Source organism: Ixodes scapularis, unplaced genomic scaffold, assembly GCF_016920785.2.
Source record: "Ixodes scapularis isolate PalLabHiFi unplaced genomic scaffold, ASM1692078v2 ptg000597l_1___fragment_3__unscaffolded, whole genome shotgun sequence".
In the NCBI taxonomy this organism is placed as follows: domain Eukaryota; kingdom Metazoa; phylum Arthropoda; class Arachnida; order Ixodida; family Ixodidae; genus Ixodes; species Ixodes scapularis.
Window position 1 is genome coordinate 724,515 of NW_024610008.1, and position 72,089 is coordinate 796,603.

At 46.7% G+C, this 72,089-nt stretch overlaps 2 pseudogenes; both read left to right on the forward strand.

Moving 5' to 3' along the window:
• The first annotated feature begins 11,369 nt into the window (after nucleotides 1–11,369).
• Nucleotides 11,370–25,419, forward strand: LOC121047883 (annotated as a pseudogene).
• Nucleotides 25,420–47,806: 22,387 nt separating this feature from the next.
• LOC120845899 lies at nucleotides 47,807–48,664 on the forward strand (annotated as a pseudogene).
• Nucleotides 48,665–72,089: the final 23,425 nt, after the last annotated feature.

Here is a 72,089-nt window from a genome sequence, read left to right on the forward strand (position 1 = left end):
TCCGAAACGATCCCATCATAGTGGAAGACCAGGTTATTCGCACTTTTTTTCCGCACGCGCAAACCAACCCACCTCCACCGCTCCCCGAAATCACCATCTCAACGCCACATGAACCTCTTGAACGGCCTTTTTCTCTCGGCGAGCTCATGGCAGCTCTCAGACAAGGGAAGGCTCGCTCAGCACCGGGGCATGACCGTATAACTTGGCAAGAACTCCGCAACCTGAGTGAAACGGCTTTGCGTCAGCTTTTTGAAATTCTCAACGAATCCTGGGCATCTGCGCTAGTCCCAGATAGTCTTAAACAAGCTTTGATCTACCCAATCCCTAAACCCGGAAAGGACCCGTCTACACCGAGTAATTTGCGCCCCATATCCCTGACTTCTACCGTTTGTAAACTTATCGAGCGAATGATCCATACCCGCATTCAACACTACCTCGAATATGTACAACCCGGCTTGCACCCGGCTCAAGCAGGTTTCCGGCCTAACATGGGAACGCACAATTGTCTGTGGCTCTTACGCCGTGTCATTAACCGCCGAAGTAGAAAAGCGCTTCCCGACTATATCTTAGCGTTAGACATGCGTAAGTCTTTTGATAACGTTTCACAGGAGGCCGTACTCCAAGAATTAGCGCAGCGCTACCCAAGCCAACGTGCCCAAGACTGGATTCGCTCGTTCCTCCAACAGCGACCTATTCAACTCAATGGAAAGGCCTCGGGATGGACCGACAACCTATTTCTTGGATAGGGGGTCCCCCAGGGGTCCATCCTCGGACCTTTGCTGTTCAATGTAGCAATGACACGGGTGGCCCAGCGGCTGGAACGTGACACTGCAGCCCGTTTTACTATATATGCACACGATGTTACAATTTGGACTGAAGCAGCGGATTACCGGGACAGTCAAACAATGCAGATCGAACTACAGGCGGCGGTCCTCAGCGTCTCGCAAACTCTCGAGGAGCTCGGTCTACAGCTATCCCCGGAAAAAACAGAACTCCTCAGTGTAGATGGCAAGCACGTGACGAACCCCGCTCACCAAATTACCCTCCACGTCGGCTCGCAGGACATCCAGTCTAGCAATGGCTAGATTCGCATCCTAGGGATTCAGATCGCCAGCTGTAATAGCCCTAAAGCGTGGACTAAACATCTGCGCAAACACTGGTCCCCACTGCTACACACCATTAGACGGGTCTCCAATAAATATGGTGGAGCCCGGCAGCAGTCTTGTCAAACACTGGCGCGTGCTACGGCTGTTGGCCGGATACTATACGGTACACCAGCCTACGACTGCACCCCGACCCTGCTACGGGACATAGAGCGCCTGCACAGGGCCATGCTGCGCACCATCGCCGGTCTGCCCAAACACGTACGCAACAACAGGCTCTTGGCCACAGTGTTAATACCTCCCATAGATGTCATTATGGCTGAAGCACGTAGGCAATTTACCTCTAGATTAGAAAATACCTTACAAGGGCGAAGCACCCTAGCATGGGACCTTCAGCGTCACGTTGCCTCAAGCGGCCCTGATGAAGCTTCGCCGTGGGATAGCCCCGTCATCAGCCTAAAACCCATCAAAGCGATACTTACACAAAACTCCGACCTCCGTAACCGCATGGCCTACCAGCACCACAACGCTGAAAATAATGGACACATTCACATTTACACTGACGCCAGTTTTTTGGCGGACCGAGCCGGACTAGCGTGGCATTGCACCTCTCGACCAGAGCTCACAGGCGCTCATACATGCACTCTGCCGCAAGGCACCGCCCTGCAGGCTGAACTATTAGCGATATGGGGAGGGACCTGCTCGATTCCCAACCTCCCTGATCTTCAAAGAGAACAGACGCTAACGCGTACATACCGAATCTACACGGACTCCGTCGCAGCTCTAGAAGAACTGTCAACACCAACGACCGAAGATGCTACCGCTGTTGAAATCCGTAAACGTCTTCGGATGCTCAAAGACTTGGGCGCGGATGTTCAGATCCTCTGGACGCTAGCCCATACCGGGGTCCCAGGAGGAAACGCTGCAGCACATGCAGCCGCCACACAGGCACGTGGGAGCAACGTAACTACAACCCCACCCTCCTCACAGATCCCCTTCGCAAATTCCTATTTGACCTTGATGACGCCTCGGAGTTTTCTGCACTATCTACGCACACGTATCCGCAAAGATAGTAAGGATCGCCTCCAGAGGGCGACACCCGAAACCTTTTTCTCCCCCACCGACAAATACACGCGCGCACAAGAAGTATTTCTTTACAAAATCAGGACTAACGCTGCATACACACGACATATTATTCAAAAATGGCTCCCTATCGACCTCAACATTCCCCTAAACTGCCCTCACTGCCAGAAGACAGCAAAAGCAGACCTCCTTCATCTCATATGGGATTGCTCCGCATTCACGACCGGCCGGGACACGATCATACACATCCCTCATTCCGACAATGCAACCCTCGTTCAACACCTCTTCGATCAACCAGCCAATAGACACCTTCTCGCCACTTTTGGTAGCGTTAGCGGTCTGACCAGGATGGTGTAGGCTGACTTACTCTTTCCTTTCGATTGCTCCAGGATAGCCTGCATGACTTAGGTGCTGCAGAAGACAGCGAAGACCAAAGACGGCGGAACTGATGCCAATTTTGAAAAAACCAGACACTCCTCCCCTCCCCCCCCCCCACCCTCCCTCAACCCCCTTACCCCCACAGCGGCCTTGTGCCATCCTCCCTCCCAAAGGATCAATAAATAAAAAAATAGTAAGTACACTGCAAGCATGCTTTTGATAGTAGTCAAGGCTAGCGCGAGCGGCCAGCCTTGACTGCCTTGACTAGAGCACTTGCTGCACGAGCGCTCGTGCAGCCGCCGTGGCTTCATTCAAAGCGACTAGCTAGCGCTTTTACTACGCGCGGCTAACAATAGTCCATACTGAGGTGAGACGAAGTATAGTAGCTGCTCGGAGGTAGGGTGCCTGAAATTTGACTGCGACAGTATGGTGTAACGGTGCTGCTACTCTGGGAACCTGCTGCATCATGGGCAGCGCCACTGCTGGGCTATTTAAGGGACGCACCATTAAACTTTATCCTCTTTTCTTCAATCGCTACCCCACGGCTCGTGTCTTTATTAGATACATGGTGTCAGAAGTGGAATATGGAAGGATTAAGAGCAACTACAGAGCTCCAGCTGACGGGCAATGTTGCCGAGAACTGGCGTCGCTTCAAGCAGCGGCTAGAGGTCTTCATGACGGCAACAGAACCCACCGCTAAAAGGAACGATCGGCAGAAGACAGCGCAAGGGGGCTATGTGGCACTTTTTGCACTCCCAGGAGACTAGGGAGAGGGAAGTGACGTCAACGACACAGCAAACGCAGATTGGGTGTTGATTTCGTTTTCTTCTGTCAACATTCAATCTGCATTTGCTGTGTCGTTGACGTCACTTCCCTCTTCCAAGACTCCTGGGAGTGCAAAAAGCGCAACATAGCACCCCTGCTCCTTCATGTAGCTGGAGAAGAGGCGCAGGAGGTCTACAGCACCTTCCAGCTCGGTGAACAAGCGACGTACGCTGAAGTCGTGGCTAGATTTGAAAATTACTGCACACCGAAAAAGAATGAAGCGTATGACAGATACGTCTTCAGAACACGCATCCAGGCCGATGGTGAGCCATCGAGCAATTCCATCGCGACTTGCAGTTGAAATTCAAATCGTGCGAGTTTTCGATGCTGAAAGGGTCAATGATCCGAGATCAAAATGCATATGAAACTGCAAGCAAGAAATTGCGCCAAAGACTTCTTCGGGAACCCGATCTGACGTTAGAAAAGGCTGTGGAAATTTGCAGAGTGGACGAAATCGCTGCCAAGCAGATGAAAGCATTAGAGGGGCCAGAAAAAACGGTCCACTTCATTAAGGGTAGAGGGTCGGAGGGGCGAGTCTCTATTCACAAACAAGGCGAACGAAAAGACCGGTGCGCAAAGTGCAACTTAATTCACCGGGGCCTTACTTGTCCAGCTGTAGGCAAAGTTTGTAGAAGCTGTAACAAGAAAGGCCATTTTGAGGCTTGTTGCAAGGCGGACCGAGTGCATGAAGTAAAAAACATCGTGGAACAAGAAAGTGAAGGCAGCCAAGATTTCGACATTCTTGAAATCAGCGAATGCAGTGAAGGACGTGGTTCTGAGTGGCTGGCAAGGAGATCTCCTTCAAACTGGACACCGGAGCTCACGCAAACTTACTGCCGCTCTCGTGGCTGCTGCGTGCCAGAAAGAACATTGTGCTGCAAAAGAGCGCTGCAGTCCTGCGAAGCTACAACGGCGGTTTGATTTCCCATAAAGGAAAAACCAGCTTGATGGTGTCATGCAACAAGCAAGGCCTACTGGGTAGCTAAACTCGTGGAGCAAAACATTCTTCGCTTTTTGACGTAGCGGGGGGAGTGACCAAAAGAACGCCGCTAAGTTTCCTCCTCCCTGCGCGCGCTAAACTTCGCAACTTTTGACGAAAAATCCCCCGCGATCCCTAGGCGGTGCACGAGAGCACGAGACAGCGCGGGGAGGCGAGCGTTCACGCCGCTCGCTGTACGTCGTCTTTGGGCTCTCTAGCGCCGACAATCCCGTCATGCCTCGCCCAGGCGAGGAGCGAGAGCAGACGACGAGAGTTCTTCTGCTACGATGAGGCATTCGCACAGCGGAACTGAAAGAAAAAGTTGGTTTTCTGCTCGAAATCGCGTCCCGCGGGCCACAAACTGAAACGCGAGCTTGAATTGTAAGCGTCTGATATTTCACGAAGGGAGGAATTGACGGCCCGTCTTTTATTTGCGAAATTTGAGTCGTTTTGTAGCCGTACAGACGCTGAAACCTACCAGTGTGTAATGAAAGGCCCAGGACAACCACAGTGGCCGCGAGATCTAGCATCGTTTGTGTATGGGTAAAAAGTGCAACATTTTTCGACAAAACTCCCACAGCAGAAACCTGCGACGCATTCACTTAGTGTCCAAAAGGCTAAACATGGAGACGTTGCCCGAGACTCAAGCAAAGTCATATTTGAACGGCAGCTATCTCGGCCCGTCATATTTTGTTTTGAGAAAGCTCTCGTTCTCAATGCCCTCACCAGAGAAATAAAAAGTCTTACGAAACGTATTGCTAGCGGTTCCAAATAACTAGATTTAAGCCGTATCCTTTCAGTGGTTCACTCATAATATTATGCTTAAAACGAAGCAAGCTCTTGCGCGTACAGTGCCATCAATTTCCTCAAGCGTATGCTGCTTTGTAGTCAACTGGTTTCGGAAACTTACGCCGTCTGTAGATATCTCTGACAGCCAAGTTGCTTAAGTGGAAGTCATCGCAAATGTAAGTTCCACGTTGCAGCAACCAACGTGTAAACGATGGCAGCGACTGCACTCTCGCATTCCCACCCATCACGTCGAACCAAAAGGCGCTAGTTTCGGTTTGAGGTCGGTACTTTTCTACAACATCTATGGCGACAGCATCAGTCCGCACTGGGTGCATTCGGCAAGTTCGTTCGGGGCCTGTTCTCCGTGCAGCACTCGGCGGGTGTAATGCATTAGAACTCTCCTAGTGCAAGTCTGTATCGCGAATTGGGAGCCCTTCACTGGCCTCACCGGGGACCATTGCTTGACGACAGACAATATGCCGCGTCCTCTCTAGTTCTCCCTTCGTTTTCGTCCTTGTTGCTTTGGCCTTTTACACCATGAGGCAATACACGCAAGCCTAAGTAAGAAACATGCAAAAATTGGAAGCTTGTACGCGGTGCTCGAGGGCGAGCATTTTATGACGTGCTGCGGTGTTTATGTCGGGTTCTTTGAGATCAAATAGACATTCGTCAAGCGTTTGAACATCGATTAAAAAAAATTGGCCGGAGCACGATTGACTTTACCGACGTCGCTTGCTTCGGTTGCTAAATAAATGGCACGTCGAGCGACTGAACGGCACGCTCCGACTTTCAGTTTGTCACGGAAGCCCTCACAGGAGTTCAAAGAAAAAGCTTTCACCATGAAGCACTATGTACAAGCGGTCAAAACGATGCGAAAATCCCCAGTAAAGGCATTCTAACTTATCGTTTGCTGAGCTTTGATGACTCCGAAATCACGGATGACTCCACAATAGCTCTCGGTAGCCCTTGTCTCATTAAACACATAAACACAAACACATAACATAACATAACATAACCACACAACATTTAGTTAAACAAGATTGGTATTCTAACGCGTTTAATATTCTTGCCCACAATATTAACTGTAATTTGCGGAAATATGATAGAAGTTTCATGGTAGAGAATAACCTACTAACGTAATAAAATTGAGTTTTCCCTTTTCTCCTATAGCATGCATAAGATCGTGTCAAGCGATGACTGCCGGTGGTGCCGCTCGACCCCAGCAATACAGGCCTCTATCCACGTTCTAGCCTCCTAAGAAATCAGTGGTGCCAGTGCTATTAGACATAAATCGTTTATTTGCATCGGTACTCCCACACCTGCCGGATGTAGGGACGAGGCGCAAAACCGTACATCCGGCCAATATTGAAGCCGGTTTTCGGACGATATCGCCTCGACACTCGCGAAGAAGCAACGTGCTGTTTCGGCAACTCGTTTGTGTAATTTATTTGTTCAGTCATATTAATGGGTCCCGTGCCACTGTGTACACCCCAAAAAAGAAATGTACTGTGGTAATTACACCTTGAGGAGAAGCAGGCACGTAGCCAGATTTTTGTTTAAAGGGGGGGGGGGGGGCGCCGATGACAAAGTGCTCTATGAGGGGGAGGGAGGAGAGGAGGCCCCAGCAAAATGGAAAATTTCGGGGGGGGGGGGGGGGGCGGGAAGGCCAGGCCTATGCCCCCCCCCCCCCCCCTCCCCTTGGGTACGTGCCTGACGAGAAGGGGTATTGTAGTTTTACATCTTTATAAAAAGGTGTAGGCATTATCATACGTTGTAAGAAACGTGTTTAAAAAATCACACATTTTTAAAGGTGTGAAGTTTACATTTCTTTTATAAGGTCCATCGCTACACGTATTAAGGTGTTAGTTATGGGACACCCCACTTACATGTTTAAAGGTGGGAAAATGATTAATGTGTATATACCTCTAACAGAAGACAATCTCTTTCATGTGATTACATCGCGCGCCGATGAAACGATCTGTCGATGACACGTCGTTCGATGAACTGATTTGACCGCCAATGAGTGACAACTGCCAGTAGAATTTCGGGGAAATAATTCTGCCGGCTGCCGGGAGACTCGACCCTACCCAAGAATTACCCCGGTTCTTGTTTGTTTCCCAACATTCTGAATTGTATACCAGCTTATTAGTACCTCTTCGAATATTAAAGAAAAAAAAAACAAAAAAAAAACAACAAAAAAAACGATGGCAGCCGCAAAAGCTCTGGCAGCCCGGTTCACTGTCATGTGGGAGACTGACAGGTACTTGTCAGTCGCCACCATGCCTTGAAAGCTACCGGCTCCGAAGAACCGGAGCGCGCAGAGAACTTGTTGTTCCACGGTCCGAGGCGGCGAACGAAGCTCGTCGCAGAGTCAACGCACAACGGCTTTTGATAGGCGGTAATGTCGCCGAAAGTCGTCGTCGGGGAGTTAAAAGGCGTCCCCGGTGGTCTCGGTAGCGACGCCGACGGTGGCGGAAGATAAGCTCGGCCGCTGCGTACGGCACCGCCATGTTGACAAAGTTTAACTTCGCCTCGATCCGAAGCGAAGATCTCGAGCTCAAACCACGGCTCTCGCAAAGTTCGGAAACGTCACTTTGACGTCAGCGACAACTTCGACAAACGAGGTTTCTTTTTAACAGAAACTTCGGAGGGATTTTGAGCGTCAGCAGGTCGCCTAGGGACAATCTGCAAAGCATTAATTTTAGCTTGGCGTAGGGATGTAGGGAAAAATGGGCGCTACGTCATCGGCGAAGCCGTTCAATCAGCGGGCTCCTCGCGCCCCTCACGCGCCGCACGCGCGCCTCGATGAACTTTGCTTCGAATGATTGACACCTCGCTCGGCGCGACGTCAGCGTCGCGAGAGTCCAATTAGCGCGTTCCGCAACTTTCGGACACAAAGTTGTGCTTGACGAGTTTAGCGACCCTGGAATGTTTTGTGGTGAAGAAATCTCGCACTCTGATTTTGGGTCTCCAAGCCTGCGAGCAGTTTGGTTTGGTAAACCGAATATCAGCGGTCAGCGACAACACCAACGCAGTCATTTCTGACTTTCCCGAAGTATTCAATGCCTTACGCTGCATCAAGAAAACCTAACACATGGTGCTTAGGGAAGGAGCCCAGCCGGTTGTTCAAGCAGCACGAAGGGTTCCTCAAGACTTGCGAAAACCATTGGAGGCAGAGCTGCAACGTCTGACAGCCGCCGGAATCATCCGGAACGTTGACAAGCCCACCAGCTGGGTAAGCCCTTTGGTGATTGCCCACAAAAAAGACGGGAACATTCGAGTGTGCTTAGACCCTCGTCATATTAATGAATGGGTGAAGCGTGAGCATTATCAGCTTCCGAAACGCGAGGACATTGAGGCAGAACTTTGCGGAGCACAGTGGTTTTCTACCCTAAATGCTAACTCCGGTTTTCATCAGATACCGGTAGACGATGAGACCGAAGACATTTGCACGTTCGCCACTCCGCTTGGGCGGTATCAGTATACGCGACTACCTTTTGGAATTGCCTCAGCTCCTGAAGTCTTTCTAAAAACGATGTCAGAAATACTTGAAGGTTTGCCGGGAGTTCATGTGTATATAGACGACATACTTGTCTGGGGAAGAACCGAAGCCGAACATGATGAACGTCTACGGGTAGTGTTAAGCCGAGCAACGCGAGGTCTCACACTTAATTTAGAGAAGTGGAAGTTATCCTGCAAAAAAGTCACTTTCCTAGGAGACGTGATAAATCAGAACGGAATCAAACCGAGCCCCACCCGAGTTCAGGGAGTCACGACTTTCCGACGCCAGATAACAAAAATGATGCGCAGCGTTTGTTGGGATTTATAAGCTATTTTGGGCAAGTATATACCTAATTTTTCGTCCAAAACAAACTTATTACGTGACATCCTCAAAGAGAAGAACTGTATTTGAGTGGACTGGGGCGCATCAAACAGAGTGGGAGCGCCTGAAGATACTCCTAGTGACCGCTCCGACACTTGCGCTTTTTGACCCTGCGAAACCAGTGAGAGTATCGACAGATGCGTCGCAATACGGATTAGGGGCTGCATTAATGCAACTGCACGAAATTGGGTGGCGGCCGGTGTCGTACGCCTCGCGAGCTCTGTCAGATACAGAGACGAAGTACTCCCAGATTGAAAAGGAGACCCTGGGAGTCACTTACGGGCTCAAGAGGTTTCACGACTTTGTGTATGGGAGGAAGGTTTTAGTTGAAACGGACCACAAACCTCTTATCTCCATAGCAAAGAAGTCTGTGGTTGACATGTCCCCTCGATTGCAAAGGTTCTTTTTTACGGTTAATGAATTACGACTTTGACTTGAAGTTCATTCCTGGAAAGGATCTAGTCGTTCCGGATGACTTCTCAAGAGCATTCTCAAGGAGTGAGAAGGAAGAACAATACGAATCAGACGTTGAGCTACATGCTGTAGGGGTTGATTACAATATGGTCAGTCCGAAAACACGGGAACAGCTATAGCTGCGACAGCTAGTGATGAAACTCTTGCTCAAGTAATCAATAGCCTTGAACATCACAGACCTATTCAAGGTCTATACAGGGCCTTTGAAAAGGAGTTAACAGTAGCAGAATGCATTTTTTTCAAAGGCAGAAAATTTATCATTCCTCACAGCATGAGAAAAATAATTCTTGAAAGAATTCACGCGGGTCATCTCGGCAGTAACAATTGTGAGGCCAGAGCAAGAGAACTGGTTTTCTGGCCTGGAATCAATGAAGACATCCAGTCTCTTGTTCAGCGATGTCGGGTTTGTCAGCAGTATGCGTATAGGCTGCCAAGTGAGCCCTTCCTTATGCGGTCAGTTTCCGATCTCCCCTGGAATCGAATTGGCGTTGATCTTTTCGAGCGTGCTGGTTCCTCTTACCTCGTAGCCTATGACGCTTTCACTTAACTTTCAGGAAGTCGAAAAACTTCGAGAGGTCACGTCAGCGCCTGTGCTGGAGAAGCTTAGTAGCTTATTCTCAAGACATGGAATACCACTGGAACTATATGCTCGGATAATGGTCCAAAGTTTCCTCACACGAGTTTCGGCAATTCGCTCACAAGTACGACTTCATACACACAACATCAAGCCCTCGCTTTCCTCGCTCAAATGGACTCGCCGAAAAAGGAGTCCAGATAGTTAAACGAATTTCGAAAAAAACGATTGACGCCAACGAAGATTTTTGGCCTGGACTGTTAAATTACAGGTCAACTCCCCTGGACGATGGCCGGAACCCGAGCCAGCTGCTCATGAGACGCAGATTGCGGTCTCCCATTCCCCACTTTGCGCCACGGGCCCCATCACAAGTACAGAAGCGCTCTCAGTGCCGCAATCGGGGATCTACACAGGTTCCTCTTGCTGAGGGTCAAGTCGTGCGAATCCGGGACGATCGGGGGTGGAACAGAAAGGCTCAGGTACAACGAGGTGTAGCTTCACGTTCATATATAGTAAGCACGGAAGATGGACAAGAATTGAGAAGAAATAGGGTGCACCTCCGTCCCACCTACGAAGACTTTGTGCTAGATGCACACCACCCCGAGGCCCGTGCCACAGAACGTGCTTACTCTTCCGGCCCTTCAGCAGAAAGTGAAGAAACTGAAAGTGAAGAAACTTATCTTCAAGCGCCTGCGCTGAGCAACTTCATGGCAGACACGCCCGTGGAGACAGGGCAGCTTTCCACAGATCAAGGAACTGCCGCGAAACGAACACGTGCGCGACAACCACCCGCAAGGTTGTGGTACGACGAGCGTTTTCAGCAGCACCCGTAACTTCACTGCTTTCGCCATCCCTCATAAAGAAAGGAGGTGTAACGGTGCTGCTACTCTGGCAACCTGCTGCATCGTGGGTAGCGCCACCACTGGTGGGGCGCACCGCACCGCACCGCGCTGCACCGACGGACGCGTCGCGTTCAGATGGTCGTGTTGGTGCGGCTGCACTACGTTCATTTGGGACTTGGTGCGGCGCACGACACCGGCGCGTTGCTGCACCAGTTGCACCGTCGAAAGGAGGCCTTGCAGCTTCGCGCACTGCGGGCCGACGCGGCCTTGAGTTAACGCTCTCCGCCTCCTTCGGCCCTTTCTTTCCCTCGCTTCGTCGAGGTGTTACCTCGTCTCGGTAAACAAACATGGCGGCTCGGAAGGCGGGGATCTTGGCTCTGCTCACTTCTTTTCCTCGAGGCGGCTGCTCTAGCTACGACTCCAGCAGTGACGACGAAAGTGAAGCCCGCGCGTGCGCCTACATGTTGGAGAAGTTGTTTCCGCCACCAACTAAACGGCCAAAGATCGTCGGTTACATCGAGGACGTCGTCCACAAATACTCGGACGAGGACTTACGTACTCTGCCGGAATTCTGGGAGGCGTCTCATTTGATTCTTTGCTTTTCCTTTTGGCGTGCGGGGTCGATCTTCATGTCGTACGCTTTCTGCAGTTCCGGAGGAACTTCAGGCTGCCACGGTCAGCGTGCTACGACCTCATATCAGATTTCGAGGAGTCGTCATTCTACCCGGACTCGTTCTCCAGAGGAGGAACTCCGCAAAAGACGGCCGAGGAGCACATCCTGTCGTTTCTGTGGTACTGACAACATTTCTCTTTTTGCGTAATAACTGCAAACAGTGTGCCTATCACAGGCCACCATTTTATTTGATAACATAGCGTTTGTTTAACCGGGAGAGGCAGAGAAAGGATAGGGGCGTCCTATCGGCTGTTGTGAAAAAGCAGAGCAGGGAAACAAGGGGGCGCAGATGGAAGGCAGGAGCAGCGGCAGTCACTTTTTTATAGGATGCAGGAACTGTGGCAGTCTACTTTCAATAGTATAATATATACTATGAAAAGTAGACTGGCACTATTACTGCCTTCCATCTGCGCCCACTTGTTTCCCTGCTCTGCCCAGGCAGCACAAGGTGTTGGGCAAATATTGGAGAGCATTGGCAAAAAAAGGTCCAATGATGGTCCACTTTAGCCAATCTGCACCCAATATTGTCTATGCCATTATATAGCGTCTTCAGTGATGGCCCAGCTTCTCCAATGACCAACCAATATTGGAAGCACATTGGCATAAAATGGGCCATCTTGGCCTGTCAGTTCCATTCACTTGCGAATATTGGATGAACACTGGCAAAACATGGACAATGTTGGCCTGACAGTTCTATTGGCTTATGAATATTGGATGAACACTGGCATAAATGGACAATGTTGGCCAGTCAGTTCTATTGGGTCGCGATTATTGGATGAACACTGGTATAAAATGGGCAATCTTTGCCTGTCAGTTCCATTGGCTTGTGAATATTGGATGAATAGTGGCGTAAACCGGACAACATTGGCCTCTCAGTTCCATTGGCTCGCGAATATTGGATGAACAGTGGTATAAAATGGGCAATCTTGGCCTGTCAGTTCCATTGGCCTCCGAATATTCGATGAATACTGACGTAAACCGGACAATGTTGACCTTTGAGTTCCCTTGGCTTGCTAACTTTGCATGAACACTGGAATAAAATGGTCAACGTTGGCCTGTCCGTGCTGTTGGCATTCCAATATTTGATGGGGACTGAAAATGTACACTGTTGGCTTGTCTGCAGCATTGGCTTGCCAATGTTGGATAAACACGAGCTTATAATGGTTACTGTTGTTTTGTTAGTACCATTCGCTCATCGTCATTTCAAAAACACAGTGGCATATAATGGTCAAAGTGTGTTACCGCCGAATTCAGAAACCTCACTCAAACTGCACTCAAACTGAAGGGCCCCTCCACTTCCTTGAGGAAGGCGCGAGGGCCGGCGCTGGCCAATCGCGAGGACGGATCCGCCGTCGCGATTGGCCAGCGCCGGCCCTCGCGCCTTCCTCGAGGAAGCGGAGCGGCCCTTCAGTTTGAGTGTAGTTTGAGTGCGGTTTCTGAATTCGGCGGTTAGTCTCACAACACCATTGGCTTAGTAGTGGAAGCATGTTGAAGTAGGCTGGTTTTGGCAAATTTTGTTTTACCTCAACAAGTTGAAATTGCTCGAGCGATTGTCAATTTAAGGTTATTTTTTCAAAGCGCGATTCAGGTGCTTTTCTGCAAAGTAAACAAAACAATAACAACGTACAGAACTTAATGGCGATGTTTTGCTCCTTCACTGTGCATACTAAGGAGTCGCCAGCGATATGGGCTCATCAGGACCGCCCACTGGGGAAAAAAAAGAAGAATCGATGTCCGCGTTATAGTCAACATAATAGATTATTATGTTGACTTTATGATCTCGACAGAAAAGCTTCGTACTCTAACTACGGGCTTGTGGGCTGCACCTCGTGTCAGCTGAAGAACTTCTTTGCGATTAATTGGAACAAGACACTATTCTGAAATGTGGTTGTACAATGACGGCTCTATGACTTTACGGCACTACTGGTGCTACAATAAGAGCCCTAATGCCTCTTACAAGGCGCCAAGGCACTGATAGCAGACGACAATGTTGGTTTGATATGGAGTCTAGCCCCTTTTTTCCGCATTTGATTTATCACTGTCTCTTTTCAATTTTGACATTAGGCTCCGAGCTGATTTCAGAGCTTCGTGTCTGTCAGTCAGTAAAGATGTTCTTTCTTCGAAATTGCGCCGGGACCCGACGACGGAGGCAGCTGATGGTCGCTGACGGAAGAGTAAACCATACAGGACTCCGCGGATAGGGGGAAGAAAAAAAACACGTCTATTTACAAGCCAAGCTAATTTCCGAATCCCTGCAAAAGGTCCCACCACGTCCTCTCCTCGTCTTCTTCTCTTCTCAAAAATGCCCCCTGCCCCAGTTCGCACGAGCGTCGCCAGTTCACCCACACACCGGGGCACACGTGCCAACGCAAACACGCAAAGAAAAGAGCCTGTTTCCGTGTCCCTTCACGGTGATGGCGGGCCGATTCTCACACCTCCCGACTAAGTATATTTTTTAGACCCGAAATGTCAAAAATAATATATAACAACTAAACTCAAACGCGTACGCGTATCAGTCTCACTTTGCACAGAGTTAGTGACTCAACCCATAGGAATCCAAACTATAGAAGAAATTTACACCAAATGTAAATCCCATGCTAGTAAAGTGCTTCTTACTGTGCCCGCCAAGGCTCCAAAGCAGTGACAAACCTCGCGCCGAGAATAGCGCAGCATCTAGCCTCCTAGCCTCGGTCTCTTTGCCGACAGGTTATTCAAGCCACCCAGATTTCGGCGGGGCTTGAATCGGACGGCGTATAGCTGGTTCCGGAATTTCTCCGCACAAGAGCGACGACAGTTTATACTCTCTCTTGATTTATGAATCAGGAATTGTCCTCGGAGGCGGTCGCCGTTGTCGACGTCTTCTGCACTTCCAGCTCTCTCATACGTGGCCGGCTGGCAGGTGGTCGAGTCTTCATCGGCGTCCCTATTCTGGGGCATCTTCATCTCGAAGACGGTGTCCTCGTCCCCGTCCCCGCTTTCCCTGACATCTTCACCGGCCGGCTGTGACGTCAGCCACCCTAACAAGATGTCCGATTTCTTGCCGATAAACACTTCCCTGCCGTGGTCACTATCGGCTTGCCAGAACGTCTGCCGCCAAAGCAAGATATTCGGTCCTTTGTCGTCGTCCACGTTCGCGCCATCGTCGTCCTCGGCTCGCCAAAACGCCTGCCGCCCAGGCGATAAGTTCAGTCCTTCGTCGTCGTCCACGTTCTCGCCGTCGTCATCTTCGACTTGCCGGCATTTCCGCCTCCCAGAAGATACCCTCTGTTCTTCTTTGTAACCGGCGCCCATGTTCTCAACGTGGTCGTTATTGGCTTGTAGGAGCTTGTGCAACCCAGGTAAGATGTCGGGACCGGCCTCGACGTTGTCGAAGTTCACACATCGGTCGTCCTCAGATTGCCGGGACGCCTACCGCCCAGGCAAAGTGAATGGCCTTTCGTCGTCGACGTTCACCTGCTTGTCGTGGTCGTCCTGGGCTCGCTGGGACGTCCTCCCGGCACGCGAGACGTTCAGCTCATTTCTGTCGTCAACGTGCGCCTGCACAGACACGCAGCTGCGATTGTTCTCTGCCGACCGCTTCATGTCGTCGGCTTGTAACAGAATCTGAAGCGCCTCGCGGACCGATAGGTGCAGCCTCTTCTGGCCTTGGAGGTTCAAGTTGCTACCGTCGGACTGCCCACATCGGTCGTCACCTTGTCGGGCTCACGGCTGGAGTCTTCCTCCACAGTGACATTCTTGGCGTCTACTCTTTTCTTGTGAAACCGAAGTTCTTCGTCTGGTGTCTTCGTCCGGGGACATTCGCGGGAAAGGTGTCCCAATTTCTTGCATTTAAAACACTTCACCCGATGATATTCAGGTATAATGCCCTGCCTTGGGTTCTCGTGTCTTTCCTTGAGAGAAGTGGTGGTTTCAATAAAGGGCCTCGAGACCTCAGCTCGCGACACTCAGAGCTCTAACAAGACCGATTCTTTGACCACATCATATCCACTTCTCTCACCCATGTTTAGCCTATTCACTAGTGCACGCATGCTCTCCGTGAAATAAGGTCGCAGAAGATATCCACTGAGCCGCTCAGGGACTTCATATGTCTCGAAGACGTTTTCTACGCCATCAAACCAGCTCGGCACTAATAAATCGGACAACGGCACGGGATTCAGCACTGCCTTCATCAATCTCGAAAAGCGAAAAACTTCATCTCGGAGGTTGAACTCCATGCCGCCGCCACTGGCTCGACTTCGGTTTTTTGAGCGTAGATGTTCTAGTTCTAGCTCGAGGCGTAACAGCCGTTCTTTCTCCCTTATAAGTTGTATCTCCTTTTCAATTAAGCTGTATGATCGGACTCCTCTGTTCCCATCCCCTTGTGTATGCGAGTTTGCCACTAATCCTCTCAAACGTGACAATTCACTGGCCCGTCAACATACCTATTCCGACCCCTATTCTGCTCTGGCGTTAGAACCGGCATCCGCCGCTCTGCGCTGTGTGTATCCATGGCGGGCACACGTCAAAGAATCACGTTACCGTAAGGTCAACGACTGCCGCTGGACCACAGACGCAGCCCGCTGCTCAGAATAGTCAGGCACGAAAATGATGTCCGAGCTGTAGACTCAGGCGTTCCTCGCTGGAGTGGGACGGCATCTGGTCCGAGGTAGCTCTGTCACCACGAAGTAGGTCGGTGGTCCAGTCTTTAAGGATCTCGGTGGTCCAGTCTTCTCTTTACAAGGCTCCACCAAAACCGCGTCAAGTCGCTGTCCGCCGATTCCGTTGTGAAGATCACGCCGCCGGGGTCCGCTGACGCAATCCTGTCGACTGCGCCAGTAAAGATGTTCTTTCTTCGAGATTGCGCCGGGACCCGACGACGGAGGCAGCTGATGGTCGCTGACGGAAGAGAAAACCAGACAGGACTCCGAGGATAGGGGGAAGAAAAAAACACGTCTATTTACAAGCCAAGCTAATTTCCGAGTCCCTGCAAAAGGTCCCACCACGTCCTCTCCTCGTCTTCTTCTCTTCTCAAAAATGTCCCCTGCCCCAGCTCGCACGAGCGTCGCCAGTTCACCCACACACCGGGGCACACGTGCCAACGCAAACACGCAAAGAAAAGAGCCTGTTTCCGCGTCCCTTCACGGTGATGGCGGGCCGATTGTCACACAGTCCTTCTCCGTCCTCTTGCTGTAGAGTTTATCATGTCTAAGCAATCTCTTCTACATTGGTTTTTGGAAACCCGGATAGCAAATACCAGCAGAGCGAAACGAAAGAATTCGAGAGAGAGAAGTATGCAGGGGAGGGGTCGCGCCGACGGCCTCGGAACTAACGTCCCTGAATGGCTTCCCCTCCCATTTTCCCCACGCCGTCACTAATCTCTCCTTTGTGGGTGAAGTGGACTCGACGACCTTGAGGGAGGAGGACACTGCGCATTCCTAAGCTAACAGTGCCGGGGAAGATACGCGCCGGCCGGACCAGTCATCACCTGCACCGCTCTCTGCGCGTGGTTACGGGAGAGAGTGTGACCACGTGAATAAAAATAAACCTGAGATTGGTTCACCGAGCTTCTTAGCTTCCTCTGCACTCTCAGCTTAGGAGTGATGGAGTCCAGACCGCAAAACACACGCACACACAAGCACACAGAAAGTGGGATCGCCAGCACCAAGGCCACACGATAAGGCAACGACTGGAAGGCGGTGGGGACGGTCTCCTTAATTTCCAACACGCGCATCCGCGAACTGCATGTGGGCAGGTGCGCTTCGCAAATTATGCATGTTTTTTTTTATTTTATTATTTATTTTTTTTTGTGGCAGAAATAGTTTTTTTTTTTCTAAGGAACAAGAATGGCAAGATAATCATGCTGATACCAGGACACCGTGGGTCCGTTTCCAGGTTGTCCGAATGCATTTGATTGCTTAGCAGACTGCTTTTATCGGGCGAAGCGGCTCGGCATATCCGCCATCCATGGGCAAGTACGGTGGTTCTAGAGCTCCGATCACCAGCAGCGCATTTCGTCTTAGTGCCAAGTGCGATCTTCAACATGCGGATTGCCAAGACCCATGGATATTCTTTCGGCAGCGCCTACATACCGGTGATCTTCCTTTGTTGTGGGCATACATGTGACCACTAGCTTCGACGGACCGAAGACACGACGGACTGCTTTCTCTTCCATGTGAGTGACAAGGAGAGGTCCTCTTGACCATTGGGGATGGGCATTCTTGCTACGCAATGTATGTTTTGTCACTTTCCGTTGAGTTTGAACCGTGTCGGACTCTGTGCCAGGGATCTCCGACGAGTTCAACGCGGAATCCACAGCGATCGGCCCGAAAGGCCCTGTACAGCGCTATTTGTAGTGCTGTTTATTCTAATAGACCGCGAGGGGCGTTCTGATGGGTTATTTCTGTGCTCAAAGTTTTTTTTATTTCATTTTTTTTTAAATACGGCTGTCATTTTGGCGGCAGGTGTACTGCAGTAAAAAGTCAACCAGGTCTGTCCAAAGCCGAATACTACAAAGCGTTGGGTAGTGCTTATTTGACAAGGTTCGGCTTGTTGTGTGCGAGTTGAGTGTCAGCTATGTCACCGCGCTCTGCGAGTGTAATTGCCACTAATTGTCTTTACACGGCAAGCTATTTTATATGCGTGATTTTTTTTTAATTCTTGATTGATTCAAGCATAAAATTTTGTTCAACTGTCATGTTCTTACGTGTAGAAATATCGGTGTGAACTTAGATGGCGAGATTATAATTCTTAAAACTCCTTATAGCTAGATGAAAGGTTAAGGGACGCCATGATGTTGCAAGATTAGAGCTAAGCAATTGATAAAATAGCCTTCGTACTATTCGAATATTTTTTTTTTTTAAATCACTATAAATATCTGAATCTAGATCGATCGAGCTTTGAGTAAGGACATGTCGGACGAACGAAACAATAGTAAGCGCCTGGGCCGTCTTGCTAGAAACAGCGTCTCAGCCGAGACGGGGGAAGAGAAAGCACTGTCAAAGCCAGCGTACGAGCTGAACGGGACTCAAACCTCGACTCAAGACGCTCGCGCGTTCCACCCTTTGCAGTGCTTTCTTTCACCCAGTCTGAACTGAGACAGTGATTTCAGCAAGCTGGCCCCGGTGTCTTTCCTGCGCATCTATTTGTTTTAGAAGGCAGTACGAAGTTTTTTATATACTAAATAATAAAAAATAATTCACTGGAAAAGAAAGTTTATCATATAAAAAAGTCGGTAGGCTTTTCCCAGATTTTATACTTGAAGAGCAACTGAACCGATTAATCGACGCACGAGGACACAGCGCACCCGTAACAAACACTCAACGTTCACAGTCACACCAAAAGAAAGGGACACTTACACAGCAGCGCTGTGTAAGTGTCCCTTTCTTTTGGTGTGACTGTGAACGTTGAGTGTTTGTTACGGGTGCGCTGTGTCCTCGTGCGTCATGAACTACCAACTCGCCCGAACTTCTGTTTTAACGATTAATCGAATATTTAATTAAAGGGCAGCGATTAGTAATAAAGCTCTGTTTTATTTTGATATTCATTATTGACAGGCGTAAGAGAACTGAGAGCCTCTGAAACCCTTCACTTGAATCCAACCCCCGCTTCTGTCTCTTTCAGAATCCTGTGGTCATGCCCCTGTGTGGTATCCCCTTCCTTGCCCAGCCCTCTGCCCTGTCCACTACCGAGCCTGCCGCCGACCCTGCCACCGAGTCTGCCCAGGCCCCCGTGGTTGCACAATGTTTTAAATATATTTATTCGATCTAAATAAATTATGAACTGTCAAACGTTATGAACAATTCATTTGCATGCTTTAATGATTTCTAATGTGCCCAAATATGGTCAAATTGCCGCCTTTATTAAATTTTAGTATAAGAAAGAAGACGGTGCTTCAGGAAAAAGGGAAAGATACTTGCTTGGTTCTCTGCACTGTTTTTGTGACACTGGTTACAACACTGGCTGAAAGATAGCATCTAATAATGTCATAGACAATGGATGCAAAAATTTGCCAGTGTATTAAACTGGATGCCAATATTGGAATAGCCGATATTTAAGCCAATGTTGGAAGAGCCAGTGTGTAAGGCGTTGGATGCCAATATTGGTTCAGCCAACGGTGAAACTTCTATGCCAATATTGGATAAAAAAGCGGAAACCACGTTGGTCCAACGTGGGCTAGAACGTTGGCAAACCAGTGGTCCAACATTGGCATCAATGATGGACCACCATTGGATCGGGTAGCGTTTTCGAAAATGCCAACGTCAGACCAATATTGGAACCATTTTTTGCCAACATTGGGCCAACGGGGGTCCAACAATGGTGTGCTGCCTGGGTGCTTTTGCGTTATCGATATATTCCTGTACACAAAAATACTGCGGGTGGGAAGAAATTTTTTATCGGCCATAGACAGGCACGTAGCCAGGATTTCGTTTCGGGGGGGGGGGGGGCGCCGGCCATGACAAAATGCTGTATGAGGGGGAGAGGAGGTCCCAGCAAAATGGAAGATTTCGGGGAAGGGGGGGGGGCATGGGCCTCCCCCCTGGCTACGTGCCTGGCCATAGATTTCTGTTTGCTTCTGTGCGAAAGCTGGGACCTCGTGATGCTGTACCTTCTGTAGCTTTTGCTCCGCTACCACGTTTCTCATAGAAAAAAAAGGCAGTTGGTTCAAAGAATCCTACCCAAAGTAGCCAAGTAGATGGAACTAAAGGCTTATTCACACGGTGCATCTTTTCAACGCGCCACAGTTTAGCGAAGCCAACATTTCGCGAAATCGGCCTGTTCACACGTGGAGCTTGACGCGCGAAACCTGTGACGTATTGACTCACGAGAATTTCGCCAAACCTTGTCATCTGCACCGAGAATACCAAGCGTTTCGCATCAAAATGATATGAAGTAAGCACAGTGTGAAGAGACAGTCTGTTTTATTAGTACCACTCAATGAACTTGGTACGACTCGGCTCACTGGGTTTACTAGTCGTGCCAAACGCGGGAATGACCGCGAACGTCAAAGAACAGGAAGATGATCCCCGAAGCATTTCGGACATTTTTGCACCACTCATAAAGAAAGTTATCCCGTCAGCATGTATATATGCGGTGCTTGTACTCGTCGCGACTGTTGATGAATCTGCACCGCGCCACCAACTCGTACTGTAGGCGCCGTTCACACACCTGCAACCGAGTAGGACCAAGACACGCCGTCCGTACGCACCGCTTCACCGGCATCGCCGCTTATCGCTTGCCATGTTTGTTTGCTTTCTTTCGGCTTTGGCTCGGATACGAAATCGGCCAAAAATCATACTCCTCCAAAAGCTCGCTCCTCCTCGAAGGTCAGACGTCATAGCGAAGTCGAGCGGCCATTGGCAGTGTCCGCGTTGTCCTTCGGGTGATTGACAGGCCTCGGTGAGGTTTCAGCAAAAAAATGCTCGAGAAGCGAGGAACACGCGCCACTTTTTTCGGAGGCGCGCCACTTTTTCGGTGGCGTTCAGACTAGGAATCTGTTTCCCGAAACCCAGTTTTGCGACACAAGATTCGCCAGCAAGATTCATCGTGTGAACAGGAAGAAATAAACGTTTACTGTGGCGAACTTGTGCCAAAAATAAAAGAGTACAAAAGGATAATAATAGAGCGTCGCGGGCGTCGAAATCGGCGTGGCAGCAGAGTCGAACGCTGGGGCGAGACTGACTCCTGCTTGCCAGGCGGAGCCGCTTTTGTACACGCGTTGGCTTCGATGCAGAAGGTTCGACGCGGAGAACATTCCAACCTCGAACCAGCTAGACGGTTCTCGAATTCACTAGAACATCACATTACAGTGTAAACAAAAATGCGTAGCCGCGGCCAGGAATCGAACCCTGGCCCTTCGCGTGGGAGGTAAGCGCGATAACCGTTGTGCTACGGCCGCGGTGCCTACTTGGCGCGCAGCAATATGAAGGAGCGGGTGGTCAACTATCTGCTGGTCATCGCCCCAAGTGTTATAAAGTTTCCGGCGGACTTGGACAGCCTTGCTTCAGACTTCGAAGAGGTATGCACATTTCTCTTTAGATCAGAGCAGAAAAAAAAGGCCATCTCTCGGGACAGTGCCGTGTTTATTTCTTCCCCTGAAATATGTGATTCCGTAGACAGACTCTTCGAAACGACCGGTTCAATGCACGGCGAATGAAGACACAACTCGTTTCAGCAATGTTTAAACACCGATGACCAGTTTGCGCTTCGCCTTCCCCCTCTCCCCCCTTCTAGCCTTTTGCTTCCCCTCGCTTGAAGACTTGGAGAGGAGGGAAGCGTTGCGGGATCTCGAGTTTTAGTAGGTTAGAGTACGTAATTCAGTGCCTTGTTTCATGCCACATCATATTTGACAAAGAAATCTACTGGGCAGCATTGTGCTGTCACTGCTTATACAAATAGCCAAAAAAACAATGTCAGGTATAGTTGGGCAAGTTAAGAATACAACATCTGCTCTGCCCACAGGCATGTTGCACTTGCTTTGATCAAATGTGACTTGTTCTCCGTGACATTAACCACTGGCTTTAACGGGGGGGAGGGAAGCTGGCCTCTGATTGAGTGAGGTAATGTCGTGGAAAGGTTACCAAGATGCTGGTGCGACTCCGGACTTCCTACCTTGCGTCGTTGAAGTGTATGGCAAGACGCAATTATAATCTTGTCCGACAACCTGTTCATTGTGGTTGTCTGGTACAAAGAGACAGTCATTGCGAGCAATCTCAACGAGCTGAGAAAGTGTGATGTTTCAAAGATTAATAGGAAGTGTATTGATAGTGTCACTTTAGATCACATTGTACATAGGAAGTGAAGCCATAACGTCCGGAAATGGACAACTTCGTATACTCGGGGTGCAACTAGCGAGCTGTAACAGCCTGCGAACGTGGATCAGACAACTCGGACAACAATGCAACCCACTACTACATGCTATACGACGAATGTCTAACAAATACTGGGGTGCACGACAAAAGGCCTGTCAGACATTGGCCCGGGCAGTCGCAGTCGGCAAACTTCTGTATGGATTTCCAATTTACGTCCTTTCGAAGAAACATATGGAGGATGTGGAGCTACTGCATCGTGAGACTCTCCGCACCATCACTGTGCTTCTTAAACATACACGGATAGACCGGCTCATCGAATTAGTGGCTCTACCGCCTATAAGGGCAACGTACGCTGTTGCTAAACAAGCCCTTACAGATAGACTCGAAAACACGGTGCAGCACTTTAACGTGGGACCAACTGAGTCACATAGACAACCGGGCCCCCAGTCTGAGCCCCCATGGGACAGTCCTGTTATTCAAATGAGACAACAGGCAATACCGTTCCGAGAACAAGGGGCCCTTCAAATTCGTATTGCCAATCAGCACCAACAGTTCGAACAAGATCACATGATAATCTACACAGACACCAGTTTTAATGACGGCAAGGGGGGCATGGCCTGGTACTGCCCCACATGACCGGAACTAAATGGCGCCCATAGCTGTCACCTCCTCTATGGGGACGCCCGGCAGGCTGAACTCCTGGCAATATGGGAAGCCCTTTCCTCTATTCCCGGCCCCCTACCACAACACGACTCCATAAGAATACTAACGAACGCCAAGGAAGCGCTCGAAGAAATTGAGACTAACACGGTTTGACGCCACGGCTCAGGCCGTAAGGAAACGAGTGCACGACTTGCAAGAAGTGGGCCTTGACCTACGTATTTAGTGGACACCAGCACACACCGGATTCACGGGAGGGAACGCAGTGGTACATAACACAGCCACGGCAGCTCGAGGGGGTATTGACTCAGTCGCCCCTTACCCTCCCCTCAACCCGCCACTTAATGCCTACGCATGGATCACAGACTCATGAGAATGTCGTATCGATGGTACCTCATTTTTATCAGAGCGAAACACCGCAGGGAACGTAAACAATTTCTTACATCAATTAAGCATTGTCACACATATACACCCGAGTAAGACCGAGAGAGACCAGACCGGTTTTTAAGCCTCTTGCGACGTCTTAGGGTCGGATGCGCTGCAGCGGAGCTGGTTCTAAGACGTCGTAAGAGGCTTAAAAACCGGTCTTGTCTCTCTCGGAAATACTCGGTTGCAAGAGTGTGCACGGGCCCTAACACCTCTGCCCCAAGTCGATCCGCAACTACGACTCTCGCGCGCCCAAGAAGTATTCTTAAACAAAGTATTTGCAGACGCAGCCTTCACAGTGCGTATCATCAGGAAATGGTACCCCCCAGCCGCGGACACACCAGTTCGCTGCTGTCACTGCGGATCGAAGTGCAGAGCTAATCTCTTGCACCTTATCTGGGACTGCCCCCCGCTTCTCCGCCGGCAGGACAGGTATTCAGGATATTCCACATGCCGATCATGACACATTACTTGCACACCTCCGAACATACCCCCCCCCCTAGCCAAAACACGCTAGCCCAATATGATAGTAAGAGTGGCCTTGCGAGGGAAGTGTGAGGTGACTCCCAGTACTTGACCAGCAGATTCTCATACCGGCAGCAAGATCGAGAAGCAGAACGACTGCCAAGATGCCTTCTGCACCCCAGAGAGATTGTCAAGCCTGCACAACTCCTCGCAGATACCTCCTATCCCCCTTCTCAAACCCTAATCCCCAGACATCGGCTTTAGCCATGGTGTTAACAAGTTTCATTTCTAGTACAGCGGGCCCTTTTAAGCATCACCCCTTGAGCCCCGATGTTCTGGTCAGCTCAATAGCCATCTGCGTATGTCAAGGAAGGAGTTTCGGGTATTGTCTACGAGTCCACATGTTGCCTCTGCAGGTCAAGGCCCTATTCGAAGGCTTTACACCAATCATAGGACATGGGAAAAGAAGAGAAAGTTTAGCCATCCCCTTCCCATGTGGTCCAATAAATAAATAAATAAGAATTTTCAAATTTTTTTTATAGAATTCCCCTTCCCGACCGTCTTCGAATTAACGGACGAAAGAAATTTAATGTGACCAAATCTTCAGTTTCTGGCAGACGCTCTTCTTCAAGTAATAGACACAAGTCAAAGAGGAAGGAGCTATGTAGATCAGTTAAAAAAAGGTGAAGCTGTTAGAAGACACAGCGCACTTTCTTTTGTTGTGAAATATGTGTGCCCTTTGTTTCTGTTTTCTGTTTTGTTTTTTTTTTCTTTTCAGCATAAGTGTTGGTTCATAACAGCTAGTGCTCTCTTATTTTTCCTGCAAGGTTTCTGGAATCCCCGGCGTCATCGGATGCATCGACGGAACATACATCAATTTTCGTTGTACAGACGAGAAGATCCCCGCAACGTATGTGAACCGGCACGAGGCCCTGTCATTAACCTTGCAAGGGGTATGTGATGACAAGGGCCGGTTCATCGATGCTTTTACGGGGGTTTCGAGTCGGATCCATGACGCCAGGGTTTTCGACCTGTCGGACCTCTCCGAAAGGCTTCCCACTCTCTGTAGGAGAGGGAAGTTCCACATTCTAGGGGATGCGGCATACCCCAGCAGGGAGTACCTAGTGACCCCTTTTAAGGACTACGTCAAGATGACCCGTGAACAAAGAGATTTTAACAGAGACTTCTCTGCCACACGGGTGACAATAGAAAACTCCTTTCAGGTACTGAAGCGCCGCTTCATGCAGCTATCCTACCTTGAGTTTGCGGAGGTTGACACAGCTAGTAAATTTATTATGTCGTGCTGTGTGCTACATAACCTCTGCATTCAGTCAGGAGATCTCGAAATTGAGGGCGTAGAAGCCACAAGTGGTCGTCTGCCAGATGACGATGACACAGTTGAGGAGACTCGCCTTGTTCTACGAAGCAGAGGAATTGCGAAACGAGAGAGGCTTTGTGATTATGTGAATCGGCCTTGATCGTTGCACAAAATAATGTTTTGCATCAAGTATTGTCTTACAGTCCTCTCTCATTAAAGGGCAACTCCGGTCCATACTTTCGATTTTGGGATTATGCCTGTTTTTAGTGCAGTCAGCGTCCCTGAATTGCAAGCTGTATTTTTTTTGCTCGTTATTGTGCGTAGTTTTAAAGATATCGACGCCTCAAAGTTTTGTTTGGGGCGCGGCCAACAAAACCGAAACTAGCCGCTATGTGAATGTGACGTCAGGATCGTTCTCGATCAACGAGTATGCAGGCCGAGCGGCACCTACCTCTGTTGCGCTAGCCGTCTAAAGATGGGTGATAAGCTAATTTTGTTTTAATTTTGTATACCTGGTAGTTATCCAGCATATGTAGCAACAGTTAGTGCGTATACCCAAAAGCCAGCGAATGGAAAACCCGAAAACTCGTTCGGTCTTCGGCGCACAGAGTTGGTCGCTAAAACGAGCCTAGGAGTCCTCACAAGCCAATAAACAAAAGGCTATACCGAAGCGACACGGGCTACAGATAAAAGCAACGGCTAAACACTCCAATCACAAGTCGAAGTAGCGGTGGTAGCTGCTCAAAGAAGCGCACTCCGCGCAACGCCCGGATCGGAGGAAGAAATGAGAACGATACTGGACGTCACGGATTAATGTTGCTTTAGCGATCGGCAACCCGCTGGCCGCCCGCTAAGGAGCAGCAGCTCGTGGCGGGTCGCATTTTTATTATCGGCATTAGCTGAGTATGCGGGGTCCCCCAGACATAATATTTTGTGTGGAGTCGTATTGTGTGTCACTACAGCGATATGAGTAATTTATTTCATTTTGAGTTTTGGCCGGAGTTGCCCTTTAATACGGACCCCATTAATATGAACACCCCACAATATGGACGAAATTTTTAGGAACCGTTAAAATAGAAACCTGCAGTCCAGTCTATATACAACCTTTTTTTTTTGTTACTATAAATGTAAATCCTCACACTGAAAAAAAAAATGGAATTAGTGAACCGTAGAGAATTCACTATTGTCCCTTGTCTGTCCGAGATAAGACCTGCAAACCTAAAGTGTAGTAGGGTTTTTTGGGCTTTCAACTCAAAAGGTAATTAGGTATGTGCAATTCAAATGTAACAGACACGCTGTACTTTCTGGGCATGAAAGTAAGATTCAGTTTAGGTATAAGTACAAGCCCACATTTCCTCATTTCATGGCTAAATAACCCCCCATTTCCTTTTCGCTACGATTCCTATCTATGATCTTGTTTTATTTTCTTGACCTTTTATTATGGAAGATTTTTCCTGTGAATGCAGGCATCCATGTTAACAAGACATGACTGTATGACCCTGTAACATTTGCTTAAGTAAAAACTGGAAGCAACTGGAAGAGCATTTTTGTAATACAGAAGGCCAAAGCAAGAAATGCCAAAGTTGGACCTATTTTTGTTTTTTCGGTTATGTTAACTGTGTGTATTTGACTGGCGGCATCCTTTTGGTTCTGTTGGTCCATTTCAGGTTGCCTTTCATTTCTTTTGAATAGATATTTTGCACCCGTAACCAATATTCTTATTTTTGTTGTAGCTAGCCAGGTACATTGGCTGTCATTGTTACCTTTCCTATTTTCATGTGCATTGTAGCTACCCCGATATATTGGCTGCTTGTGTCTTGAATTCATGTTTTAGTGACTATTTTTGTGTTGTAATCCTTTTACAAGTAGTAAACAACTATTACTGGAAACACATGGTTTGCCTATTGCCTTCTATTTTATAGAAACAACCTACAATATTGAAGGAGTTATGGGAAGGACAATACAACTGATGGGTGGCACTCTTATATTGCTTTGGGGAACACTTGAATAAAAGAAGCCAATAAATAGAAGGATGCACTGTGATTTTTTTTTTTTATTATTCACATGGGGGCCAGTGATAGAAATACATAAAAGTTACAGCAGCGAACCATTTTGCTGCAGTGCCTCCCTGACTTGTTTCAGTAGCTCCATGTGCTGCTTGTGCACCTCGAAGTGCTCCTTGTGCCTTCTTTCTCTGTTCTTCTCCTTCTCCTTGTGGAGCTCTTTCATCTGTGAGAAAAACTCTACCATATGTTGCTGCCTTGTGGTAGTGCTGCTCACACGGTTAGCCCGCTGCCTTCTCCTCCGTGCCTCTGCAGAGGTCTCGGCACGATGCTGATCTGGAGGGGATGTTGGTGACATCTGCTCCCCCACTGCTGCTGAGCATGTGGGGCTGTCAGTTTCTGCGACTGCAGCGGTGCGACCAGTTTCCTTATATAAGACTGAGCTTACACCACGCCTCATCTCAGGTTCCAGGCTGTCGTCCATACTTCTGATTCTCGAAAACTCTTCCTCAAACTCAACGGTGCAGCGTGAACTTCCTGATGTCCTGTTCACTTTTTACGAGTTTTTCTCGCGCTTCAAAAGCGTCTTAAATCTGTTGTCACACTGTAGTGCTGTCCATGATATGCCCAAAACTGATTGCAGGTCAAAGGCGATTTGTTCAAACATTGCCTTCTTTGTCTTAAACGTCTTCATTGGCCCAATCTCAGGATAATATTTTGAGTAGTAGTCAAGACGCAGCTTCGACTCCCCAGGAGTCCACTCTGCTGCAAAAAAGAAAAGATAAGTAAAACTTCTGTGTCTCAACACATAATGTTTCCACATACCTCCTTGCATTTTTGTAGGGTTTTCTTGCGACAGGTTCTGGGTCTGTGGGTCTGCCAAGCAGTCTGCATCGGCAATTAAACGCAGGGTGAATTTACAACTCCTTTTGTCGACAGCTTTTTTTTGTGTAGCTACTAAACAGGTACATGAAGATGCAGAAATGTGGTGGTCTAAAGCACATTCTGCATGTGTACCATTCTGGTAGGAACTAAAATGCAAGAGCCTAGTAAGCAAACAAAAAACCGCGTTAATCTATCTCGCTTTAGAAAGAGGAGAAATTGTATGTCTGGCACCTGGCTAGATAAACTGCCCTCAAGCAAAAGTACTATGCTCAGATTCAGTATTGCAAAACATGCTTTATGAGAAGCGTCAATGAGTTATTGTTACTTCACAGGAGCGGCCTGAGCATGTGCACTATACGGGTGGGACACTTCTACAAGAAAAATTTAAAGAATACTTAATGAAGAAGCTGATTGTTGTTCACCTTTACAGGAAAACCAATATGGGACAATACACAAAGATGGAGACTGTCTCCTCAGTGTCCGGTTTTTGTAAAGATGAAAGAAAAAAATACATGCCAGCTTACCGTCTTCAGTATCGTTCACCATCGCGTAAAGCAATCCTTGGGGCGATGCGGAGGCAGCCATCCCGGACAAGACAAACGAGGGAATGAAACCGGCAGATGGGGAGGTCCCGTTTCAACGCTGGTTCAGGGATCCGGGAGAGCAATTCCCATCTCGCATACCATAGATATCACGGTACGGTTATTGTCAATATCATCGCATATGTACAACAAAACGCCTTCTTCTGTATCTTATGTGTTTCTTCTACGCTTTTGATGGAATCTCGGAGGTAACAAATACATGCTTTGATCAACCGCTTAAAGCACAATTTGTTAGTCACATCTCTCGCTAGATGGCACGCGCCGCCTCCTCACTAGCGGCGGATTTTGTTCAATGGTCCACCCGTTTATGTTTTGCCCTTGAAGTGACCGCGCCAAGCGCGTTGCACGGCGGAATGCTTCGTGTTCACTTGGTAGTGAGTCATGCGCTGCACCCGCGCGGTGGCGCGGCCTTGGGGGCAGCATTTTCTCGGTGCTGCGTGCGCCCCAATTGAATGTGACATAAGGGACGCACCATTAAACTTCATCCTCTTTTCTTCAATCGCAACCCCACGGCTCGTGTCTTTATTCGATACATGTGGAGGCACCCGTTTTTGTATTAAGAGCCAGTTAGAAGAAAAAGAAAATTACCGAGCTCTAAGATGTTATTACTCAAAAAAGTGTCGCGTGTATGAGACGACACTATTCGAAGGCTTTCCTGTTTTCCAATTGATCGCACGCGACGTCTGCATGCGCGGTTATAACATTGCTGGTTTTGGCATAGGTCTGTATTTTCAGGATAGCTGCTGCATGATATTCCAAAAGCGTAAGGTTAAAATAAAAGTCTGCTTCCTTTTTATCTACAGTGGCTTACTAGTATCGCTCGTACAAGTATCGCTCGTGGCTTACAAGTATCACACTTTGAGCGAGTGACTGCAAATTAGTTTTGCATTTTTCGCTCAGCACTACACTTTGAATGAAGACTACAGCGCAGATATGTCTCTCCTTGAAGTGTCTTGAAGGGGTGCACAAACGACCTATTTGGAAATTGTTGAAGGGGCGCGATAGTCGGTTGTTAAAATGTTCATTTCACGGAATTATGTTGACTAATAATTTTTACCAATTTTTCCTTTGCCTGTTTCAAAACATGACACGGTCGCTCCTGTAGGCAAATTTAGGTTGACTGAAACAGCGGGTTAAATAACTTTTCTTCAAATGTCGGAATAAAATGATTGCTCTCTCTTTGTAGTCTACAAAGGTCGCTGCGGTCAAATTAGATGTTAGGTTAGCGCTGTTGTCAATATTTTTACCAAATTTGAAGATCACCTCTCATCATGAGTACCCATTTGAAACGCAAAGCGAGTTACAAAAGCTGTTTTAGGGTGCTTTAAATGACGGGCTATTTCAATGCATTGCAGACTTCCGCGTCAACATTTGTCGGGACAAGTCTTACATTATGGCGTCCATCGATTCAATACAACTCCCGCATTTTTGCGACAAAGGCCAGCACGCTTTGTATGCTCGATGAGAATGCGTGAGCACAGTACTCGAAAACTAAATCTGTAAATATCTTTTTATTTTATTTTGAGTTCCGCGCTGTTGCTCTGAGCTTACACTCAAATTCCAGAGTACAGTTCGAACTTGGCGCAATAACAAGGGTAATGCGAAGAAAAGACAAAATAAACGTGAATGAGAAAAGAATAAAATACACGATTTCACGTTGTTTTGAAAGAAATTATTGTACAAAGCATGTGGTCGGATAAATTTACTTGTGTGACGTATTGACACGTGAAAGTTTGCAACATCTACATATAATGCTTAAGATCGTATAAAATGTAGTCCTGTCTTCTAAACCTATTGACTCAATTGAGATTTTTTTCAGACGAAAATGAAACTTCACTCCTTTTTTAGTAACGTTTACAACTAAGATGGTGAGCTTGCAAATTGAGGGGTACGACGTAGAAGCCAGTCCCAGGTCCTGGCTGGGCAACAGCGGCGAACTAGCTGCCGATTTACAGTACTACGTCTTCATGAATTGCGAGCGCCATCTCGCGGAAAGCAGAAACATAAAAATAAGAAAACAAGCACCAATTTTCGGTTTTTATAATTCGCTGTAGTTACTGAACGAATCAGCTTATATAAATAGTTTTCATATGATTCTGTTGCGGGTTAAATTTAAAGGGACGGGGCGGAAAATGGTTTTCTTATAATTAACTTCGTAGCATGTCTTCAAACACAAAAGTGCCAAAACAATCGATTTTTGGAAATATCATAATTTTGTTTAATATAAACAAATTATAGATAGGTATACGTAGGGTTCAGTTTCTTAAAAACGTGTCATTATGTATAAAGTAAACATTTATAAAACATATGTGCACCACCGATCGCGTGAGAATAAAAACAAATCATAACCCATTCCACTCTGTGAAGGGGGATGACCAGCGAAGCTCTTTAGCACACTACACAGACGTGACACACAATTTTGAACAAAGGTTCGAACACATTTATTGTCGTGATCGCTGGTCAGAGTGACTAAAGGTACGGACACACATTTATTGCTGTCTTAAGTGGTGGTCATTATTTCGCATGGACGTCTAACACCACCCCGAGGAGACGGAGGAAACTAGACACGCGCGACGGGACCGTCACTCCAGGAGGGCGGAAGGAAAGGAAACTAGGCACGCGAGCGGCTTGGAACCACAAAAAGAGAGGGCGGTGCGAGCTTAGACGTGACCGACGCGGGTCGCACAGCGGCAAATCTCAAAGCATACTTTGCTATTTACCTGAAGGCCCGTTCACACTCTTGCGACTGCTTGCGACCTCTTAAACCTGGGTTCCTTAAAGCTTGTTAAACCAGAAAACACACTGGCGCCATCTATTGGGAAGCAGTGTAAACTCGGCGGTCCGGCATATTTGTTTTTATTTCTCGAGCATTATCCTTTCTTTCTTAGCTCGAAAAACTTTTGACAATGTTATAAACGAGCCTTTCTATGGGTATTACGCACATTTGACCTCGAAAATCCCGCAAAACCTTCGCTCTTGTGAAATGCAGTTCCAGGGTCACCGCATAGATGGCGCCACAATGTCAGTGTGTTCCCTCATTCTAAAAACGTTTATGAAGTTGTAAGAGATCTCGTCTGTCTCAGTCGTACTCGGTCGCAAGAGTGTGAACAAGCCTTGAGAGTCTGCTGATCTGAAAAAGGGTGACTATATTTGATAACTAATTTACTATACAGACCTATCTCAAAATTACCCCAGCATCAATGAGAATGTCGGGAAGGGTGTCCCACGCGCCGCACGTGCCTGTGTCTACAGCAGTAACTTTTCTAAAGCAAGTCTAAAACAAATAGCATCTTGCACGCGCGTTCTTTGACACTTTATTTGGGTTATTTACTTCGAATCTTTTATGCGGGGGAGGTGTGTGGGGAAGGCGCGTTCGGCTGTGCGAGCGTTGAGGTTGTGTTGACGCATATGCAAACTCTAAGAAAAACGAGCCATAAACATCTTCGCTACAAAAATGCATGTATTTTTGTTAGGTTTTAGGGTGCGCTCTGTCGCTCCTATGGCATTTGACATTTACTTCTTGTAGGAATGCATTGTTATTGAAATTCACATCTCAATAAACTCTGCTTACCAATACACTTCGTACTTTCTTGCAGCGGTGAGGCAAGATACAAAAACACGGATGTGCAATGTTTTTTCTGTTTATTTTCGATATTTTGCGAGCATGCATTGTTTTTCGATCGGCTGTGCAGAAAACCGGCTGTGTGTAAGATGTTGTTTCGACCGTCTCTTTTTCCACGTCTCTACGCTTAAAACACGAGTGGAGAGAATTAAGATATTACAGTGAAGTGTCAAATCTATTTGTAATACAAATTGTAGAAACATAGTGTCGTCAATGAGTGATTGACATCAGTTTTGTCAATTGCTTGAAGTACATTGTACTTAAAGTACTACTTCAAGTGGGTTTAGGAAACTTGTACCTTACTTGAAGTACGTTATCTTGTATGTACTTGTACATTACTTAAGGTAATTTTTCCTAGTACTTTCTGAGGAAAGTAAAATTCCCGACTTTAAAGTACATTCCCCAAATTTAATTTTGTTAAATTAGTACTACGAAATGATTCTTTGTTAAATCCAAGGAAATACTGGGTGGGATATTCTACTTTTTCCGGAAACGTAAGTAAACAATGCATCGCTCCGTGTGTTCTGGGGGAGGCTTTCGTATAGCTTTTTGAACTTTCGCGAATTCTCGGTCGGTCAGTGCGAGCGAGGAGGTTTAAAAAATTAGGCGAGCGAAATTAATCAAAATATAGCTCCTGAGACTGTGGTTCGGAAATATTAAACTTTCGAGTCAAAGTATATGACACCAGACGAAAACGTCAGAATGTTTTGAGACATTCTCTTTTGTCGTTTCCTTCGACTTGAAAGTTTCTTAATTTTTTTGCACCCCATTCTCAGGTGTCTTATTATGATGAATTATCACCAGCTCGCTTGCACACTCACTGTTCGTTCTTTTTTTTCTTAAAGAGAGGACACTTCTCTATGAGAGGGTTGCTTGCGGAATCTACGGGGCTGACGTCATGTTCTCTTCCAGTACATTTAGCTCAATTGGGCGCAACAATCTAGTGCAGGAAAATCACTATACAGTGATTTTTGAGGAATTTGGCTCAATTCCCGAAAATAAGTACTCTGTGGCCAATTTACTAAATATCCGCTGCTGTTCTTGAAAATAGGTCATGCAGTCCTCATTACCCCTGCGCTATGCATACCTAGTTAAACGATCACTGTATAGTGGAATTAAAGGGTATCATGAACTATTGTGTTAAAATACTTGTAGTTTACTTTGAAAGTACATTGTATTTATAGTACTCTACTTCAAGTATATTGCACCCAGTGCACTTACTACTTTACTTGGAGTACATCACTCCGACTTTACTTTGTACTTTGCTTAAAGTACCGTTTAGATGTACTTCACCCAACACTGATTGGCATTAGGCGTGAAGTAACCACTGCCGGTAGTGAAGAGGAAGAAATTACACTGCGTACACAAAATATATTATCGCACACTGATAAAGGTGTTTCTTTAATTAAGAGTTTTTGAAGTTGACGATTAGTTGGTACGCAAAAGCATGATACCTACCTGGGCGTCCATAGTCATTTAAGTCATCCTCCGTTTTATAAGCCAGACAGCGCTCAATGCTACGATCCGCCGAAGCCTATATTATGTAGCTCCAGAAGAAGTATCGTGATGGCGCTGGTCATTTATGTGCGTTTATCAGCTAAAGCAATCTTCCGTATTGGAGGCGCCGTAAAACTATGGAGCCTAGAGCGCGTCTTCGACTGGTTTGTTTAGCGTCCTATACTGCCCATACACCAGGAGTGGTCCCCCAAGTGGCAACAAATGACGTCACAGAAGCCGAAGCGTCATGGTGTTGCATGTCGCGATCCTTGCGGTTGATAACAAAAATGGTAAAAAGAATCTGCGAGCAGCACAAGGGAACGCGAGTGTCGCTGTCGTCACGGGGTCCCAACTTCTGGCCGCCGAAGCTTCCGAGGACTGCCGAACTGGAGAGCGACCTGCAGCAGAACAGGCGTCTGCTGCGTACTGCACAGCTGTTGGGACACCGCCAGGATCGAAACTGGCGAACATGACAATTCTTTGACGTCATCAGGCGGAAATCGAGAGACCACTCTTTTGTACGCGGTAAACACATAGCACAAGACGGGTTCCAGGCACCATAGTGACACCGAGCTTCCTTCTAGACACAAAGACAACAAAAGCCACGACTATTTACTTTAAGCATTGCTCCGTCGGATAGTGGCGTTGGCTGTGGTCGGAAAATGTGAAATTGAACAGGCTGCAAATAATATTCACATTATAGTTCAGAGACAAAAAATAATACGGTGTGTTTTTGCTATTCGTATAAAAACAATCGCTGGAGATGGACCTCGCGATCTATTCCAGGGTGTCATGGCCGGAGGAATATCCCGTTACCAAAACAACATTTCAAGTTATGACAGCTGAACATATGCAAGCAAAATAATTGTTTCCAATTCCTTTATGTAGCTCAAAAATACAACTACCACGAGAGCTTGCGCTTCGAAAATAAATGATAATTTTTCAAGGGGCTATCTATCCCAACTTACCCGTCCAATGTCGACTCGCGCCATCTATCTGTAGGCAGTGGCCTCTTTCAAAAACTTTTAAAAGGAAAAAGAGTGTCTTACTTCGAAATAAATTTGAATTAGTTTGCCGTTAGGAAAGCGACTTCGTGCATCAACTCTTTATTGTAGCTTAAACGCCGGGGGTCTCCAAACTCCGGCCAGCGGGCAAAATGCGACCCGCGGAGGTTTTTGAAACGGCCCGTGGGTGGCCGCAGTACTTCCAATGAAGCTCAGCCCGCGGCTGGCTTTCAGCGGGCCCACTGCTACCGGGCAAATATAAGCGCGCGTAAAGAGACGACGTCGCAAACGTTACTAACCGCGGAAACGACGATACCAGAAAGAATCGAGAGAAATCTGCCTATCAATGAGGCGTGTTCTCTCGTCATATTATTTATTGCAGATTGCCGTCACCATCATCACTATTCTTAGTCCCCTCTTTCATACCTGTGTAACCGGTTATGTTACAATGTCTTTACTTTCTTCCATGGATATTACGCGTAGTGTCTTGTGTCGTATCCTTTGCACATTGTCAGCGTCAGTTCTGTCATTACCATTGGTCTTCTGCCCTGAGAGGACATGACAAAGTTTGAATGCGCTTTGATTCATGCCTTGTGAATTTTCTGGTTCTGAATTGCTGTGTAAGGGATCTGTTGCCTGGAAATGAATATGTAAATATAATTGAACAAACGAACTAAATAAATAGTCCGAGATCAGCGTCTAAATACAAAAAAAAAAAGAAAGTTACGAGTAAAAAAAAAAGACTCTAAGGAGGATAAAAAGGCATTTGTTTTAAAAGCAATATTTCTCTATTAAATGAATCTAATTTATCTGCTGGATGTCTATCAAATGAATGTTGATTTTCAAAATAAAATGTCTTTTCATCCTTTTAGAGTCTCTTTTTATTTTGCTCTAGCTTTCTTTTTTTTTGTATTTAGACACTGATCTAGGATTATTTATTAAGTTCGTTTGTGAATTATATTTATTTATTTATTTCGCGGCAACAGATCCCTGATCAAGCATTTCAGCCATATTTGGAGACAATTTAAACGGTATTCGCGCAGAAAGAGGGCTCAAGAATAAAGAATTGTTTTTTTTCTTCAAATGCGATTGAAATTTTGTTTAATTTCAATTGGATTCGGAACAGAGTCGTGGGAAAAGTAAGTCTTGATTAAGAACGTCCGGGATATAGACGAGCTCTTCATTCAGGAGAGTAAACGGCATCCGTAGGAAGAAACCTCCATGGAAGCACATTGTAGTTGTTGCCAAGCAGTGCGAAACACCCCCCATTTGTAGAACATAAAAAAATTAAAACTTATCTAGAAGCGAACCGGTTAGCACGTCGGTTTCCAATACTGCTGACTTGGTTGCGAAGTTCGTTACAGCAATTTGTCTTCTTTTTACTAAAGCGATTTCTTTGCGGGCGACACTTTGTAGAGATTTGGAGCTCGTTGGCTGCCGACGCCGCCATAGGAAAAAGCTTTTTTCTCTCCCCCCCTGCCGCAAGGGAAGTCGGCACTTCCCATAGGCCGTGCCGTGCGAAGATGGCAGCCCTGCCGTCCCGCCAAAAATGGCTCGACGAAGGGAGAACCATAATAATAATAATAATGCTTCATTTTTCATCCTTTATGATGGGGGGGCCCAAGAAAAAAAGCTGCAGTAAGCAGCCTGACGAGTCCCTGGGCCCCTACAATGGACAGCAGGAAGCTTGCGGGAAAACAAACAAAAAGCAATATAATAGCGTGCTAGAGGCAATGATGTTAGATATCAGTACACAGAACTAAAGGCACCGTTTGCAAATGTTAGGAGAAAAAAGGATCACGTACAAGCATATATAATAAGCGCAAATCTCTAAAGGGTAGACTTTCTAGATCAATGTTATTGCTGTTACGGCTGTTTAACAAATGCGGGAGTGTGGAGCTTAACATTTGAGAGCCATAATTTGTTCGCTGCGTGACCATCTTCCATTTTTCTGGGTTACGGGTAGGATACGGAGGAGAAGTTTTCCTCAGTGACGCAAGGTTTTCCAAAAGACATGTACCTCTTATTTTTTCACTTTTATAACAAGTAGAAAGCCGATACTGATATAACCTGTGAATAGTGATTATTTGAAATTTCTTAAATAAACTAGCGGTATGAATGTCGCGTGGCACGTTACATATACATCTCAATATTTTTTTTTGCAACATAACAAGTTTTTCAATATTGGTAAATGTTGACGTTCCCCAAACAAGGTGGCAATACGTTAAGTTGGAGAAAAATAATGATTTATAAAGCAATAATCTAACATTTGTTGGTAACACAGATATATATCAATTCAAAATCCCCACTACTCGAGCTAACTTTGGGATAAGATAATTTATATGGCTATCCCAAGACATACCTTCCCTAAAAATGACTCCAAGAGTTTTAAAACAACTAACAATTTCGATTGGAGTAGAGCTAAAAGTGAGCACTTTAGACAGCACCACAGGCTTGCTTTTTGGACGAAAAATCACAGCTGTTGTTTTATGAATATTGATTTTCAAGGAGTTGCTATCCTCCCAACTTTTTATCTTTGATAATGTCAGATTCGCCATATCGATTAAATCGTCTCAAGTATCGGAAGAAAAATATAGGCCCGTATCATCCGCGTACATCACGAATTTTGCGCGCTTATTTACGTCAACGATATCAATAATGTACAAATTAAATAGAAAAGGTCCCAATATGCTTCCCTGTGGGACCCCTGACGTGATGAACCTTACAGCGGGTGAATAACCGTTTACATTTACATACTGTTGGCGATATTCTGGGTAGGACTGTAAAAGTAGCAAAGCTTGTCCGCGGATGCCATACACTTTAAGCTTTTTAAGTAAAACCACATGACTAAGGCAGTCAAAAGTCTTCGTAAAGTCTAGAAGACCCCCAAAACACTTTTTTTTTTTTTGTTCTCAAAATTTTTCAAAATATACTCTTTTTGATCAAGAAGTGCAGTTTCAGTTGAAAAGTTCTTCCTAAAACCGAACTGCGATGAAGTTACGAGGTCCCACTTATTTGAAAAATCTACTAGACGTTGGTAAAGTATCTTCTCCAAAGCCTTAGAGAAAACAGGTAGTATAAAAATAGGCCTATAGTTACCTAACTCGTTTTTGTCACCTTTTTTATATACAACAGCTACTTTTTCAATTTGTATTCTTTTGGGAAACACACGTTTCCAAAGACAGACTAAAGATATAACTTAACACTGATGCAGTTAAGTCAACTACATACTTGGCTGGGCGAATTTTAAGCCGTCGGCATCACAGCTCCCGCTATTTTTTACGTGTGTAATCACATTAAAAATTTCCTAACTATCAGTTGGTTTTAAGAATATCGAACTTCAATTATGGGGACAAACATGTCTACAAGCATTAGCTACATCAGCGTTAACACCAGCGCTAACACCTATGTCTACAAAATATTCATTGAACACATTAGCCAACTCTCGATTGGTTAACTTTACACATCAATGCTGCAATGTTTCGATATTATTTGATGCAAGAGCGCCTTTAACCAGTGAACCTAAATGTTTCCACATTATGTCGGTTCGGCCGTTTGCCGAGAAAAAAAAGGGAAGATTAGAAACTTTTTTTGCATTCCTCAGCTGCCTGGTTCAATTGTTTCGGAAAGTCTTAAACTTCTTAAGATCATCTGGGTCACGCGTCTTGATGAAACGTTTATATAGCTCATCTTTCTTTCGAATTTTTCTAAGCAAACAGGATGTTATCCATGGTTTACGACTTTGTTGGATACCACCCTATTGAAAAGACCAGCACAAGCTGGTCCCAGCATCCCAGCTTCATGCTGGTTCCAGCATCCCAGCTTCATGCTGGGTTATTGCCCCAGCATGCCCAGCTTGTCGTGCTGGTCCCATCACAAGCTGGTCCCAGCATCCCAGCCTCATGCTGGTCCCAGCATCAAAGCTTCATGCTGGGTTATTGCCCCAGCATGCCCAGCTTGTAGTGCTGGTCCCAGCACAAGCTGGTCCCAACATCTCAGCCTCATGGTGGTCCCAGCATACCAGCTTCATGCTGGGTTATTGCTCCAGCATGCCCATCTTGCCGTGCTGGTCGAGCTGGTTGGATGCTGGGTCGTGCTGGGTGAATGCTGGGCAAATGCTGGGTCAGGCTGGGTGAACTGCCCATGCTCGTTAGGCTGGCGTACTTCCCCACCATTTTAACCAGTTTAAATGAATACACACGATAAACAAGCCAGACTCTTCAGAAAAGCCAGCTCGGCATCACATTTATTATTTTCGTATTTGGAGTCTGCACATGAGCTCAGATGCTATACATCCACTGCGCTGACACAGTAATAACCGGCGCACAGATAGCGGTTCTCGGTGCAAAACAAACAATGCTATTAAAACTGGATTGCTTATCTCTCAACACGAAAAATACTAGACACACGCCAAAAACAGGCAATAACAATAAAAATACTACATGGATGAGAAAAGCGAACCTGTGTCCCACCCGTAATGGGGGCGAAGCGTCCTCTTGCGTAGTCGGCAGAGGCGAGGAAATCCGTGTGGCTTGGATGGCATTGGCGAAACTCCTCGGCACCACCGTATTTCACGAGCACACGGATGTTCGAAGACACGAAACGACGCCTCCGTCGGGGCATCCGATTTCTTCCCGCGCTGAACGGACTGCCGCTCGCCGCCTCCCTAAATCCCGCTTCGCTTGCACCGCCGTTCAAGTAGTGTTCAAACAACGCGCACACAGCCGTCCCTTCGAAAATCTGTCCAAGATAGCCAAACGTGTCTCAAATTCTCCGTTCCTACCACTCACTCTCTCTCTTTTCTCGCACAGAAAGGAAGCTCGCAGCGTGCCTGAAGCGCCCGGTCGTCCACCGAAAACGAGAGGACAAAGAACAGGACGTGGCATCACAACCACCCCTGCCGGCCTTGGCGCGCGCGCTCCCGGCAATGCCAGTTCGACAAGCTCCCGCCGACCTTGGCGTGCGCGCTCCCAGCAAGACCGGCTTGAACCAGCTTGAACCAGCGTGACCAGCTTGAACCAGCTCAAGTACCAGCTTGCCCATCCGCGGTGTCAGCTCGAACCAGCTTGAACCAGTTTGACAAGCTTGAACCAGCTTCAGTACCAGCTCGAACCAGCTTGCTCAGCCGCAGTGCCAACTCGAACCAGCTTGAACCAGCTTGACCCAGTGGCGGATCCAAGGGGGGGGGGGGGGGCGAGGTCAGGGCGATCGCCCCCCCCCCCCAAACGCCTCGCCAGGCAACCCCCCCCCCCCCCCCCCCCCGGGGTCAGCTCAAAAAAAAATGTAAGCAATCGACGCGAAGGACAAAAGATTAAAACAGCGGTGGGTGGACGCGCCTGCTGGGCGCTTCCAAAGTGGGGTTTATCTCCGTCAAGGTCACGGTACGTCTTCCCGACAGAGACGGCGCCAGGGCCGGTTTGCTCATCTTGCGGCTGCGGTCGCGGTTGCAGCCAAGAGGGATTTTTACGTCACGTGACCAGCTTTATGGGGACAAGGAAGTGCCTAGCGTCCCTGCCTAATGGCGGAGTGATCCGCATCGCTTCAAGCACACAAGCCTAAATTCGCTCGCAGAAACTGATTGCAGCGACTTTCATCTCGAGTCCAATTGACCGCCCCTTTATACTGTAGGAGCGGCAGGTAAAGTTGTGGCCAGGGGGGCCAAATAGGACCTAAAATAAAGAAAAAAACCACACGAGATAAAAGCGGTAGCAGTATATTTATATACCTCCGCCGCCGCTGGCGCCTCGCGCCTTCTGCTATGGTCGAGAGTAGTGCCACTAAATAAGCTACGCTTCAGAGTAGCCACACTTGGCCATTTTGTGTCTTAAAATCATGGTTGCGAGTTATCTGACGCTTCATCTGAAACCACGGGAAACGCTTTTCCGCCCTCCAGAAATGTTTAAACAGTTCGCCACAGAGCATATCAATATTACGTGACCTTCCTAACACCGGACCTCTTCTGAGGAAGTCGCACTTTTGAATCATGACGATCGGCAGTTGCGTCTGCTCTGCATACGAGCCAAAATGGCGGCGCTTACAAGAATGTCGGGGAACGGAGTGCCGATACTCTAAGCGCAGCTCATTTAGTGGCTCTAGTCGGAAGAAAGAAGAAGACGCCGTTCCGAACGGACGCGCTTTATGTTCTTCAAGGAAAATACACCGGCCACTGGCCGGGGAAATGCTGAGGCTTCGGCCAGTTCTTCGGAAACCATGACAACTGAATACCGGACCGTCTTACCTCGTCTACCCACAAGTAATTTGAGCCTAAACTCTGTTTTCCTGCATGGAGATCTTGCCGCGAGACCCTACCGCGCACCTGACTTCCGTGATGCCTTACGAGGAGTGGTTGAGGCTCAAGATATCATCGGAATCGGCAAATTCCAAATGAGCCACGTATGGATGGTAACTTGTACTAACGCTTTGGCGAAAGCCAAGCTCGTCAACAAGGCCGAGCTCTGTGTGAAGGGACACAGATGCATAGTCATCGACCCAGACACCAGAGACGTTAAACTCAAGTTGTTGCGGCTGCCGGTCCACATGGAGAACAAGCGAATCGAAGAGGCGCTAGCGCCCTACGGTACGGTTCGTTCAATCGTTCGCGAGAAGTGGAGTTGCCCAGGGATGGAGCAAATGGAGACTTTAAACAAGGAAGTAACGTTAACACTCCGTGAAGGGATGAACAGCACCCAAATCCCACACCAACTCACGGTTTTCGGCTGCCGAAGCCTCGTGATCGTTCCTGGTCGCCCTCCGCTGTGCCTCCGATGCAACCGAATCGGGCACATACGTCGAGAGTGCAGAACTCCTCGGTGCGGCGAATGCCGACGCTATGGACACTCTACAGACGAATATGTATCGACATACGCCGACAAGCTCCGACAGGTGAGAACCCCTCTTGATGACGTTGTTCAAGATCACCTAATGGACATCAGTGAGATGCTTGACGCTACAGGAGAAGTCCTCGATTCCATAGCACCAAGGACAGAACGGGAAACTGCTTCCCAAGAAGCACAAACGACCAATCCCGTCTCGCATGATGTCTCATCTGAGCCAATCAAAGAAGACTCTACGATAACCACTACAGCAACCGTGCGAAACTGGTCGGAAGACGAGTACCCCCTCTTGGAGGTAACAGAGGAGCCGTCCTGCAGCCAACAGCAACTGCCTCGCCGGGAGCGTTCCACCACATCCAATGGAGCATCCGTCAAGAGACCCGCTCCTAGGGCTGAGTCGTCCCAGCCCTGTGGAATGGGTGCCAAGAAGGAGAGCAAGAACGACGAGGGAGGAGAGACAAAGCGCAAGCCAGCAGCGCTCCGAGAAGACCCTTACAGCGTGGCTCCACAGCCGGACACCGAGATGAAAGACAATGATGTTTTACCTACATAACGACTAGTAGCCCATGGCACGCCCCCCACTCAGCTTCGCTACCCTCAACGTCAGAGGAGTGTGTTCACGTGCGCGACAGTCACAAGTATATAGGCTCCTCTTAAAAGAACAGATAGACTTTGTTGCCATTCAGGAAACAAAGATATCGTCTGATGAGGACACCGCTCGAGCACTGGACCCTTTCCTCTTGACATTTCTGTCCGGATCGCACGCCGTCAACCTTCATGATTTTGCAAAGCCAAAAGGCACCCCCTACAGACTGCGTCATGATAAACTTTTTATAAATGATAAGTGCTATGTATTCGATGCCGCTCTTGGCGCCGTTAAAGAAAAAGACACATAGCCACGCCAGCGCTTCTTCTCGTCGCCCTCTAGAAGTCGACCGGCAAAGCACCATGTTATCACTAACAAATCTTCAAGTCATTCTATCCTATTTACTAACATTAGAAGCCTAATACCAAAGAGAGACGAAATAATTTCAGTAATCGAAGCGTGTAATGCCGCTTTTGTTGTACTTACAGAGACGTGGCTAAGCCCTGATATATCTGACGTTGAGCTATTTCCCTCGCAACTAAACTTTCGAGTGTATAGGTCTGATAGAAAAACTAGAAAAGGAGGGGGCGTACTTTTGGCCATAAAAGACCATATACCATCACGGCTAATACCGCTTACCACTGACCTAGAAGTTGTTTGGGTGTATCTTTGCACAACGCCTTCCGTAATAATGGGTGTGTGTTACAGGCCGCCGGATAATAAAAGAGATTTTGTTATTGAGCTGTATAAATGCCTTTCTGAACTCGCATGTAAATATCCTAACGCTTTAGTTACCCTTTTTGGTGATTTCAATTACCCAAATATTGACTGGTCTACTATTTGTTCTAGCTGTGCATTTTCTCAAGAGTTTATTGACCTTTGTTTAGATTTTAACCTATCTAATGCTATCACTCAACCCACTAGAATTACCAATCGCTGCAGCAACGTACTCGACCTATGTTTAAGCAATGACCTTTCTCTCTTCAGCAACGTCACATACTTACCCAGCATTAGCGACCACCTCGTCATTGAGCTAACATTCTCCATCACTACTCCTAAGAAATCACGTTATTGCAAATTCATTCACGATTATGCGAGAGCCGACTACGCATCTATCAACACCAACCTCGAAGAATTTTATCACATATTCTCAGTAAACTTCGCAGAAAGGACGGTCAATGAAAACTGGATTCTTTTCAAAGATAGACTAACATGCCTAATCAAACGTTTCGTTCCACTCACTCGAATTATATCCGATAACACTAACCCTTGGTACGATAAAACAGTTCATTGTCACTCCAACAGGAAAAAAAGAGCTTATACGAGGGCAAAGGCTCATAACACTAACGCATCTTGGAACGCCTATCACGAATGCGCTAGGGCCTACAAATCCGCGATTCATGGTGCCAAATCCAAATTTTATACTCATGACCTCCCCAACATTTTAACCAATAAACCTAAAAAGTTTTGGAAAGTAATTAACCCAGCACTCTCTCTTTCATTACAATTCGTTGACGAGTACGGCCTTCCACTTTCTGGCGAACATAGTGCTCTTGAAACTAACAACTTTTTTAGCTCGATCTTTACCAATGAAGACTTGTCAAGTATGCCCAACTTGGGCCAACCCCTTCATCCTCCTATGAATCCTATCATGATCGACCGCTCTGGTGTACTGAAGGCCATTGATCAGCTGAAGGTGTCTTCTAGCTCTGGCGACGACCAAATAAACTCGAAAATATTAATAAATACTAAACATGTCTCTTCAACTTTCCTCTGCGACATTTTCTCGCAGTCTCTTCAACTTTCTGAAATTCCATGCGATTGGAAAATCGCTAACGTCATCCCCGTTTACAAAGCAGGTGATCGCCAACTAATTAACAACTATCGCCCCATCTCGCTCACCAGTGTGTCGTCTAAACTCTTAGAGCATATACTCTATTCTAACATAATAAACTTTCTAGACTCCCACAGCCTTCTTTTCGAGCATCAGCACGGCTTTCGCAAGTCATACTCATGCGAAACTCAACTAACAGCTTTTCTTACTGACGTTTACTCAAACTTTGATTCTAATAAGCAAACTGACGCCATATTTATTGATTTCTCCAAGACATTTGACAGGGTCCCTCATCAACGTCTCTTACTGAAACTTAGAAATATTAATATCCATCCCTCAGTCGTCAAATGGATCTCCGAATTCCTCACAAATCGCACCCAGTACTCATCTATTAACAACACCAAATCTACCACCTGCACTGTAACCTCCGGCGTCCCCCAGGGAACCGTTCTTGGCCCCCTTCTATTTTTAATATACATTAATGATCTCTACCTCAACATCTCCTCTTCAATACGTCTCTTCGCCGACGACTGTGTAATTTATAGACCTATTAATTCAAACCACGATAATCAAATTTTGCAGAATGACCTCGCACTTATAACTCAGTGGTGCCACAAATGGCAAATGACTTTAAACTTTAATAAATGTAAATCTCTATCATTCACCCGCAGTTCACATGTTTCATCCTTTTCTTATCACCTTTCCACTATCCCAGTAGCCACCTGTTCCTCATATAAATACCTAGGCGTTCACCTGACCTCTGATCTGTCATGGACTACTCATATAAATGCTGTCACTGCCGATGCTAACCGTACTCTCGGATTTCTTCGCCGTAACCTCAGACTAGCTACACCTTCAGTAAAACTACTAGCTTATACGACCTTGGTCAGATCTAAACTTGAATTTGCTTCATCCATATGGTCACCATGGCAATCATATCTAACTAACAACCTTGAATCCGTTCAAAACAGAAAATCTTTTACCACAACAACCATCTAAAAGATTCTCTCCTATCACCTCCCTACCGTATTTTCCCTCGTTTTGACCACTCATGTAAACTGCGCTCAATTACTTCGTCATCTGTCTCCTATAAAATGTCGACTTTACCATCTGCTATTGACGATTGGAACTCATTACCTGACCTCATTGTAAACATGACTGATACTAACAAGTTTGCTGCAGCCGTTAACCTCTTTCTTTCTGAAATACAAGTATAGATTACAGCGTGTTTTTTATTAACTATTTTTGTTGATGTTTTTAGTGTGTTCACTCCCTTGTATAATGCCCCTGGGGCCCTCAAGGAAAATAAATGATGATGATGATGATGATGATACGAGGTATGTGTCAGTCATGCTGATGGCTTGTCGGGAGGGTGCTTTTTGTTTCTGAAAAAAAGCCTGGGTTATTCTTCACTGTCACATGTCGTTGGCGACAAAGGAAGGTTTATATGCTGTGATTTTCTGTTACGGGGCATTTTTTCGTTTACTGTGTATTTACGCTTATAACGGCGAGCGAGAGAGACGTTTTTTCTTTGAAAATCTTGCCCCATTTCTTGATACAGACAAGCAGATTGTTTTGCTCGGAGACTTTAACTGTGTGTGTAACGTTAGCGACAGATCAGTGCCTTCTACAAGGCGGGATAGCAGTGCCGAAATTTTGAACAGTCTTATATCTGATTACTACCTTTTTGACGTTGGGGCTTCGCAAAACGTTTCTAATCGATTTACCCATCTTCATGCAACATGCAATGCGAGACTGGATCGCATTTATGTATCAAGTCCCCTTTTTGCACAAGTGCGTGCCTACGACGTAAAGCCAGTTTCCTTTTCGGATCACTACCTTGTAAGGGCGTGCATCGGTAGAGACGTACAACGTAAATCATCACCAAATTGGGCTTTATGGAAATTTAATACGAGACTATTAGAAGACAAAGAGTTTAGCAAGCGAGTTCGAGAACATTTTAATAAGGCGAGTACGAACCACCTATTCGGCATTTTTGCCCAGTGGGACTCGTTTAAACAAGAAATTAAGAATGAAGCAATTGAATGCTCGTGCATAACATCATTCCATGCAAAGAAAGACAAAAATCTTCTTTTACGCAACCTACAGACCCTCCACGAGCTAGAGTGTGAGACGCCTGCTCTGTTTCATGAAGAAATACTAAGAGTGAAATGTCAGATACAAAGTCACGAACAAAAACGGTTCCATGGAGCACAAGTACGGTCTCGTTGTAGACGATTTCTATCCTCAGAGACACCCACTCGACGAGCACTTGACGATGAGACTCGAAATAGACAGTCAAAAAGAATACAACTTCTGAATTGTAACGGGGCATTATCATCTGACGAACTTGACATCATGAATGCTTTTGAAACACACTACCAGAGCCTCTTCGGGCAAACGCAATCGATAAATAGAGAAAAAGCTAAATATCTAGTCTCTTTGATGCCCCAGGTTAGCCAGCTTAAGAGCATCTCCTTGGTAGACCAATCGCATTGGGAGAAGTACAATGCGCGATAGATGAATTACCAAATTCAAAAACACCAGGGCCCGATGGACTCCCAGCAGAGTTTTATAAAGAATACAAGGACCTCCTAAGCCCGTTTTTACTTAAAGTATTTCTGGAAGCGTATGAGCAGGAAACACTACCACCTTCTTTTTATAAGAGCCATACAGTTTTAATCCCAAAAAGTAAAGAGGCAGATAAACTCCTAAATGTTGAAGGGTACCGCCCTATTACACTCTGCAATGTGGACTACAAAATCTTTGCAAAAATTCTGACAAAACGACTTCAATACATCAATCACATCCAGCGTTGTTGGCAATCACCAGACTTGTGGAATTAAGGGCAGAACGATACAAAAAAACATACACGTAGCTCGTACAATAATAGAGAGCTGTTGTGCTCATGCAGATCAAGTGGCTATGGTTCAAGTGGATTTAGCAAATGCTTTTGATCGCGTCTCCCATATTTTTCTATTCGACATACTCCGCCACGTAAACTTAGGACCAACACTTTTTAAAGGAATAAAGATATGCTACCGCAATTGTACCACTAGGCTTATAGTTAATTGCTCTTTGTCAGGTCCAATTCGCCTAGAGTCGTCTGTCAAACAGGGATGCCCCTTGTCCCCCCTTTTGTTTGCACTATACTTAGAGCCCCTATGTTTAAGCGTACTAAATAGCCCTACTGTAGAGGGATACCGTTTCTACTCCACAGAGGTAAAAGTGTTGGCATATGCGGATGACATTGCGTTCTTCTGTAAGGACAAACGAAGCGTAGACAATGTGTTCGCTTTAGCTCAAAACTTCTGTTCCACGACTGGGGCGCTCATCAACAAGGCAAAGTGTACAGGCTTCTGGTGCGGGCAATGGGCCACAACACCTTCAAAGTACGCTGGCATTTCATGGAGCTGCATTGCCCCTCAGTACCTAGGAGCTCCCCTTAATTGCGTTAGGAATAATGGACATTATTGGACAGAAATGGTTGAAAAGATGAAAACTCAATCGGCAATAATGAAAGTAAATCAGTGGTCTATTTTTGGACGGGCGAAAGCCTGTAATATCTTCTTAGCAGCAAAACTTTGGTACGCACTTCAGGTGATTTGCTGTACTAGAGGCCACATTCAGAATTTTCACAGAGTGTTTGCAACTTTTGTATGGGGTTCCACCTGGGAACCCATGAGACGAGATAACCTGTTTCGTTCCGTTGAGCAAGGCGGTCTCGGGCTTTTACACGTCTTTTTAAAACAGATTATATCACGCTTCTTGTTCTTCAGAATTGTGTCTCATGACTTCCTTCGAACTTACATGCAGGCAGAGCTTTCAAGCGCGTTGCCGTATTTGGTAGTAACAACAGTGCCTGCGAGCACATCTCGTCCATTGGGATACCTCGGAGAGGTTGTGAGCTCAATAGAGTTCCTTAAAGCACGTTTTTCCTTGGAATATTTATTTAAAGTGTCGCGGAAAGCTTTATATGTTGATCTCATCGAGGCATTATTTCCTATACCCCTGTACCGAAGTATGTTCAGTAATGGCCCGGGACAAGACGCCCTGAAACGTGTGTGTAAGCTACATGTCTCACTGACCGCGAAGTCATTCTTTTATAAGCTCCACACTTCAACGTTGCCGGTAAAGCCTTGGCTTCGCGAAAAAGGTATATTTGTTCCTTGGTCAGTGAACTGCCGTTTGTGCAACCAGCCTGAAACAATAGAACATTGCTTTATGTTTTGCACCGACGCCTATTTGTTTTAGGATGTCCTACAAAGGACATTGAAGAAAGATTTGAATATCTGTGCATATACGATACGTTTTTTGCCTTTAAACCAAAATGATACTTTTCCTTATGACCTGTTCACATTGATGGGTCTGCATAGCCTTTGGAAAACAAGGATGATTGATAGAAATGCTGATCCTCCACGGTCTACAAAGTCCAATTTCATAGAAACTGTGTCACATGTACGTAATGTGTACGACCACCTCAAGAAACGTCCAGAATGGACGTTTCTTGACAAATGTGTTCATCTTCCCGACTTTTAGCGATGTGACCCCATTCGAAATATGTTACCATAGCCCTCTTTCTTCGTATTTCCATGTGACCATTATCAGTCAGTTTGAATGTAAATAAGGGATAGCTCTGTTAGAATGTGTCTTGATTGTTTTTACTGTCCTTTTTCCATGTAATAAATAAAAAAAAAATAGTGGCTCTAGTCGAGAGGTTAAAGCGCCGGTACTTGTCGTCGCGGCGAGAAAGTTCCGGGTTCAAATCGCGCTAGGGACTTCTTTTTTTTTTGTTGTATTTTGCGCGTGTTTTACTTTTTAACTGTGATCCTTTTTTAGGAAATCATCCACTTGCACTACTGCGCCTTACACGGTTTTTACTGTTAGTCCCACCTGTTCAATCGAAACACCGGGAAAAGAAAAGGTCAACGCAAGTTAACGCGCTAATATTATCATTTCATGATGTTCATTAAAAGGAAACCAAGGTAACAGCATCGGTAGGGCTTTCACACAAACGGAGCCGAAACAAGCGTCCTTTCACCAGCAACTACAATTTTATCTGTTTTTAAATAACGCTCTTGCTACGATTCCTTTCAATAGAGAGTTTTAGCTTACCGCGTACCGGGCGACCGCCGGGGTTACCGCGACCGCGACCATCGAGCCGGTACCGGACCGAGAGCGTAGCGGGTAAAGAACGTTTTAGCATACCGTAACCGCGCCTGACCGCGCCTATGGAAGTTTCTTCTTTCTCCAACGGCTGGAAAAAGTCATGATGATGATAGTGAATACCGGCGTGGTTCGTTTTTAAAGCGGTACATTTATTTGGACAAATGCCGCATAAAAAGCCACTTTTAAAAAATATTTTCCTCATTGCGAGTAGTTATAGTGGTACTTCCTTGGTATACGACCAAGTAACTTAATTTGTCAGCTAAGCTGTTGGATAGCGCGAGCTTTCGCTACACGTGCTCCGAGCTGTGGTGCGTTAGCCCACTCGGCCACCGTTCTCCCACGAATGCAAGCAAACAGCATCATCCTGTACGCTGCTTGTTTGCATTCGCAGCTCCATTGCCATCAGCACCAGTCTCTAATGTCGGCTAGGTGGCTCAGGTTGCCGCCCGAAACAAGGGGCATAGCAGTTACCATCCATCTATTCAACCGGCCTGCACGGCGGGTAGGCGAAAGCCTTTATAGGCCAACCAGAGCTGCTTCACTTGCCCTTTCCCATGTTATGTGGTGCGACGATTGTTTCTAGACGCCTCCTCCGCCATTCCAAAACAGTAAGTGATTAGTCTACGCCGGCCGTCGGAGCCGATGCCCGGCAGTCGCCATTGACGGTAAACGCGGTAAACCGAGTAGCGTGGTGTTGTAATTGAGTTTATGAATCGCCACCAGGGTGTCCCTTTTCCTTTAATCGCCCTTGTGCGCGTGAATAAAGAAGAAGTGTAGCAGCGTTCGTCGGGGCTGAACGTGTCCTTTTTCCTTCGGCGTGTCCGCTTGGCCGCGGGCCGCCGCTGCCCTCCACGCCATCGTCGTCGTACCGTAAGCCTTCCTGCGCATATATCCTAATGCAGTATAGCCCCTCAAACACTACACGTGGCATAATTGGCGCATGCGCAGTTCTGCAGTGACGGTCGCGGTAACCCCCCGGTCGCCCGGTAGGCGGTAAGCTAATACTCTCTATTGACAAGAGACGCCTATTTATGACTAATAAAAACTGCAGTTGTGACAATTTTAAAAAAAAACTGCAAAAAACAAGCAAAAAGAAAAAAAAAGACTAGCAGCTGTCAATCATCCTTGTCAATCATCCGAAGTCATTTTAAGTGCACATACTTAAAATGACTTCGAATCAACATATGGAATTAATTATAATTAATTCCACATGTTGATCCAAAGTCCTTTAGGTGTTTGCATTGGAGAGAGGGACCTAAAATGACTTCGGATCAAGAAATGGAATTAATTATAATTAATTCCATATGTTGATCCAAAGTCGTTTAGGTGTTTGCATTAGAGAGACGGACCTAAAATGTCTTTGGATCAAGAAATGGAATTAATTATAATTAATTCCATTTGTTGATCCAAAGTCATTTTAGGTGTTTGCATTAGAGAGAAGGTTTCCGATGTCGACGCCTGATTCATTTTTGCATTCGGTCGGGATAGTCCGCTAATCTAACTAAAATTCAACAAGTAATGTGTTAATATTACAAAACGATTGCCACAACAAAATTTAAAGAGTATAAATATATTTTTATGACATTCAATGCAAGTAAAAGTATGATCTCTTTTATTTCGTTTTTTTTTTAATTTCTCAGACGTTTGACTTGCTGCCTGGCCTGTACGATTTCGCTCAATCAATGTATCAGCTGCTAGTCTTTTTTTTTTTCTTTTCGCTTGTTTTTTTCAGTATTTTTTTTTAAATTGTCACAACTGCAGTTTTTATTATTCCTAAATAGGCGTCTCTTGTGATTGAAAGGAATCGTAGCAAGAGCGTTATTTAAAAACAGATAAAATTGTAGTTGCTGGTGAAAGAATGCTTGTTTCGGCTCCGTTTGTGTGAAAGCCATACCGATGCTGTTACCTTGGTTTTCTTTTAATGAACATTATGAAATGATTGTATTAGCGCGTTAACTTGCGTTGATCTTTTTTTCCCGGTGTTTCAATTGAACAGGTGGGACTAACAGTAAAAACCGTGTAAGGCGCAGTAGTGCAAGTTGATGATTTCCTAAAAAGGATCACAGTTAAAAAGGAAGACACGCGCAAAACACAAAAATAGAAGAAGTCCCTAGCACGATTTGAACCCGGAACTTTCACGCCGCGACGTCAAGTACCGGCGCTTTAACCTCCCGACCATAGCAAAAGGCGCGAGGCGCCGGCGCCGGCGGAGGTATATAAATATATTGCTACCGCTTTTATCTCCTGTGTTTTTTTATTTTTTTTATTTTGACTCCTATTTAGTCTTCCTGGCCGCAAATTTACCTACCGCTCCTACAGTATAAAGGGGCGGTCAATTGGACTTGAGATGAAAGTCGCTGCAATCAGTTTCTGCGAGCGAAATTAGGCTTGTGTGCTTGAAGCGATGCGGATCACTCCGCCATTAGGCAGGGACGCTAGGTACTTCCTTGTCCCCATAAAGTTGGTCACGTGACGTAAAAATCCCTCTTGGCCGCAGCCGCGACCGCAGCCGCAAGATGAGCAAACCGGCCCCAGGAATTTCGAAGTGGAGAGTCAGTGGGGAGGCGCACCAAATATCAGGGTCCTCGACTGCAGGCACACTTCCAAACAAGGCCAGCACGTCGAGCACGGGGGGAAAATACCTTCAACATATCTAGTCCCCTTTCTCTCTCTCCCTCTCTGTCTCCCTCTCTCTTTGGAGGTTGTCTGCGAAATATTTGGTCCCTGAAAGCTCCCAAACGCAAACGCCAAGCAGCCTTCCTCGAGGGTACGATCCTATACACAGCGCATTATCCTTCCTCTCTAGCGGCCGCCTTTTCATCACTTTTCGTTTGATGGTTTCTTCGTGGTTCTGGGCTTGTCTTTTGGCATGTCTTTTAGAGAGCCCGTGGGCGACAGAATCTTTTTGAGATGCTGTCGCCCACGGGCTCACTAAAGGTATCTTATTGGTACGGCGCGTTCATCGCCAAGTGCGGAGGGGACGTACCAAGAGGAGACGTTCCAGTGGGGGGGGGGGGGGGGGGGGGGGAGGGATGCAGCTTATACAACCAGGTGACCAATTGCTTTTCTTCTCAGCTGAGAGAGGAAGCAAATGCTTTGGGTGCAGTGTAGTCTGCGTCTGAGCTTCTCCTGACGACGCTCCGGACTTCCCCACGACCTTGGCTTAGACATAAGCCCGCTTACGCCCTCGCCTCCATCCCTCACTGAGGATCAGCGCCGCAGCGCGGAATACAGAAAGAAGCCGACGAGCGCCAGAAGGGGAGATGTTTCCTCTAATGGGCTTCAAGCGGCCTGCGGTACGACTTCTCGTGGCGGGAAGCTAATAACAGAAAGATAAACGGTACGAGCACTCTAAAGGCTGGAGGCTGCTTACACGGGGTCCTCAAGCCGACGCCGTAGGCATTTATTTGTATACATTGCCGTTTTAACTTAGGGTGGCGGGACATATTTTAGGAAAGGCGTCCGCTACCCTTGTCTCCCCTTGGCGCCGTCTTTACTTTTCGAGTTAAACGCGGCTTCTGTGGATTGACGGCAGAGCTTTCGCGCGGCTTTGCAGGAAAGAATATGCGTGTCTAACGAAACGGAGGCTTGGCTTGCTGGTTTGCAACTGCGGCTTCGAATTCCCTACCTAGGAACTTGGGGAAAACGAGCCCTTTCAAAGATGTAACAAGAGACAAATTAAATAGACAGTGCCTGTGCCCTTCCGAGTGAACACCGACTCCCAAACATCCATGCTGCAGTCGTGATCGGCCTTTAGTCCAGTTGAGATTCGCCGAGCAAACAACCGCTCTGCTCTATCATATATCTGCACCTGTCCTCTCGACCCTGACGAATGAGCTAACTACCCAGAAACAAGTAAGTGTTCCTTTCATGCAGAAAATATCCAGACGAAGTGCAACTGAATATAATTTGGAAGGATCAATTGCTGGTTTAAGGTCTTGTCTAAGTTTAAAAGATATAGTTGCCGAACTGCAACATGCTTTCAAAAATATTCAACAATTATTAGCTTTCGTTCTCTCGAGTTGCATCCAGAACACGTGAAAACACAAGTTTGTGTTGGCAATGCCGCATGTGCTGCGCTCTGGACATTCCAAATACACGGCGAACAACCGACGAACTTGCCTGGCAGCGTTCGTTTCGTTCGCTGCGTCAACAGCCGCTATAGCAACAAACATTCATCCCCAGTAGTTAAACTTCCTTTTCTATTTCTAGGGCTCTGCCACGCGAATGGAGTAATCCCGTTTCCTATGAACTACAAAATTCCCTGCGTTATGGTGTTCAGAAAAGATATTGCCACCACAATTTTCTAGCTACTTACCTCTAGCGTGGTCACCCGAAAGGTTTAAATTCAAAGAGGTCATCCCCCAGCGGGTAAACCGATACAAAAGCTCTCAAGATCTATAATATGTTAAACATGTTATCAGAGTTTAGTAAAAACGATAACTCTACAAAAAAATTTATAAACACTCCCCCCCCCCCGCCGTTTTACGCCGAAAAACCGCCCCCCCCCCCCCCCCCCTAAAATAGAGGTCTGGATCCGCCCCTGGCTTGACCTAGAGCCACTCTATATGGCAGCGTAGCTGCCAGAGTAGCGACATGACGCAAAATTATCTGGATGCACGACGTCAGAAGCGCTGATAGTGATCTTCATTTTGGGCCTGGGAGGTTGCCATGGTAACCGTGCTTCTAGCGACGCCGGGTGGAAACCTTTGTAGTTTAGTTGATATCTCCATTCGTTCATTGAAAAGTGGTATAAAACGCTTGGAATCGCGGTACGGCAAGAACCTCTGGAGGAACGGTGCCTGTTTTTTTCTGAAAAGTGAGACGATTTGCAGCCCGGAGACTGTCGGGTGACGAGAGCTGCTATGGCATCGTACGTGGACGGACAAGGCGAGCGGTTTTCGGCGCCGCCGGGATGGCGGCCGCTTCATGGGACGAACGCACCGTCCTAGTACTTTCAGACTTCGCTTCGATGGAACAAAATCCGATTGCGCCGGCCACGACAGGACGATTCGCTCGGAATATGACTGCTGCTCGACTGCCCCATAGTGAGCGAGTAGATATGTTTAGCATCATACTTCTTCAAGACCCGATCATCCCTTCAAGATGAGATTTTCTCACCGACCGGTCAAGAGCGACGTCGACGGGGTTCAACCAAGAAGGACGGCACGGTGGTCTCTAGAGGACTGTTGACGCCATCAAAAGAGACGGACGCCGGATATGAGGTGTTCTTGCCGACAGGGCAAATGGTCTTCGGAAGTTTACCAGCATTCAAAAAGTCAATATTTTTATCTGGTGAAGCACACATATCCGTGTTAAAGGGGCCACGAAATTATTTTTAAACTTTCTCTTCCTTACCTGTAATCCTCAACTCAGAAGAGAACTGTGAAATCACGCAGTCGTGACATGCTAGGACACCGGTGCGATGATCCCAAGCTTTCACCGTGCTTTTTAAGCACACCGTAGAACTTGGCATTAGCAAGTAATGATAAGTTCCGTCAGGGCACTCATTCGCCAGGAACGCGAATTCAAATATCCATGGACGAATTGATTGGTGACGAGCGCATACATCCGAACGACGCATTCTTCGTGTCCAATGCGTGAGTTGGGGTCGGCTAACGTCATTTCGGTCTTTGTAGACATTGTAAAGAGGATATTTAGAACCATACACACATGATGATAACGTCATAGCACACTGACATTAAGGAGCACAAAACGGGCCCAGCTACAGAAAATAAATATTACACTCGTAAGAAAGAAATACGTCCGTAACTTGTTAATTACAAAGACGAACACACCTCCGAGCATCTAAGTTTAATAGTATGTGTTGATGCATTTCATGTAGATGAACATTTTATACGCGTCACTTGAGCAAACGCCAGTTTTTCACTTGAAAAACAAACCAAAAAAACACTGCGATCAAATGCAAGCTATTGCAACGAAAGCAAGTTGTATCAAAAGCTTCAGAACTGCCTCTTCGTAAAATTGGCGATTAGTAAAAAAGGTTAAAGATCGCAGGAGCTTCCTCGCTAAGAAATGCTGTGATTATTCGGTGACCCAGGGCTGAAACAATTTTGCCTAGGCCCTACACGCGCCGTATACCTTTCGTTATGATTCTCAGAAACTCAGACTTTCAAAGGAAGCTAGAAAAATGCGAAAATTTTATCCCAAAAGCTATGTGGAGCGCAAGTTCGTCTGCTTCTTTTTGCAGGGGCTGTGGTGACGTCAGAACGCCGAGATCTGAGTGGCTCCGACTGAAGGATAGTGGGTAGACCTAAAAGCAAGCTGCATTGAGGTCTACCCACTATTCTTTATTCAGAACCAATCAGAGCTCGGTGTTCTGACGTCACCACAACCCCTACTAAAAGGAGCAGACGAACTTGCGCTGCGCATACAGTAAAATCGTTGATGAGTATGCTTGGGAGTTGTGTGAATATTTATGCAGTGTGTAGTTGGTCAGCCATTTCAAAGTTGCGACGAGTCACTCGCTGTAGATGAGCAATTTAGCCAATGCAGTATAACCGCTAGCCTGGCCGGGGTCTATAGGTTTTTAACGTGCACCACGCAGTAGTGACACACAACCGCACGCCGGTATGACGCTCATCCAGATCGAAACGGGCAGGGGTGAGGATTGAAACCAGGTTCCCTGGTTTATTAGTACAAAACGTAAATATCGCAAAAGCTTCCTCGCTAAAAGTTGGTGATCATGCGGTTACCTGGGGCAAAAACAAATTCCCCAAGGCCCAACATGCGACGCATAGATTTCGCATGGATTCTCAGACACTCGACCGTTCAAATAAAGCTAAGAGAATGCGAAAATTGCATGCTAAATGTCTTATCGATCCTCAAACACATCTGGAAACCCGAGCACCGCTAAGGCGATATTAATGATGCTGTCGCACAGGTGCTAATATCCAGAGCGATCTTGCACAGAAAGGGTATAAAGTATCATTCTTTCAGATCTTCACGTTATACCTACGTCAGAAAGCACGAAGAAGCCCTAAATCGTCGACAAGCTGCGGCACATCATGACTATGGGTCCCGAACAAACTCGCATTCACCAGCTCTGGGCGCTGCCATCTTACCGATGACATCACGGCTCTTGAGAGGTCACGTGACGAGTCGTCACTCGGTTGTTACGGAAACCGAGCCAGCTCAGCTCGTTCCTATGGTACCGCTTGTGACCAATCGCGGTGAGAGGCGGCACAGGGAAAAGCGTGGCGCTACTATGGCAGCTACGCTGCCATATCGAGTGGCTCTAGCTTGACCCAGCTTGATTACTACCTAGACCAGCTGGAACCAGCTTGAGCCAGCACGAACCAGCTCGAACCAGCTCGAACTTGCCCAGCTTGAAATTCTTGCTGGTTTTCTCAATAGGGCACTACTGATATATATGGAAAGTGGCGTTCATATAGCCTAAGAAATTGCTCTAAAAAGGTGCTATAGGCATCATCAATCGTTGTTTGGATTAGCACGTTAGCAATAATCATGGCGGTTGTTCAAAACAGTTGCCTCCAAACATTCGTCTCGTTGTGCGAAATCCCCCTTTGGCAGTGGCCATTGGCTACGGGTAATGTTGGATGGTTTTAGAAACTTCCGCTTTTCCACGTACTTCACGGATCACTCTGAGAACTTACCACGTCGCACCTTTGTCATCAGGTACGTCACGGCACCTTTCCCCCGCATTGGGCGACTGTGCTACAGCAGTCGCTTTGGTTTCTTTGCACATTATAGGCAAAAGGTACGACTCTTAAAAAATAGTTTGCAATTTCTTGTAATATTATTGACTGTGGTCTATTGAGAGCACCGAGGGCGAAAAAATGCAATAACAATACTCGTACACAGCAATAAACCAATAATCTAAATGACTCCCATATTACAAGACAGATGACTGTAAAGGCAGCCTAGTGGTTCATTTTCTAGGCTGCTTTTGCTGTTCTTGCTAGGGGTGGTTTGTGGTAGCCTTGTATGAATGCTGGATTTTTATCTCTGATTTTTATTTGATTATGATTCCTCGTAGAATTCCCCGCAGGGTGCACCTGTGAAAGCAGGGGTTTGGTGAGTGGCGTCACTACGGACCCCGAGCCATGTGGGCTTGCCGTCCCCCCCCCCCCCCCCCCCGTCCCCCGTCTGGCTGTGCGTGCCTTTCCCGTGTCCAGGGAAAAGGTCATTGTGGTGATTGAGTCGAACTTGGGGTAGATCTGGACCTTTCGTCTCAATCTGACCCCTCGGAGGGTCAGATCCGGGCGGACCTGGAGGCTGATGACGTAGCCAGCCTCCAGCGCGGTGTCTACTTTGTGGGAGATAACGAGCCACGCTGAACGTGGATGGACGGCCCTGTGAGCGGCGAGGAAGAAGAGAAAGGGACGCTCGTGGTAGGTGCGCGAGGACAGGAGTTGGAAGGGCCGTGACAAACGAAAGAGGCGGTGCGGAACGAGCCCAGGGAAGACCCGGACCACAAGGCAGCCTTGGCCCCCGCAGCACAACTTAAGGCCAGGGTCCCACTGAATGTGGCAGTTTAGGTACTTTTTGGCAGGTCATTACTCATCTCCTTATTAATACTGTTTTGTGGGATTGATGTCATTCGAAAGGTAATGCAATCCTCTTTCATTTGATATTATGTATGTGTTGGATTTTACTGTTCATGCGCGTTTGTAGCGTTGCGAATATGATGGCGCGGACCCTCACTTGCTCCGCTAGTTCATGTTTTATGAACGATCCATTAAAGATAGCACGGTTCCAATATAGCAGTTTTGTTAAGATGATGTCGGAGCAAAATGTAACGATACACTTTTTTGGTATTTGCACTACTTTGTTTTTTTCATCCCTCCAAATGTTGCCCTAAAATTGACATTTTTCAGCACGAATATGTTTTTATTGACAAGCGCTAGGGCAATGAAATTAGCTACAGATGTAGTGCTTATAATTGGTAATATGCAGAAAAAAATTTAATGTTCTGTAAAAATTTTTTGTTTAGATATTTTATATCAAACGTAGCACTTTTTTGTGCTTTGAGTCATCGTACTTCAAATGCCGCTGAGGAAATATTTAAACTATAATAAAATATTTTATAACATTTAGAGCTACAATGGTTGCCCAAGAGGTGGACGATGGCTTTTTTTCATTTTCAAAGCCATAACGCTCCAGGAGCCCTTCAAACTTACCTGTTTTTGACGCATATCTTTTTGGACATCAAACAGATTTATTGGCATCTAATAACATTTATTGTTTGGAATAGACATACATTGCGATGTATTAAATTTTCACAATGATCTTGCGTTGGTTTCATAATAGGTGTAGAGCTTAGCTAATTTAAAAAACAATTAAAAACTGTTTGGGCGTTTTGTTGCGCTACCTGGCGGATGGCCGACAAAGTGCTGATTTTTTAGTGTTCGAAAAATTTCCGAGGGCGGCGTTGGCGTCTGTATCATCATCAATCGCCGTGTCTTTTTACCTTCACATTTAAAAAATATATTGGAAGATTTACTATCGATAAATGAATGGTTTAAGTACTGGGTCAGGTTAATAAATCTAAGACAAATAATTACACACGCGTAGCGTGATATAATGTGTTAATTATTCGATATGATTGAAATCAATAAGCAATAAAAACGAAGAGGAAAATAATACACCCGAGTTCACTTCATGCCTAGAGTCACTGAATGAGCTTTAAAGTGTCGGCACTCCGTCCCCCAAAATTGTTTTGGGCGCCGCCATTTTGGGTCCTGTTCAGTGCAAACGCAACTGCCGATCGTCATGATCCAAAAGCACGACTTCCTCAGCATTAGATGCGGTGATAGGAAGCTGATGCAATATTGCAATGCTTTGTCGCGGGTAGTTTAAACATTTGTGGGGGACGGAAAAGCGTTTCCTGTGATTTTAAATAAAGCTTCAGGTAACTGGCAACCATGATTTTAAGCCACAATATGGCCAAGTGTCGTTACTCTGAACCGTAGCTAATTTACTGGCACAAGCGGGAACAATGCAGAAGAGGCAGGTGTCAAAAGGTAGTGGCTTGTGGAATCCACGGGGCCTACGTCTTGGCCCCTCCAGGTATTAGAAGCCTCTTGAACAAGAGCATGAATAGTGTCATTAAATAAGCTACGCGTCAGAGTAGCGACACTTGGCCATATTGTGGCTTAAAATCATGGTTGCCAGTTAATTGAAGCTTTATCTGAAATCACAAGAAACGCTTTTCCGTCTTCCACTTTAAACAGTGTGCGACAAAGCGAAGCAACATTACATGAGCTTCCTAACACCGAATCTAATGCTGAGGACGTCGCACTTTTGAATCATGACGATCGGCTGTTGCACCTGCTCTGCACAAGAGGAGGAAGCGGCCAGGTAGGAGAAACGCGGGTTTTATGTGCGACCGTTCTAACCGTCTCAAAAGAGAGAACGCGCGAGCTTGCGCTGGTTTAAAAAAAAGGCATCCAAAGAAAAGAGGCGGCACGCTGTGCTCTTTGTTATTATGCGTCTAATTGCAAATTGTTGTGTGTATGTTTATACAGCCGGAAGTTAGTCCGCCTCAGTGGGCGTCTGACTCTCAGCTGTAGATAAGCAATTTAGCCAGTGCGGTACAACCGCAAACCTGGTTTCTTTAACGTGCACCACGCAGTAGTGATACACGACCACACGCCGGTAGGATGCTCTTCCAGATCGAAACGGGCAGGGGCGGGGTGGCTTCTGCAGCGCGAGCTTTCGCTCCAAGTGCTCCGAGCTGGTGTGCGCTAGACCATGCACTCGGCCACCAACCCCCCCCCCCCCCCCTTGTGCGTCTAATTTACATTCAGGTATAAGTATTTGCAGATCGACGATGGACGTCGATCGTCTCGAGGTAATGTAACGTAATAACATTATATAAATAATAAACTTGTTGAAGGACTCAACGACTCAATTTTTTAATTCTTGGATTGTAATATGGCCGTAGCCTATTGTGCTTGCTGTTGATGAAGAGCAATATGAGGTGACCAGGTAATGATTAAATGATGAGGCTCTATAACGACGACGACATTAGTGAGTGTCGAACCACAACGTACAGTGCCATACTTGTTTCAAGTATCGTGTACCTAAGGACTTTCTTCTCCCGCAACAGAATATGGTAGAATCAATGAGAATGCTACTTTACAACTGTACGTGGAACAGGAAAACTGCACTGTGCAGAAGTGCGGCTTATTCGTTAATAAGAGGGACGGATTTCTAGCAGCATTCCCTGATTGATTACTTGGAACAAATGGCCTCATTGACGTAAAGTGTCCCCGTTACAAAAGCATACTTAAACCGCAAAGGAGTATGAGGCGAAAAATAATAAAAAGGAGCCTGGTGCGAAAGGTCCAAATCACCCACCATGGCTTCTTCTATCAAATACAAGGGCAGTTACACAATACACACAGAGAGTTTTGTGATTTAGTTATATTTACACTCAAGGACGTTGATATCCAACGTATACAGAGAGATGACACCTTCTGGTCAACCAACATAGAGCCTTTTCTACTCAAGTTTTACATGGAAGGCCCGACTTCCGCTGAAATTCCTTACGTAGACGAGTTGTCCGACCGAATAAACTGCAATTACTCCTGTAGAGGTGGTCGCCTTTATTTATTACTTTTTTTTCGACCGACAGGACGGCATATCCCGCTCTGTTTTGTTTAGCTGCCTGATGGCGCTTCGGTCGGGAGTGGGGAGGCGCTTTGGAAGTCGAGTGTCGCGTTTCAGGGGGTCCTGTGCCGTTACAAGTTGGCATTCTGCTTGTTTATGAGCTTTTACCGGTATCGGGGAAATGGCTGCGGGCATGTCACCCACTTCGTTGCATTTCATGCGGAACCCCGGTTTTTGAACGCACGTGAAGACACTTAACTTTCCGACGAGAGGCTGCTGTCTCAGCGCCGCGTGCGTCTACCCCTTGACCTTGGGACGCGGGGCCAGACGTAAAGGTTTGCCGGTTAACCCACGGCCGAGACATTAACACGTCACCGGTCGCCAGGTCGTTTGCTGGGAGACAAAGTGCTTCAGAGGTCTCGGAGTCGTGTCTCGGATCTCTTCCGTCACGCCCGGGGACCAGGCGCTCCCTATATATTCTGCGTATGCCTGGCGTGTCTTTCTTTTTACTTTGTTGCCAACGGCCTTTCGCGGTGGCATAGACGTGCCCCAGTCGACATGTCTCGATGGTTCTCGTCGTTCGCGAATGTGCATCTTCTGTGGCAGATAGGAAAGCCATAAGTCGTATATTATCTTCGGCTTCTGAGAACCAAGGCTCGGCTTATGGTTCACTCCCGGAGCAATGACCTCTCACCCGATTGGTGGAAAGTGCGCTGTGTGTAGGCGTTGTAGTTTGGTTCCTCTAACCAATGGGACCAGGGTCGAGCCCTGATTGGCCTACGCAGGTTCGAGCACGCTGTTTTAGACCCTGGTCGGACAGGGGAATCTTGGAGTTTTGGATCGGGCTCGTGAGCGACCCCACTGACGTTCAGCTCCCGCGGTGCGCCGCGTTACCTGTCGTGCGCGACAGCGTCTTCGTCTTCGCGGCTACAAGGTAGTCGCCGTCCTTACCGTGCGCGGTAGGGCCATCCGACGCCGAGGCGTCTGTGCAGTCTGTAAGCCGTGCGCGGCAGTTTATTACAGTTCGCACTTGTATTTTATGTAACTGTTTGATTCTTTTTTTTTTTTTATCGAAGTAAAGTTTCGTTCATATCGTTAACCCTCCGAGTTGTCGGTCGCCTCTGCATCACCACCAACGCACCCAGCCCTCCAGCAACTACCTTCATCCACGATCCCCCGGTCCTCGACGGCAACTTCAAGGTGGTCCATCGAGGTCGGGGAAAACAGCCTACCTCAACATCTACTACTCCCGATGTAGGAATCTCTCGATCTTCGTTTGTAAGCCATAGTATCATGAGATCGAGGGGTGTGGCTCTTCGTCCACCGAATATTTCTTCGGCGGGTGTTTTTACCATGTAAGAGGAGACCGTCGCGTGCTGCTGGAACAACAACCTGGCGATTCTTCACTGAACTGCTTCTTCCGTAAGCTTCGAAAGGGCTTTTTTTGTTTCGCACACCATCTGTTCTGCATGGCCGTTAGTTGCAGGATGGTATGGTGCACTAATGTGATGCCTGATGCCGGTTTGTTTCTTCAAAAACTTGTTTATTTTGTTTGAAGCAAGATTTGGCGCGTTATGAGATAAAAGTATTTTTGGTAGGGCAAAAGTAGGTAAAAGAGACCGTAGAACGTCAATGACATGTTTGGACGTCGTGGCAGGCATCGTGTAAACTTCCAGCCACTTAGAGTACGCATCGCTGTAAACGAAAAGTAGCCCGGATGGGGGTTTTAAAGAATAAGATACCGATTAAACTCCCAAGCCTAAAGCATTCACTCCCGCACATGGGAGTATAAAAACTAGAAACCACCACTTTACTCTGGTCGCTAAGAGACGAGGTATAAAAGCGACAACACCTGATTTTACTCCCATTTTAAACTGGAGTTCTTGTATGACAACCCTCCACAAGACGAAATGGGAGGTGAAAATACTCCCATCCGTCCACCCGTCTGCGGGAGATCGGTCGCCATTGACGCAGCCGGCGTTTCCCCCGTTCCGCTCAGTCCCGGCTCCGGCACCAACGGGTTTCCCGTCGTGGAAGAGTACGTTATAATGGGTCCAAGACGTTTTGGGGCTGGTTTTTGTCCAAAATCCCGACGCTCTCGAACAACAAATATTACACTAGTGAAAAACCAATCACAAAATACGAACTTTTCGCTCAATCTGGCGAATACTCAAAAGTTGAGGGTAGTATGGGGAAGCAGAAGGCAATCCAGCTCTTTTCGGGCAGACTCAAGTATAGTGCAACCATTGTGTGTTGTTTAAAGGCCCTTTCACACGATGCATTTTTCTGGCGCATCTTGACTCGCGAAATGAGTTTCGTGAAATGAATGCGCCGTCTGAACAGGACCGAAAAATGTGCATCTGCATCTCCCTGGGTTTTCACGAAAAACACAGCCAACGGCCTCTCGAGAAAGCTTTCACGCGATCTCAAAAGGATAAGCGAGCCGTTGGCGGGGCCCAGTGGCGGATTAAGAGGGAGGGGGGGGGGGGGGGCGGTCTGTCCAGATGTTTTGACTTCCTCTTGATTTGTACATGTGTAAAAATTTAGGGCGGGAAAACAAAGGGAAAGGGTGGGGGGGGGGGGGAGGGGGGTTTCAAAAGACATCTGATACGCTAACCTCCCCTCTCTGGAAATACCTGCGTCGGTACCTGGCGGGGCCAGATTTCTTCCCGATTCCAAGCCACAGCAGAAAAAAAGTAAATAAACACGGCGCGATCCACGGATGGATACGTAGGTTGCGTTTTCTTGGTCCACACGAGTTCGGGTGCGCACAGGTCGGTGGCGCGTGGCAGCTTTCTCGATTTTTGTGCACTCGTAGCGACGAGCGCGAACGTTGCACGCCGCCGCCAAGAATGCTCTATTCGCGTCATCAACGAGCCCGGAGAGCGCTGCCCGACGGCGGTGACTACCCAGAAGCCCACGCGCGAGCGCCCCATTCGGGAATTCGGGGCAGCTGGGGCCAGTGTGGTGCTCGAGGCGCTCACTTCTGCGATCTGAATCTGCCGTTCTTGCCGCGCGTCGTCTGCTGTACACGTTTTTCCGTGCTGGTGTGCATTTCTAACGTTCGTGCGCTCGACTGGGCGATTGTGCGCGTGGACGTGGACTGCTCCGAGGATGTGCTACCGCCGTTAGGCCTATCTGTCCAACGAGCCCGGGCCCATAGGCCTAACAGCCGGTGGTGGTAGTGGTGTGCCGGCGAAAGCGGAAAGCTCCATGACGCGTCAAAGGTAGAGTTAATTAGAATTAACGATGACCTCATGTGTGTTCTATATTTTATCATGTGCTAGTCGTACGTTAAGGCAGCCGTTCCCGGTCGAAACAAGCGCCATCGAATGTACGGGAACGGAATTCGGGGCAGCTGGGGCCAGTGTGGTGCTCGAGGCACTCATTTCTGCGAACTGAACCTGCCGTTCTTACCGCGTGTCGTCTTCTGTCCACGTTTTCCCGTGCTGGTGTGCATATTAACGTCCGTGCGCTTACTGGGCGATTGTGGACGTGAACTGCTCCGAGGATGTGCTACCGCCATTAGGCCTATCTGTCTAGCGAGCTCGGGCCCATAGGCCTAACAGCCGGTGGTGGTGGTGGTGGGGTGCCGGCACAAGCGGGAATCTCCATGACGCGCCAAAGGTAGAGTTAATTAGAATTAAGGATGACCTCATGTGTGTGTGCTATATTTTATCATGTGCTAGTCGTACGTAATGGCAGCCGTTCCCGGTCGAAACAAGCGCCATCGAATGTACGGGAACGGTGGACCCAATGAAACATTTTAACCAAGCCGGCCAGAAATTTTCATCTGGAGTGTCTCGGCTAGGTAAACGATAGCAGCGGTCCGCGATGAAAGTGGGATTGAATTTTTGCATTGTTTGCAAAGGTTCTGTGAAATGCGCTACAATTTCAAACGCGTACGTTGTGTAATTAGGCTTCGTCCGCTTTCTTCGGTGTCAGTTTCTTGACTCGGCGAACAGATTGGCCATCTGTCAGAAAGAGGTCGCTGTGGAATATCGATTTTATTGAAGTATTCCGGCGGAATCACCAGAGTCGCTTGACACCACTCCGGAAAATCCGCCAAGCAGCTAGTTTCGACAAACCCGATAGTGTGATTTGTGTTTTGTCACATTTGTGTGAGATTTTGGAGAAAATAAATGCTGGTCTGCATTCGATATCCCCCAACATTTGTTTGTTTTCGATCTGCTTACCACTACCCCGAATCGTTGTTTTGAAGCGGGTCCAAACCACGGGAACGAAAAGGTACCGACTGGGAATCGGACATACGGTACGTGTAAATACGACGCGGTTGCCGCGAAAACACGCATGCTCAAGGTGGCAGCTCGTCGGGATGCGCTGGCTGGCCGCGCTGATAAACCAGACATTGGCGTAGCCAGGTCGTGTTCAAGGGTCGAAGTACCTTCGAAATGGCATGGTTTTCCTCTTTCCCCCTTTCCCTTTTTCATTGTCAGCTTTTTCTTTTTTTTTTTTTTTTGTTTTTGTTTTGTGAAAGCATTAAAAGTCCTATGTGCTTCTCTTTCTGTTCGACAACCCACTACGGCGAGGGGCCGGAACATTCCAAAGCAAAACGAAGATGACAACACTGTCCGTGGACTGCGTGAGCGTGAGAAATAGAAGTCCGGCTCCGGCTTTCCGAAGAGCTCTCGCCAAACTCGACAGTGTTATTAGCAACCTAAGCCTTTCTTCGGGCTCGCAGGTGCGGATGACTCCGCTCCTGACGTCACATAAGCCGCGAAATCCTGACCTCGAAGGACGCTGGCCTCGCCTCGGAGAATGCAGGCGGCTTGAATAAAGTTCCCCTACTCTTTGAGCCTCAAGGACTCCACGCCACTATCAGGGCAGCGAAACAAAATTTCAAAATAGCAATACTTTGACTTTGCAAACCCTACAACCCTACAAACAAGACGACAAAATGACAAACAGCTTAGCGTTCTTTTTTTCTTTTCGTCCCGTCTTTTATTTGTTTTGGGGGCATACCAAAATGTAAAAAAGAAAAAAAAAAGAAAAAAGCGGGAGAGAAATGCGGCAGCATATGCACCGTAGAAGCACTTTGGAATGCTCATAATTCTTTTGGTTTCAAAGCGTACCGAGGTTACTTCTTTAATCACTGCAGTGGGTAATGTTTATAATCTTGCGTTCAACACGTGAGTCGTGAAAGTTCCTTTATGTATATAGACTCTCAAAAATTGATTCAATAGCCAAAGCTGTCGCTTGACGCTTTTTTAAATAATGATTATTGACCTACAACTTCAAGCGTGCCATCAACGTCTCCAACAGAGTCGGTACATTCACGTCAGGCAGCATCGTCCGCCCTAGGCGAGAGCAATGTCATGGCCAACGACGTCGGTATCAATGTCGCAATCCTCGGGTTTGGCCAATCACCAGCCTGTGCGGAGCATTCGTTTCATTAAACAAACTGTCTGAGGAAGTTCTGGTTTGGACACAGATGTGAAGGGACCGCACCGCGTAGCGCGTGTCACCGGTAGAGACAATTTGCCTTGGTCCCCAGGTCTTGTATTCTAATGTCAACCGCCTGCTGCAAATCCTGGCCACCATGCCCGTTAGCGCCGCTGAGGCGGAACGTTCGGTCTCGAGACTCCGAAGACGGGAGCCATACCTGAGAGCATCAACGTCCCCGGAGCGCTTGCTACTCCGTTCTTAGCTCGGACCAGAAGCTCCGCCTTCAGCGCGAGCTCGCTGGCTTCCGCTGTGCTTTGTTTGCGCGCGCCTGCGCGTTCAGACTTGTGCCAGCAAGGGCAGAAAGCTCGCGCTGAAGGCGGAGCTTCTAGTCTCAGCTAAGGGTGAACGGAGTATAGGGGTTGCACTTTTGAACATTCACGGGAACATCCAAGACAGCTCCGAAAGGGTCCTCTCGCTTCTTTCGATCGACCGACCGCGGCTTCCACTAAATGTTTAGACCCCACAAAACGATAGAAACTGGTACTTTTCTCTGCCACTTTCTCGGAAAACCACAACGAAGAACGGAAAAAACCAGAAACATGACCACAACACGATCATTTCTGAAAAATGTGCGCAGGAACAATGAGCGTGACGTTTCACTTGCTCGTTGCCCCGGTCAGTGCGCATTGGAGTTTTTATGTGTAATCGTATTCTAAACTTCGCTATTCTTTGGCACTCTTACGTAGTTTTCAATCATTGGATACCCCAGTGTTCCACAGAAAAGGGAACGCACCGGAATATTTTGTGAGCCTGTCTAGACTTTTTTGTTCAAAGCGCATTATTATATTTTATGGTTGCGGGTTTTCGTTGGTCCACAGTAAAGTTCCCCTCTTTAAAGATCGGAGGGACGAAATAAAAAAGGTTGAATTCTTGTCTTCTGAGAAACAGAAAAATAGCAACTAAAATTGTGTTTCCGGGATTTCTTTTCCTCTTTCTTGATATTTTTTTTTTTTTTTACTTTTGAATGGTCTGGGCAAAGGAAAGCATCCCCTGAAAACATTTCCTGGCTACGGCACTGGCGGACTGCTTTCTAACTGTTCGCGTACCGGATCGCCGTGCAATGCTCGAAAAGGACAACGAGCTGGCGTGTTAATTCCGATGGGTGGAAAACGCACCAATCTCGCCGTGCCCTTTTATTTCGATATGGCGTAAAATGTGCGTGAAATATCAACAGGTAAAGTGACAAGATTTAGGCACATAAACAAAATCAATCATACTGTGAATTAAAGTCGTCCATCTTTATATTTAATCCCGTGTAGGCATGCCGCGAACTTTTTTCGACCGAAGTTTCGATGATCGATTCAAGTGGTTCAAAAGATTTCGAATTTTCAAACTTTCCATATTGAGAAATCGACGGAAGTCGAATTTTCGAACTTATTAAACTAAGAAGTTCGACGCTTTCCGAAATTTCGAACTCATTATCCGGTAAAATTCGATGCTTGTCGAACTTTCGAACTTGATAGACTAAAAAATCGATGATTTTCGAACTTTCGACCTTCTTGCACTAAAAGTTCGAAGTTATTCGAACTTTCAAACTTCCTACGCTAAGAAATTCGAAAATTTACGAACTTTCGAACTTATTAATCTACAGAATTCAAAAATTGTCGAACTTTCGATTCCTGAAACGTCAAAGGTTTGACGAACTTCGAGCTTTTAGGGTAAAAGTTCGAAGTTCGTCGAACTTCAAAAAACCGGCGGGCGGTTTCATTTAGATTCAAGCAGTGAGGTACATTCGCAATTTTTTTTTTCGCAATTTTACATGCGTTGCCACATTCCTTGCGAAAGACAATGCCGTTTATTTCAATCATCTGGCATGCTTGGTTTTAAATAAATAGATTCCCGAAGGAGCGAGGAAGGAAGACGGGTTTTTGACAATTGTCGTTCGTGCCGTATTTGAAGCGCGCTATAGCCGAAGCTATTTATGGTTGAGATGTTAAACTTTTTTTAAGAATGATCTATGTATAGCTTAGGTAAGTGTTGTCTTAAGATATGATTATTGTTGTTCAAGACGAGTTTCGAAGAAATATCAAAACATATACCTACGGGCAATTATGCCCTAAACTTGGTAATTTTTTTCGCCTACATTCTTTAGGTATCGCAGTTAAATTAACACCAGAGACAGTACATATCATTACCATCTACAGAATACAAAATTATGTATTTCTTTTTTTCCCCCCGTTGAGGAACAAATTAACTCATGGGGGAAGATTTCTAAAATTGTTCAAGTTCAGCACGTCATAAAAAAAAAACAAATTTTTTTTTTTTCTCAATTTACGTTTTTGGGACGTGTTTCTTTTGGCCTGTACACATTTTGGTGGGAGAAACTTGTTTCATAGTTCTGGGCCTCTGAATATGCAAGAATACAACACTTCCGGCTGGTTCTTGATAGTTCTTTTTTCTCCCCAGCTTTTTATTTTTGCATTTATTGTTATGTTTATTTATTGATTATTTTTTACCAATGGCACAGTTATTTAGGGCGAAAAGACATAGCTTTGAACTTCCGAGCCACCGAGCATGTGACGAGTAGTGCCTTCTGACAACGAGTTTCTAACAATGACCATCTACGCGATCTTTTATGCAGTGAAGAGCGACAGTAGCTATACATATGCATAAATAATTTCAGATTAAAAGAAGCTAGACCATGCCCTCTTTCCCTGTATTGTTTTCTTTAACAGTCCGAAATATCTGACGCCACTGGTATTGTAGAACGCTCCTCGACCTCAAGTTGCATCAACTTCTGTGTTTTTTGCTCGGCGTTTCTTCCGCCCCGGAAAATAAACCACCAAAGCAATTACAATAAAAAAAAATGTCAAGATGCAGGCAAGCTGGTGTATGTTGATCATGATACAAAATACCCCGAGGCTGGGAATGAAATTCGCAAGAAATAGTGTAAAAAGAAAGAAAAAAAGGAACAGGACAACGTCTCAAATTCAGCTGAGTTGAGTTTGAGACGTTTTCCTGAGCTGAGTTTGAGACGTTGTCCTGTCCCCTTTTTTTCTGTCTTCTTACAATTTTTCTTTAAAATTTCATTCCCAGAGCTGAGTTTGAGGCGTTGTCCTGTCCCTTTCTTTCTGCCTTCTTACACTTTTTCTTCAAAATTTCATTTTCAGTCTCAGGATTTTGCATCATGTACAAACTAAACTTACTATATGCCAGCGTCACTCGGGCGGCGTTTGATCGGATTACTACCAGCGTGCAAGGGGGTAGGGGGGCAGTTTGCCAGATCACTTCAAGGTTTCTCTGAGCCTCAACCACCTGCCTGCCCCCGGCCGTTTTGAACTGGATGAGTATCGTTAAACAGTGCGTTCGTAGAATCACTACTTCGTGATGCACGTTAATGACCACCCCGGGCTGGCGGTCACAATTACTGATCTATTGTCACAGGTCACTCTGCACTGGCAAATATTCCAGCACATCCCGGACACTCGTCGTCTCATTTAATTGCCTGACCAACTTCGCGCAGTCTAAATATCACACCCGAACTTTTCTAAACCTGATTTCGTGAAAACCAGTGTGGCGTGAAAACGTTATTTGAAACTGAAATTGGTGGCGGAACATGAAAACCCGACTTCGAACTTTGCGCACTTGGACATCAAAAAAATTTAAAACCTTAAAAGTTTTTTTTTTTTCTTTTTATTTCTGTTTTGAAAGAGAATCGAAACCTTCGACCTTTTCGAACTTTATGTAAAAAGAAAATCGAAATCTTGGAATTTATCGACCTTTGTCTTTAAAAATTCGAAACGCTCGAATTTTAGATCTAAAGCAATTCGAAACGTTCAAATCTCTCGATTTCAAATTAGGGAAGTTCGAAATCTTCAAATTTATCGACCTCAAGTAAACAAAAATTCGAAATAATCGACCCCAACTTTTAGAAACCGTGAAAGCTTCGAACTTTTCGATTTCGAAACCCCGCGATTTAGGAAAGCTGCGAATTTTTCGATTTCAAACCTCCGTATGGTCGAAAATATAGAAGCCTTTCAAATTCGAGCATCAGTTCGGGTCGAAAATATCGAAACCTTTCGAAATCGATCCCAGGGTGGTTCGCGGCATCCCTAATCACGTGCAAAAATAAATATGTTCAAAAATTCATTTGCAACAAAAAAAAAAAAAAGATTTTGTATCAAAGCGATAGGCAGCATTATCTTCAATCTACCTTTCAAATTCAGGTTCCGATAATTTTAGTGGTTTTAAGTACTATTTGTATCCGATAAAGCGATTTTATCTTTTTCGGTTTTGAAACCGAAACCGAAACAGGGTGCCTATTGCAGGTGGCGCTAGCTATCGCCCAAAATCTCCCCGCTCATATCTTGTTTTGAATGGGCGTCCATAACTTTGCTCTCAGAGGCGAGTCGTCGGGTGCCGTCGTCTTGTGCCGGCATTCGTCGCTTATTTTTTACTTTTAAGAACCTTAATAATGGGCGTTTCTTACTAGTACCTTGTTCAAGAGTGTCAAACGGTATCTCGGAGACGCCGCGTCTAGTCATAGACCGTTGGCTGGCAGCGAGAGGCTACGAAAACTTCAAACGGCCGGTGAGCACAACTCTTTTCTTTGTTCAGAACGAAGTGTTACTTTTGCCGTAAGCTTGCGAAGCTACGCTCTAACCTTTAGCCCCTTTCCCTGGCAAATCGCGAGCGCTTGTTTCGCGCTTGGACTCGTCTTCGTGGTTGTGCGACGGCACCGCGTTGTATCGGATCGCCTACTTCTGATGCTCGTAACTGGGCTTGTAACAGTACCGCATCCCTCAGATGTCCACGCAACTTTCTATTGCGAAGTGGCACTGGCACAATCAGTTTCGTGAGTGCCACAACATCGCCAACAGAAATATTGAAGCTGAAATGTTGCGAGTGATTTCCGAATAAACCGCTCCGAAAAAGGCAGAGAACTTCTGTGGCTCGCTCGACGCGCTCCGCCCCTTTCCCACGGATCGGTTGGAGCTAGACTTTTAGCAGATCGTTTTCAGAGGCTCTGTATTGCTACGGGCGCGCGCTTCAGAGCATGCATCGCGAAGTGGCAGCGTGAGCTCCCGCTACGAATAGCGTGGTCTGAAAACACGGCCGCTCGCCGAGCGCTCTACCGGCTCCAGATTTACCAGCGGCACAAGAATCCGCCCGGCGAGCGCGTGCTATTTGCCAAGGGAAGGGCTACTAGTATGCTTGTGACCTGGGCCGGTTTGCTGGATAGCGACGTTGTGTTTGTCCTTTACCTGTCTCGGCTTTCAGTATGTCGAATGCGCCAAGCGACTGAGAGAGAGGAAGAGACGAGTGCGCGAGGACGTCAGAACGCTGAGCTCTGGTCGGATTGATTAGTGGGTAGACCTAAAGCCCTTGGTCTGCACTGCATCTGTCGAACACATTCTGATGCAAGAGCATAACGCCAGACGCATTCTAGCTCGTTCGACAAGTGCAATGAAGACAAAGGCAGCTAAATTTAGATCTACCCACTAATCATTCAAACGAAAGCTCGGCATTCTGATGTCCCCACGCTCTCTCATTTCCCCTTCTCTCTTAGTCTCCTGCCCAGTATTGTTACCTTCAATAACCGCTTATGTCGTCCAAGTTTGCCACGTTTACATAAATCCGACTTGAGTGCGTAGACTTTAATTATTCTCAGAATTAAGCCGATACGCCAGCATTCACCTTAAAGGGCCCTGCAATCATATTTAAGCGTCAACCTTTTTTGCGGTTTCCACTTCTCTTCTGGTTCGGGCAAGCCAGCGGGTACGGAGAGAGT